The sequence below is a fragment of the Maylandia zebra genome, linkage group LG2 (genome assembly GCF_041146795.1).
Source record: "Maylandia zebra isolate NMK-2024a linkage group LG2, Mzebra_GT3a, whole genome shotgun sequence".
Classification (NCBI taxonomy): Eukaryota; Metazoa; Chordata; class Actinopteri; order Cichliformes; family Cichlidae; genus Maylandia; species Maylandia zebra.
Genome location: NC_135168.1, coordinates 37737719 through 37809117, shown reverse-complemented (window position 1 = coordinate 37809117; position 71399 = coordinate 37737719). Strand labels below are relative to the sequence as shown.

At 40.1% G+C, this 71399-nt stretch overlaps 3 protein-coding genes and 2 long non-coding RNA genes across 7 annotated transcripts; 2 read left to right on the top strand and 3 right to left on the bottom strand.

The window, feature by feature from the left end:
• Positions 1-16356: 16356 nt before the first annotated feature.
• On the bottom strand, positions 16357-23472 carry LOC112434172 (uncharacterized). The gene is made up of 5 exons (XR_013094493.1): positions 23264-23472; positions 20193-20285; positions 20025-20056; positions 17192-17300; positions 16357-16901 (listed from the first exon to the last, which is right to left on the bottom strand). It is a non-coding gene; the product is annotated as an uncharacterized LOC112434172 (long non-coding RNA).
• A 16415-nt stretch (positions 23473-39887) lies between these two features.
• LOC143422031 (uncharacterized) lies at positions 39888-43402 on the bottom strand. Its single transcript, XR_013101629.1, has 2 exons — positions 40925-43402; positions 39888-40828 (listed from the first exon to the last, which is right to left on the bottom strand). It is a non-coding gene; the product is annotated as an uncharacterized LOC143422031 (long non-coding RNA).
• A 7305-nt stretch (positions 43403-50707) lies between these two features.
• On the top strand, positions 50708-52782 carry gnpda1 (glucosamine-6-phosphate deaminase 1). 2 transcript variants are annotated; one of them, XM_004540944.6, is made up of 7 exons: positions 50708-50866; positions 51119-51246; positions 51370-51471; positions 51574-51756; positions 51878-52062; positions 52200-52374; positions 52512-52782. In XM_004540944.6, exons 2-7 carry the CDS (start codon positions 51123-51125, stop codon positions 52571-52573), a joined length of 831 nt encoding a protein of 276 aa, XP_004541001.1. In that variant the 5' UTR covers positions 50708-50866; positions 51119-51122; the 3' UTR covers positions 52574-52782. The 2 variants fall into 2 exon arrangements, with proteins under 2 accessions (XP_004541001.1, XP_004541002.1); XM_004540945.4 differs by having other exon boundaries at positions 50769-50941.
• A 596-nt stretch (positions 52783-53378) lies between these two features.
• Positions 53379-64960, top strand: ndfip1 (Nedd4 family interacting protein 1). Its single transcript, XM_004540946.4, has 8 exons — positions 53379-53575; positions 54452-54545; positions 56973-57112; positions 57241-57328; positions 57527-57651; positions 59504-59570; positions 59702-59810; positions 63624-64960. Exons 1-7 carry the CDS (start codon positions 53540-53542, stop codon positions 59806-59808), a joined length of 657 nt encoding a protein of 218 aa, XP_004541003.2. The 5' UTR covers positions 53379-53539; the 3' UTR covers positions 59809-59810; positions 63624-64960.
• Positions 64774-68651, bottom strand: fgf1a (fibroblast growth factor 1a). 2 transcript variants are annotated; one of them, XM_004540948.4, is made up of 4 exons: positions 68281-68650; positions 67445-67548; positions 66319-66410; positions 64774-66234 (listed from the first exon to the last, which is right to left on the bottom strand). In XM_004540948.4, the coding sequence occupies exons 1-4, from the start codon at positions 68447-68449 to the stop codon at positions 66219-66221; spliced, it is 381 nt and encodes a 126-aa protein (XP_004541005.1). In that variant the 5' UTR covers positions 68450-68650; the 3' UTR covers positions 64774-66218. The 2 variants fall into 2 exon arrangements, with proteins under 2 accessions (XP_004541005.1, XP_004541004.1); XM_004540947.4 differs by having other exon boundaries at positions 64774-66410; positions 68281-68651.
• Between the last annotated feature and the right edge of the window lie 2748 nt (positions 68652-71399).

Sequence of the window (71399 nt, the reverse complement as noted above, 5' to 3'; positions counted from 1 at the left end):
TTTCAGTAACTAAAAGTGGACAAAGCAAACATCACAGAAGCCTCACACAGGACAGAGAATGGCTGAATTTGTATGAGTTTACTTCTAAGACAGTGCCTTATTATTGTCACTTTTAATTTTAAAATGAACTTTTTAAACACATTTATGCTCAAACACATTTATAGCACAGGAAGTGAAACTGAATTTTACATTGATTTTCTTATTGTAAAATGAACAGTCTCCCACAGGCAAAGACATGAATGTTAGCTAAACTGTTTCTAAACTGCCCATTTACAGGATGTATACAGAAGAAAGTGTCACAGTCCCTCAGTCCTCCCTGGCTCCCTGTCTGCTGCAGATGTGTTTTCTCTCTGTCACGCTCCCTTGTTTCTCTCTCCCCTCTCCTCTCTCTCTGTGAAGCTCCACTGACTCCTCTGGTCCTAGGTCATCCCTGGTTAGGATCTCATAATCCCTGCATTAATTGGAGGGGGAATACCGCATTTGGTGTTGCAGTCCACATTGTCACCAACACCGTTTCAGATCAGCAACCCCACCTCTCACCTCTGACCTTCCCATATCTCCAGATCCACCTGATCTTTCTTCTGTTTCTCCTGTCTATCATGATCTAGCTGAGGCTTTCCATGAGGACCTAGCTCTCTCTCCTCCCTCACAGACCATACGATTGGGCCTTTAACCTTCCCGGTGCTCCCCCCCTCCTCCAGCAGATTATGTAGTTTGTCTAAACATTCTTCTCTTATAGAGGTACCACCTATTTTTAGCAAAATGAATCTCAACAATGCTTATCACCTGCTGAGGAATAGGGAGGGGGACGAGTGGAAGAAGGCCGCCTTTCTTGTCGCCGTTTTGCTCTGCTGTGGATATGTGAATGACCTTCCTCCCTGGAGCACTATTCCCCTTGTTGCATTGTGTTTTGTAGATTGTTACGACCCGGAACAATTTCAGAAATATATTTCTCATAATAACTTTTCAAAACCTTTGAATGTGATACTATGCACCTACAGTGCATAATATCATCAAAAGATTCTGAGGTATTGGCATTGAGCTATCCTGCTGTAGGATTACAGTCTAACACAAACACCAGACATTACTGTAATTAGTCTTTTTTTTTTCCTCATTTTATCACATGGTGTAAAACCATAAATAGAATTGAATCTCTGATATTTTTCTGTCAGTATATAATTTACTGGGAAAATGAAGCGTCATTAACACTTTACCTTTTTCTTGATTTGGGGATGACCCTGGGGGCTTGGCTTCAGATTTTCCTCCTGATGTTGTGCTGCCATCCATATTCTCTGGCTGTTTAACTTCAGTGCCTGTATCATCCTGAGAAAACAAATACTTGTATTTGTTTGTGTGCTAAGAATCATTGATGTAAAATCAAGATGAAAAGGACAAAACTGTAACAAAGCAAATTCTTAAACAGAACTGTTTCCCACTTCCCTTATCCAAGCTGTTAATGTGCAATTAAGGATAAATATTTTTACAAGAAATACATCACAATCACCTTTGTTTCACTTGAAGCATCCCTCTTATCTTCTTCTGCAAAGAAAATAATTATTTTACAATGCAGGGTAAAGGAAACCATCCAATACTCATTTGTGCATTTTCAGTGTTAAAGGCTTTGATACTGTTTCAGTAACTAAAAGTGGACAAAGCAAACATCACAGAAGCCTCACACAGGACAGAGAATGGCTGAATTTGTATGAGTTTACTTCTAAGACAGTGCCTTATTATTGTCACTTTTAGTTTTAAAATGAACTTTTTAAACACATTTATGCTCAAACACATTTATAGCACAGGAAGTGAAACTGAATTTTACATTGATTTTCTTATTGTAAAATGAACAGTCTCCCACAGGCAAAGACATGAATGTTAGCTAAACTGTTTCTAAACTGCCCATTTACAGGATGTATACAGAAGAAAGTGTCACAGTCCCTCAGTCCTCCCTGGCTCCCTGTCTGCTGCAGATGTGTTTTCTCTCTGTCACGCTCCCTTGTTTCTCTCTCCTCTCATCTCTCTCTGTGAAGCTCCACTGACTCCTCTGGTCCTAGGTCATCCCTGGTTAGGATCTCATAATCCCTGCATTAATTGGAGGGGGAATACCGCATTTGGTGTTGCAGTCCACATTGTCACCAACACCGTTTCAGATCAGCAACCCCACCTCTCACCTCTGACCTTCCCATATCTCCAGATCCACCTGATCTTTCTTCTGTTTCTCCTGTCTATCATGATCTAGCTGAGGCTTTCCATGAGGACCTAGCTCTCTCTCCTCCCTCACAGACCATACGATTGGGCCTTTAACCTTCCCGGTGCTCCCCCCCTCCTCCAGCAGATTATGTAGTTTGTCTAAACATTCTTCTCTTATAGAGGTACCACCTATTTTTAGCAAAATGAATCTCAACAATGCTTATCACCTGCTGAGGAATAGGGAGGGGGACGAGTGGAAGAAGGCCGCCTTTCTTGTCGCCGTTTTGCTCTGCTGTGGATATGTGAATGACCTTCCTCCCTGGAGCACTATTCCCCTTGTTGCATTGTGTTTTGTAGATTGTTACGACCCGGAACAATTTCAGAAATATATTTCTCATAATAACTTTTCAAAACCTTTGAATGTGATACTATGCACCTACAGTGCATAATATCATCAAAAGATTCTGAGGTATTGGCATTGAGCTATCCTGCTGTAGGATTACAGTCTAACACAAACACCAGACATTACTGTAATTAGTCTTTTTTTTTTCCTCATTTTATCACATGGTGTAAAACCATAAATAGAATTGAATCTCTGATATTTTTCTGTCAGTATATAATTTACTGGGAAAATGAAGCGTCATTAACACTTTACCTTTTTCTTGATTTGGGGATGACCCTGGGGGCTTGGCTTCAGATTTTCCTCCTGATGTTGTGCTGCCATCCATATTCTCTGGCTGTTTAACTTCAGTGCCTGTATCATCCTGAGAAAACAAATACTTGTATTTGTTTGTGTGCTAAGAATCATTGATGTAAAATCAAGATGAAAAGGACAAAACTGTAACAAAGCAAATTCTTAAACAGAACTGTTTCCCACTTCCCTTATCCAAGCTGTTAATGTGCAATTAAGGATAAATATTTTTACAAGAAATACATCACAATCACCTTTGTTTCACTTGAAGCATCCCTCTTATCTTCTTCTGCAAAGAAAATAATTATTTTACAATGCAGGGTAAAGGAAACCATCCAATACTCATTTGTGCATTTTCAGTGTTAAAGGCTTTGATACTGTTTCAGTAACTAAAAGTGGACAAAGCAAACATCACAGAAGCCTCACACAGGACAGAGAATGGCTGAATTTGTATGAGTTTACTTCTAAGACAGTGCCTTATTATTGTCACTTTTAGTTTTAAAATGAACTTTTTAAACACATTTATGCTCAAACACATTTATAGCACAGGAAGTGAAACTGAATTTTACATTGATTTTCTTATTGTAAAATGAACAGTCTCCCACAGGCAAAGACATGAATGTTAGCTAAACTGTTTCTAAACTGCCCATTTACAGGATGTATACAGAAGAAAGTGTCACAGTCCCTCAGTCCTCCCTGGCTCCCTGTCTGCTGCAGATGTGTTTTCTCTCTGTCACGCTCCCTTGTTTCTCTCTCCCCTCTCCTCTCTCTCTGTGAAGCTCCACTGACTCCTCTGGTCCTAGGTCATCCCTGGTTAGGATCTCATAATCCCTGCATTAATTGGAGGGGGAATACCGCATTTGGTGTTGGAGTCCACATTGTCACCAACACCGTTTCAGATCAGCAACCCCACCTCTCACCTCTGACCTTCCCATATCTCCAGATCCACCTGATCTTTCTTCTGTTTCTCCTGTCTATCATGATCTAGCTGAGGCTTTCCATGAGGACCTAGCTCTCTCTCCTCCCTCACAGACCATACGATTGGGCCTTTAACCTTCCCGGTGCTCCCCCCCTCCTCCAGCAGATTATGTAGTTTGTCTAAACATTCTTCTCTTATAGAGGTACCACCTATTTTTAGCAAAATGAATCTCAACAATGCTTATCACCTGCTGAGGAATAGGGAGGGGGACGAGTGGAAGAAGGCCGCCTTTCTTGTCGCCGTTTTGCTCTGCTGTGGATATGTGAATGACCTTCCTCCCTGGAGCACTATTCCCCTTGTTGCATTGTGTTTTGTAGATTGTTACGACCCGGAACAATTTCAGAAATATATTTCTCATAATAACTTTTCAAAACCTTTGAATGTGATACTATGCACCTACAGTGCATAATATCATCAAAAGATTCTGAGGTATTGGCATTGAGCTATCCTGCTGTAGGATTACAGTCTAACACAAACACCAGACATTACTGTAATTAGTCTTTTTTTTTCCTCATTTTATCACATGGTGTAAAACCATAAATAGAATTGAATCTCTGATATTTTTCTGTCAGTATATAATTTACTGGGAAAATGAAGCGTCATTAACACTTTACCTTTTTCTTGATTTGGGGATGACCCTGGGGGCTTGGCTTCAGATTTTCCTCCTGATGTTGTGCTGCCATCCATATTCTCTGGCTGTTTAACTTCAGTGCCTGTATCATCCTGAGAAAACAAATACTTGTATTTGTTTGTGTGCTAAGAATCATTGATGTAAAATCAAGATGAAAAGGACAAAACTGTAACAAAGCAAATTCTTAAACAGAACTGTTTCCCACTTCCCTTATCCAAGCTGTTAATGTGCAATTAAGGATAAATATTTTTACAAGAAATACATCACAATCACCTTTGTTTCACTTGAAGCATCCCTCTTATCTTCTTCTGCAAAGAAAATAATTATTTTACAATGCAGGGTAAAGGAAACCATCCAATACTCATTTGTGCATTTTCAGTGTTAAAGGCTTTGATACTGTTTCAGTAACTAAAAGTGGACAAAGCAAACATCACAGAAGCCTCACACAGGACAGAGAATGGCTGAATTTGTATGAGTTTACTTCTAAGACAGTGCCTTATTATTGTCACTTTTAGTTTTAAAATGAACTTTTTAAACACATTTATGCTCAAACACATTTATAGCACAGGAAGTGAAACTGAATTTTACATTGATTTTCTTATTGTAAAATGAACAGTCTCCCACAGGCAAAGACATGAATGTTAGCTAAACTGTTTCTAAACTGCCCATTTACAGGATGTATACAGAAGAAAGTGTCACAGTCCCTCAGTCCTCCCTGGCTCCCTGTCTGCTGCAGATGTGTTTTCTCTCTGTCACGCTCCCTTGTTTCTCTCTCCCCTCTCCTCTCTCTCTGTGAAGCTCCACTGACTCCTCTGGTCCTAGGTCATCCCTGGTTAGGATCTCATAATCCCTGCATTAATTGGAGGGGGAATACCGCATTTGGTGTTGCAGTCCACATTGTCACCAACACCGTTTCAGATCAGCAACCCCACCTCTCACCTCTGACCTTCCCATATCTCCAGATCCACCTGATCTTTCTTCTGTTTCTCCTGTCTATCATGATCTAGCTGAGGCTTTCCATGAGGACCTAGCTCTCTCTCCTCCCTCACAGACCATACGATTGGGCCTTTAACCTTCCCGGTGCTCCCCCCCTCCTCCAGCAGATTATGTAGTTTGTCTAAACATTCTTCTCTTATAGAGGTACCACCTATTTTTAGCAAAATGAATCTCAACAATGCTTATCACCTGCTGAGGAATAGGGAGGGGGACGAGTGGAAGAAGGCCGCCTTTCTTGTCGCCGTTTTGCTCTGCTGTGGATATGTGAATGACCTTCCTCCCTGGAGCACTATTCCCCTTGTTGCATTGTGTTTTGTAGATTGTTACGACCCGGAACAATTTCAGAAATATATTTCTCATAATAACTTTTCAAAACCTTTGAATGTGATACTATGCACCTACAGTGCATAATATCATCAAAAGATTCTGAGGTATTGGCATTGAGCTATCCTGCTGTAGGATTACAGTCTAACACAAACACCAGACATTACTGTAATTAGTCTTTTTTTTCCTCATTTTATCACATGGTGTAAAACCATAAATAGAATTGAATCTCTGATATTTTTCTGTCAGTACATAATTTACTGGGAAAATGAAGCGTCATTAACACTTTACCTTTTTCTTGATTTGGGGATGACCCTGGGGGCTTTGCTTCAGATTTTCCTCCTGATGTTGTGCTGCCATCCATATTCTCTGGCTGTTTAACTTCAGTGCCTGTATCATCCTGAGAAAACAAATACTTGTATTTGTTTGTGTGCTAAGAATCATTGATGTAAAATCAAGATGAAAAGGACAAAACTGTAACAAAGCAAATTCTTAAACAGAACTGTTTCCCACTTCCCTTATCCAAGCTGTTAATGTGCAATTAAGGATAAATATTTTTACAAGAAATACATCACAATCACCTTTGTTTCACTTGAAGCATCCCTCTTATCTTCTTCTGCAAAGAAAATAATTATTTTACAATGCAGGGTAAAGGAAACCATCCAATACTCATTTGTGCATTTTCAGTGTTAAAGGCTTTGATACTGTTTCAGTAACTAAAAGTGGACAAAGCAAACATCACAGAAGCCTCACACAGGACAGAGAATGGCTGAATTTGTATGAGTTTACTTCTAAGACAGTGCCTTATTATTGTCACTTTTAGTTTTAAAATGAACTTTTTAAACACATTTATGCTCAAACACATTTATAGCACAGGAAGTGAAACTGAATTTTACATTGATTTTCTTATTGTAAAATGAACAGTCTCCCACAGGCAAAGACATGAATGTTAGCTAAACTGTTTCTAAACTGCCCATTTACAGGATGTATACAGAAGAAAGTGTCACAGTCCCTCAGTCCTCCCTGGCTCCCTGTCTGCTGCAGATGTGTTTTCTCTCTGTCACGCTCCCTTGTTTCTCTCTCCCCTCTCCTCTCTCTCTGTGAAGCTCCACTGACTCCTCTGGTCCTAGGTCATCCCTGGTTAGGATCTCATAATCCCTGCATTAATTGGAGGGGGAATACCGCATTTGGTGTTGGAGTCCACATTGTCACCAACACCGTTTCAGATCAGCAACCCCACCTCTCACCTCTGACCTTCCCATATCTCCAGATCCACCTGATCTTTCTTCTGTTTCTCCTGTCTATCATGATCTAGCTGAGGCTTTCCATGAGGACCTAGCTCTCTCTCCTCCCTCACAGACCATACGATTGGGCCTTTAACCTTCCCGGTGCTCCCCCCCTCCTCCAGCAGATTATGTAGTTTGTCTAAACATTCTTCTCTTATAGAGGTACCACCTATTTTTAGCAAAATGAATCTCAACAATGCTTATCACCTGCTGAGGAATAGGGAGGGGGACGAGTGGAAGAAGGCCGCCTTTCTTGTCGCCGTTTTGCTCTGCTGTGGATATGTGAATGACCTTCCTCCCTGGAGCACTATTCCCCTTGTTGCATTGTGTTTTGTAGATTGTTACGACCCGGAACAATTTCAGAAATATATTTCTCATAATAACTTTTCAAAACCTTTGAATGTGATACTATGCACCTACAGTGCATAATATCATCAAAAGATTCTGAGGTATTGGCATTGAGCTATCCTGCTGTAGGATTACAGTCTAACACAAACACCAGACATTACTGTAATTAGTCTTTTTTTTTTCCTCATTTTATCACATGGTGTAAAACCATAAATAGAATTGAATCTCTGATATTTTTCTGTCAGTATATAATTTACTGGGAAAATGAAGCGTCATTAACACTTTACCTTTTTCTTGATTTGGGGATGACCCTGGGGGCTTGGCTTCAGATTTTCCTCCTGATGTTGTGCTGCCATCCATATTCTCTGGCTGTTTAACTTCAGTGCCTGTATCATCCTGAGAAAACAAATACTTGTATTTGTTTGTGTGCTAAGAATCATTGATGTAAAATCAAGATGAAAAGGACAAAACTGTAACAAAGCAAATTCTTAAACAGAACTGTTTCCCACTTCCCTTATCCAAGCTGTTAATGTGCAATTAAGGATAAATATTTTTACAAGAAATACATCACAATCACCTTTGTTTCACTTGAAGCATCCCTCTTATCTTCTTCTGCAAAGAAAATAATTATTTTACAATGCAGGGTAAAGGAAACCATCCAATACTCATTTGTGCATTTTCAGTGTTAAAGGCTTTGATACTGTTTCAGTAACTAAAAGTGGACAAAGCAAACATCACAGAAGCCTCACACAGGACAGAGAATGGCTGAATTTGTATGAGTTTACTTCTAAGACAGTGCCTTATTATTGTCACTTTTAATTTTAAAATGAACTTTTTAAACACATTTATGCTCAAACACATTTATAGTACAGGAAGTGAAACTGAATTTTACATTGATTTTCTTATTGTAAAATGAACAGTCTCCCACAGGCAAAGACATGAATGTTAGCTAAACTGTTTCTAAACTGCCCATTTACAGGATGTATACAGAAGAAAGTGTCACAGTCCCTCAGTCCTCCCTGGCTCCCTGTCTGCTGCAGATGTGTTTTCTCTCTGTCACGCTCCCTTGTTTCTCTCTCCCCTCTCCTCTCTCTCTGTGAAGCTCCACTGACTCCTCTGGTCCTAGGTCATCCCTGGTTAGGATCTCATAATCCCTGCATTAATTGGAGGGGGAATACCGCATTTGGTGTTGCAGTCCACATTGTCACCAACACCGTTTCAGATCAGCAACCCCACCTCTCACCTCTGACCTTCCCATATCTCCAGATCCACCTGATCTTTCTTCTGTTTCTCCTGTCTATCATGATCTAGCTGAGGCTTTCCATGAGGACCTAGCTCTCTCTCCTCCCTCACAGACCATACGATTGGGCCTTTAACCTTCCCGGTGCTCCCCCCCTCCTCCAGCAGATTATGTAGTTTGTCTAAACATTCTTCTCTTATAGAGGTACCACCTATTTTTAGCAAAATGAATCTCAACAATGCTTATCACCTGCTGAGGAATAGGGAGGGGGACGAGTGGAAGAAGGCCGCCTTTCTTGTCGCCGTTTTGCTCTGCTGTGGATATGTGAATGACCTTCCTCCCTGGAGCACTATTCCCCTTGTTGCATTGTGTTTTGTAGATTGTTACGACCCGGAACAATTTCAGAAATATATTTCTCATAATAACTTTTCAAAACCTTTGAATGTGATACTATGCACCTACAGTGCATAATATCATCAAAAGATTCTGAGGTATTGGCATTGAGCTATCCTGCTGTAGGATTACAGTCTAACACAAACACCAGACATTACTGTAATTAGCCAGTATTAGGGGTAACCAGGACCCAAAATGCCAGTCCAACTCCCCAGTAAACCACTCCCAAGAAATTTCAGCAACAAGACAAGTAAAGGTGTTATCAGCAGTTTATTTTCTTCTTCGACGTGATTAGTGTACAAAACAACAAAAAAAAAGGTTTCTCATTTTCTGTCACGGTCCTGAGTCTGTGGACTCAGTTTTTTTTCTGTTTGTATTAGTTATCCTCGATTTCATGATGCATTTTGATTCCCTTGGTTTTGATTTCTGTCTCCAGTACTGCTGGCTCCTTAGTTCCTTGACATTTCTTGTGTTCTAGTTCTTTGATATTGTTCTGTGTTACTTCTGTTTAATGGACAGTCATTTCTACCAGTGTGTCTCTTTGTTCTCCGTCAACTGTATCCCCTAGTCAAGTCTGCGACTGTTATGTTTCCTTTTTTACTTTGAAAGTCTGCGTACTATGCGTTGAGTTTTGCCTCCCCTTTGTCTTGTCATGTCAGATGACTCCCAGGTGTGCTCTCCTCCTGTTTCACATTCCCTAATCACCTCAGTATGTATTTAAGCCCTGTGTTTTTTCCCTGCCAGTTGTTGCCTACTCAACATTTGTTGTGTGTGTATTCCTCATCTTCTATCATCAGGTTAGGTCATGCCATGCATCTCCAGTCTAGTTAGTTAGAGTTTTTATTTTAGTATTGCCAAGTTTGTCTTGCCAGCAAATAAAGCTGCCATTTAAGTTAATGTTTTGTCTCGGAGTCCTGCACATGGGTCCAGCCACACAGCTAACCGTGACATTTTTACTTATCTTCCCTACTATTTCACTGTACATAAAGGCACTAAACAGATTCTCCCAGTCCTGCACCTAAATCCAACCACTGTCCACTATGTTAGCCCTCACAGTATTAATGTACGGTTAACATGTAACTTGGAGTCGCAAAACACTTTAAGCAGTCAGTGACAGTAGAAGAGTAGAAGTACATTGCATTAAAGCACTAACCAAAGGTTGCTGAGAATTAAAACATAAATGCTTCAAAGAGATTGTCCTTGCTACTGAAAAAGCAAATGCACACAAAATTAAGAATTTCTCATGTTTCTGTTAAGTGCCAGGAGGGATACCATGATTTATACATCAGGGAAACCCTGATGTAACACACAATTGGTCCAAAAACCTCTCATATTCAGCTGTTTTTTGTAAAAAGATAACAATGTTAGTCTTTTCTGCAGCTAGAGAGCATATATGGTATCACTCTTGGCTGGAAGCAGTGCTTAAACAATGGAAAAAATACAAACTTTGTCCAAAAACCTCTCATGTTTAACTGTTTTCCACTTTTTCTTTGGTCATTTTAGCCTTTTTGGCCAGGGTGAAGGGAGCATCTGCCATGAATGGTAAATGGTAAATGGCCTGTATTTGTATAGCGCTTTTACTAGTCCCCCCTAGGGACCCCAAAGCGCTTTACACACCCAGTCATCCACCCATTCACACACACATTCACACACTGGTGGAGGCAAGCTACAGTTGTAGCTACAGCTGCCCTGGGGCAGACTGACAGAAGCGAGGCTGCCATATTACGCCATCGGCCCTTCTGGCCAACAGGTGAAGTGTCTTGCCCAAGGACACAACCACCGAGACTGTCCGAGCCGGGGCTCGAACCGGCAACCTTCAAATTACAAGGCGAACTCCCAACTCTTGAGCCACGATCACCAAGAAACAAGAAGACAGCCGCATGTAACTATGACGGTGTTTGCTAGTTCACCTTACATGCATTAATTTAATAACGTGGTTAGCCTACTTAACGTAACCTACACACGAACAACATTAAGCTACTCACACAGAGAAGAACAGCTGCTGCTGCCATCATCATCCGTCATCATTTCTGCTACCCTGGCAGGGCTAGGGGCCAGGACTCTCCTCTTCGGGTTTTGGGGGGATAGTGCTAACTCCGGGTCCGATAACATATATATATATATATATATATATATATATAAATAGGGGAGACCGGGGATAGTTGTAACGTGGGTCAGTTGTAACACTTCCAATTTCTCCAATCAGGGCTAAGTTTCAAATGATGTGACTCATCCTGTGCATGCCCAACTCAGTTCTGCTATCACATGTGAAAAATCAGCACATTTCGTCAAACACAGACAATTTAACACGAAAAAAAGTAATTTGTATGCCAAAAAGTAAGTTTTTCTACTTTATTTCAATTTCTAATAGCATTATCTGCTTTGCAGTTAAACTCATCAAACCTAAATTATGTTATTTGTATGTCTATGGGGATATATTCTGTGTAGGTCTTTAGTGCTAATGTTTTAGCCGTTGGCTGTAATGTTAGCTAGTTCATGGCTATAGGAGTCTGGGTCAGTTGTAACAGCAACAGTCTGGGTTAGTTGTAACAATAATGCAGATGTTACAACTTACCACACTATTACTTTAACTTATATTAAACAAGTTGGGGGAGCGACATCAGCAGAGAGAGGTTCACTGGTCGCATTTGTATATGCAGTTAATGCCATTGGCAACACAATTCCCCCACTGCTTGTGTTCCCACACATACATTATGCAGACCACTGTGTGAGAGATGGACCAGTAGGAAGTACTGGTAGTGGAAATAAATCAGGATGGGTGCAAGAAACAGATTTCCTCATCTTTCTGAAGCACTTTGCAAACCACACCAAGGTAAGCCATGATAAAAAGTAATGGAATTGCGATGCTGGTGAACAACTACATTTTTTCAGCTTCATTGTTATGTTCAAAATTGGTGCAAGAGTTGTAGGTTATAATGCCCACTGAGCCAATGAGGCCAAACTCAAGGAAGACCAACCAAAATTAATGAAATATTCAGTTGCAGAAAATTCCATAATTTGTCTTTTTTTGGGGGGTTGGAATATGTTCAAAAGCTAGATTTCTGCATTCTGTCACACACACACATAGCTACATAAATGGATGTAAGTGCATTCATGTGTTGAATAAACAAAGATTACATGTTAATATTTTGTTAGTACCCTTATTTCATTGTGTTACATTTCACCCCAGGATATGTTACAACTAACCCAGACTATGGGGTTAATTGTAACATTTCACTCTTTGTGTTTGAGGCCATACCATGCAATGGGTAATTGTGCTGCAGAGAAAATAGCTGCACTATTTAATAGCAGAGACATGTAAATACTTTGCATTACATTTTGAATCCACTACCTTAAAAGAGCTCCAATTTACAGACAGAAATGTCAAAAATGTTACAACTATCCCCGGTCTCCCCTATATTTTAAAATGTATTTTAGCACATATATTTTTTGGCCATTTTTTGTATATTTTGAAATATATTTCAAAATGTATTTAAAAAAATTTTTTTTACCGTATGGGGGGTAAGTTGCCCTAACTTAATCATCTTAAGTAAAACTTTACTCAATTTTTTGAGGCAACGAGTTTACATGATTTTTTTTAGTTCTGTGCACTAATTAGATTTTGTGAAATCTAAGTGAAAGCAAAACCAGTACCGGTACCAAAAAAGAAGATTTATTAATAACACAAGGGAAAAGACCCAGGAAAACCGAGTTAACGATAAAAACGATTAAAAAAAATAACGCTAAAACCGATAAATGCCCTGAAAACCATCATTTTCACACCCGAGCCTCAACTATCAGGGCACAGTACCAAACAACTGCCCTGGGGTTGTGGACCGCTGCTTTAAGGCTTTACACCCCAGGGTTGCTTCGCTTTTCGTTTGTTTTCCTTGCTATGTGTTATTTCTGCTGTAATATACTGTTCTGCTGTTCATATGACAATGTTTAATAAACTCTGTTCTAAGAATTCTACTCTTTTCCAGAGAATCATTAAGAGCAATGTTCCCTCTAATTTTTCATGTGTCTGAGCGAACACACAAACTCCCTGAGCGGTCCCTTGGACCACTGTGAGCAACAGCAGACGTGTGCACTGTGGTCACGCCAGCATCGAATCCATCCAAGTTACATGGTTTATTCAAATAATCACATTACAGCATTTGTACTTCTAATTAACTGCTTTAGCTCACTTACAATGAAAATTTAAAAAAAAATTGTTCATGACCTGTGTAGTATGTTAACACTATTGGAAGTAAAAATAAATTGAACTACAATTGTGAAAACACAACTTTCTTTCTTCTATTTTTAATAAAGCTCTAACTTGTATTATGAGTCTGTGGTCTGGGAGAGAGTCCTGTAACTCTCTGTCTGCAAAATACAGTAAATAATGACCAATGTTGGGCAATTAATTATATAGTTACTTCTTCAAAAAAGTAACTGAGTTTTGCAAACAACAAAGGTTTTGCAGCTGTTTACCTAAAAATGCAGCCAAGGCATTAAAAAAAAACCATTTTAAACTATTTACAGAACAATCAGCTGTTCTGCACCAAATTTGATGCCACACAAATTATTTGTGCCGCTCCAAAAAATAATTTCTGTCCACTATGAGATAAAGGAGAACAACAGCCTGATACCTGCAGGCCTGACAACAGGAGATGTATCGCTCCTGTAACACCTGTAACATTCAGCAGTCGCCTCATTGTTCTGACACACACAACAAAACTATTGACTACACTACACACTAACTACACAAGATTTGCGCTAAACGTCGCAAATCTCGCACTTCTCAAAACACCATCGTCACTCCTAAAACTTCCCTCTTCCTAAACAACTAAATGTTGCCATATCATTTTTTTTTTTTGATTAGTCGACATGGTACATTTTTGCTGTGGTGTGCTGGGGGAGCAGCACAGCAAAGAAGGACTCATCCAGGCTGGAGAAACTGATCAGGAGGGCTAGCTCTGTGGTCGGCATGAAGCTGGACACTCTGGTGACAGTGGCAGAGAAAAGGACATTAAAGAAACTGATGGACATTATGGACAATGCCAGGCATCCTCTGCACACGGCCATTAACAACCAGAAGAGTCTGTTCAGTGACAGGTTGCTTCTCCCAAAGACAAGAACTAACAGACTTAAAAACTCCTTTGTCCCACACGCCATCAGACTGTTTAACTCCTCTCTGGAGGGGAGAGGGAGGGGAAACAGGAGGACAAAGGAGGGGGGAACAACTAAGCTGTAGTGCCTCTTCACCTCACTGTGCAATACCTTTTGTGCAATACTTTTGTAAATAGTCAACGGTGCAATAGACTCAATACTTGAAATGTGCAATTCACTTGTATTTTTATTTTTATTCCTATTTATTATATTTATCCCCTTCGTATATTTTATTTATATTGTCTCTGTATTTATATATATGTGTGTGTGTATAACTCTGTAACTTCTGTCGGTGCTGTGCTTTTTTGGAAATCGAATTTCCCAGAGGAACCCACCCGAGGGATTAATAAAGTTCTATCTAATCTAATCTAATCTAATCTAATCTAATCTAATCCAATAGGAAAGGATGGAGTTTTTTTGGTTTTGTCTTTGCTCACAGATGGAGAGTTCTTTCGAATGTTTTCCTATAAAATGCCGTTTTTACCGTTTCTTCCCGCAGCAAATATAAACAACAATAGTATTCAGGAAGAAAACCAAACATTGCATATATTTTTATCATAACTCTGGTTTTACGTGGCCAATCAACACAATTTAAAAACTGGTATAAAGTCCACACTTCTTCCGTCAATTAATCCGTCTGTCCTGCTCACATCTCCAATGGTTGTACACGTTGTCATTAACGTGGATTCACTCCACATCAGCCACGCCGCTTTGCTAGCTGAAGCACCGGTGTCGGCACATAAGGACACTGTCATAGTCACTGTCAGCGACGTTGATTAGCTGCGTATATACGAATGTGAATCGCATCATTGGCTGGACTATGGAATAAGGTGGCAGTTTAGAGGGAACATTGATTAAGAGTGATTTGATTTTAATTGGATCCAAAAAGCTGGACCTCCACAGTGTTGATAGGATAAGGTTATCATATTGGCTTCAAAATTTGCAACCGAACAAGGGTTATAAGTTTTGAAATCCATAGAGACGTGGTGTTTAGAAAAAATGTGTCTCAACTGTTGCGATACTCCTGACACATAAGGGACTTTTGCTTAGGGAGCAGTTGTCCTTCTCTCCTGCATCGGCTGGAGCTTTCTTTAGGTGCCCTTCCAGCTTTGACAAATGTCCAGCTGGGATAATCACATTTACTCTGGGCCTTCTTGATTTGATGAAGGCCCCTTGACCATCTTACAATCTTTTACCATCTTACAACGACATGATTGCAGCCACTCACCAACTCTCTGGGAATGATACTCATGGCCATTGATCAATGGTCATTGATCAATGATCATGACAATTTGCATATTAATGATCAAGGAACTGACCCTGCAGCCCATTGTTCGCCAGTGGTCCTATTTTCAGTCATTTTGCAAATGTTTTGTTCATAAGGTTGGAGAAACCTGCAGTCAGATGAGACTGAAGAAGTCACTTGGTGGAGTGACAAAACGTTTCTTGTGTCTGGGATTTTTTTACTAAGGATAAACCAGTTTTTGTGTGAGTTTGTGGCTGGGTCTGAAGTACAATGGGATGTCGTGCTTGGAGAAGACTTTCCTAAGTTTCTCTGGTAAAACTGCTACATAAGGGATGTCATTCCATTTCATGAGATTCTGGCATTTCTGGCAAAATACATTTATATTTAAAAAATAGATTCAGGACCTAATGAATCAATATTGCATTATTGAAATTTGAATTTATACCTCTGCTTTTAATATTGTTTGGACAAGAAAAAAAAATAGCAGTGTAGCACAGATCCATCACATGAATCAGATTTTGCCGACAAGGACAGTTAAATTTTTCATGGCTTCAACAATAATAATGCCTGAGTTTATTTTCTGTTTATGCTATTTGTATATGTTCAGCACTGTAAACTCTGGATTGTTTTAAAGTGCTTTATAAATAAAGCTGGTATGGTAAAACATCACAGGAGCTGATTCTAAATTCACTGTTGAGAAATAAGTCACTAAATTCATTATACATAATAAAATTAAGATTCACAGTTTAGTTCATTTTTGTGCTGGCCATGTGAATTTGTTTTAAGAACTGCAGCAGTGTTTGAAAATTCCTAAAACACTAAAAGACAGACAGATAAATACCTCTTTCATTTGTCTTTAAGTCTTTCCTTTCTTCTTCATGGGATTTGTGCTCCAGGTGTCCTTCCTCCTCTCTATTTTCAGCACTCATCAGTCCACTGCAGCTTTGGGGATCATTTTCAGAGACCATGACGTTTATTTTTTCTAACAAATCTGCTACTTCTATTTCATCCATCATACTTCTTTTACATGTGTGGTATCTTTTTTCATTGAAATCTGTGTTAGTTTTCAGCTCTTTTAATGCACTTTCACATGTTTCACCTGTTTCATGAGTCACCACTGTGATTAAATAAGAAAGTGCTCCTCTGCCAAAAGTTCTCTCTAACCACTGCACTCCTGAGCTGTACTGGCTGCTATGCAGAGTGTTGGGTAATAGAATGACAAAGGCACGAAATCCCTGATTTAAAGGGATTTCCTTTGTTTGTAGACCGAGCATGTTAATGACACAGATGTGCCGACCACACAGATTATAGAGGTTTGGTGAAAACTGTTCCACATTTGTTTGCTCGTCATGGTCAAGTAAAATGTTCTTTGGTCCAATCTCAATGGAAGCTGGATCACCAATTAGTACAAGTGTGACATCAGGAGCCACTGTAGAAAAAGAACAATATTAGCATGTTACAATACAGACATCATTTAAACCACAGTCTGAATAATTGTTTTTCTTGACAGTAATTGGATATAAGAAGAAATTAAAGTAATTTCTATGTTTTTAGTTTATGCCTGTAGAAATTCTTAAAGATATCAGATTTCTGTCCTTCAGCTTCTCACCATCGTCTGCAAACTGGTGTTTTCTAGTAATTTAATGATTTTTCACACAGGTTAAACTTAAAACACACACATTCTAAAATGTTAAGTCAGTTTTTCCATTTTCTTATTACCTCTCTCAATGGTGTCAGATGGTTCAGATGCGTTTTCAGACTCTCCTCCTGTACTTTGATTGATATTCTCTGAAGGTTGAGTTTCGCCAGATTTATTTACTGGACCAGACTAAGAAAACAAATGATTTTTATATAAAATACAGCTCTCCAGTTCAGCAATCTTTACTGAGAATTGTTGGCCCCCAACCCTCACCCTCAAACAAAGGAACAAACATGCATCTAAAAAAATAAGTAAAAAATCAGCAACATATAGAGTTGTGCTATAGGATTTTGCATATATTTTCTCAAGCTTTGTCAAGTTTTAATTAATTCTCTATCAAACAGGAAGTCAAACAAATTAAGTGCTTTTTGTATAGGGTGTGGCAGCAATTTTTCACACCAGCCTATAAATTAACGAAAGACAGACTTTTAATTCATTTGAAAGCCTGATGCTTAGCCTTGTCCACCCCAGCTGTAAAACTCAGAAACTAGTCTTACTTGTTATCATCTATCGTCCACCTCAAATCAAATCAAATCAAATCACTTTTATTGTCACATCACATGTGCAGGTACATTGGTACAGCACATGTGAGTGAAATTCTTGTGTGCGAGCTTCACAAGCAACAGAGTTGTGCAAATACAATAATGTAAACAAGCAAAATACAAGAATGGCTATATCTGAAACTAATAAATATATTTACAATATATAATAGATAAAACTGAGATTATTGTACTCGGCCCTGAAAAGCTTAGAAATATGGTATCTAACCTGGGCCTTACACAGAGTTTCTGTCTGATTTCTCAGACTTTTTATCTGATTTAGTGCTCAGCTCACATAAAATAATTATTGTGGGTGATTTGATATGATCAACCTATCTCTAATAATCGGCTATGTACCACAGGCCTTCAAGCTGGCTGTAGTTAAACCTTTACTCAAAAAGCCATCTTTAGACCCAGCAGTCTTAGCTAATTATAGGCCAATCTCCAACCTTCCTTTCATATCAAAAATCCTTGAAAGAGTAGTTGTCAAACAGCTAACTGATCATCTGCAGAGGAATGGCTTATTTGAAGAGTTTCAGTCAGGTTCCAGAGCTCATCACAGCACAGAAACAGCTTTAGTGAAGGTTACAAATGATCTTCTTATGGCCTCTGACAGTGAACTCATCTCTGTGCTTGTCCTGCTAGACCTTAGTGCAGCGTTCGATACTGTCGACCATAATATCCTATTAGAGCGATTAGAACATGCTGTAGGTATTACAGGTACTGCGCTACAGTGGTTTGTATCATATCTATCTAATAGACTCCAATTTGTACATGTAAATGGAGAGTCCTCTTCACACACTGAGGTTAATTATGGAGTTCCTCAGGGTTCAGTGCTAGGACCAATTCTGTTTACACTATACATGCTTCCCCTAGGCAGCATCATTAGAAGACATAGCATAAATTTTCACTGCTATGCAGATGACACCCAGCTCTATCTATCTATGAAGCCAGATAACACACACCAATTAGTTAAACTGCAGGAATGTCTTAAAGACATAAAGAGCTGGATGGCCGCTAACTTTCTGCTTCTTAATTCAGATAAAACTGAGATTATTGTACTCGGCCCTGAAAAGCTTAGAAATATGGTATCTAACCAGATTCTTACTCTGGATGGCATTACCTTGGCCTCCAGTAACGCTGTGAGGAACTTTGGAGTCATTTTTGACCAGGACATGTCCTTCAACTCACATATTAAACAAATATGTAAGACTGCTTTCTTCCATTTGCGCAACATCTCTAAAGTTAGAAATATCCTGTCTCAGAGTGACGCTGAAAAACTAGTTCATGCATTTATTACTTCCAGGCTGGACTACTGTAATTCATTATTATCAGGATGTCCAAAAAACTCACTGAAAAGTCTTCAGCTAATCCAAAATGCTGCAGCAAGAGTACTGACAGGGACTAGAAAGAGAGAGCAGATTTCTCCTGTTTTGGCTTCCCTTCAATGGCTTCCTGTTAAATCCAGAATTGAATTCAAAATCCTGCTCCTCACATACAAGGTCTTAAATAATCAGGCCCCATCTTATCTTAATGACCTTGTAGTACCATATCACCCTATTAGAGCATTTCGCTCTCGCTCTGCAGGCCTACTTGTTGTTCCTAGAGTATTTAAAAGTAGAATGGGAGGGAGAGCCTTCAGTTTTCAGGCCCCTCTTCTGTGGAACCAGCTTCCAGTTTGGATTCGGGAGACAGACACTATCTCTACTTTTAAGATTAGTCTTAAAACTTTCCTTTTTGCTAAAGCATATAGTTAGGGCTGGACCAGGTGACCCTGAATCCTCCCTTAGTTATGCTGCAATAGACGTAGGCTGCTGGGGGATTCCCATGATGCACTGAGTTTTTCCTTTCCAGTTCCCTTTCTCACTCACTATGTGTTAATAGACTTCTCTGCATTGAATCATATCTGTTATTAACCTCTGTCTCTCTTCCACAGCATGTCTTTATCCTGTCTTCCTTCTCTCACCCCAACCGGTCGCAGCAGATGGCCCCGCCCCTCCCTGAGCCTGGTTCTGCCGGAGGTTTCTTCCTGTTAAAAGGGAGTTTTTCCTTCCCACTGTCACCAAAGTGCTTGCTCATAGGGGGTCATATGATTGTTGGGTTTTTCTCTGTATCTATGAAGCGCCTTGAGGCAACTTTTGTTGTGATTTGGCGCTATATAAATAAAATTGAATTGAATTATAGACACTGAACATCAAAAAATGTAAACATTTTAGTTTTAAGAAAGGCTTCTCTTACAGAGATGCTCACATTTTTTCTTTAAAAAATAAATAATAACTGGTAGAAACCAAATACATTTCACAATTGTATTTACCATTGCTGTAGTTTCATCTACCGTCAGCTCATCTAAAAAAGAAAAGAAAAAACAAACAACAGACACACACAAAAAAACAAACAAATGTACCAGATCAGTATACACACAATGCTTGGCGTGCTAACCATATTTAAATCATAAATATTTACGTTTTTGGTTTCAGCTGACCTTTTTTCAATGATTTGATTTCTTCTCTTCCTCCTGCTCCTGCTGCATTATCGTGATCCTCCATGTCATCAGCTTCTCATCTTCACTGTAGGTCTGTGTATCAGAGACGGAAAATACAAAAGTATTTATTTTTCCCTTGTGGAATGAAGGAAACTGTACCCACAGACACTTTGACTTTCTTTACAATTTCTATGCAGGATAGACCTACACTTAATTGTGATGGCCTGTCTCTCTTGCAATGTTAAATGCCTTTTTAAAAAAATGCTCATCACAGTGTGACTTTTAAAACCACTTCTGTCTGTGGAGGGAGTGGTGTTAAGTAATCAAGAAATGTTTGGACCCCTGTAGGAATTTGTAGCACCAACTTTGTAGGTTTGATCAACCTCCATTGCTGCAGAACAGCTTTAAGTTGTTCACCCAATTCTATTTCCTTTAAAATGCCTTTTTGTATCATTTTGAAATGTAAATTATTTTTCCATTGAGATGCAGATTAGTTCTGTTAAGGTTCTTTTCTTTGTTGGCATAAACTTTAACCACAATACAATCACACTGCCAATGTATTCATCAGAATGTAAATATATACAGTAAGAGAAAAGAATTGTGGGTAATTCTAAGAGTAATGGAGGATTCAAGTAAAGGGCTCGTGCTGGTTGTCCACGAGAATTAATCATTCTATTTTGTTGCCCTTTGTCATAAATGCAGATGCTGAATAAAAGGGGCTGTGCCCAACCCGAACCTGAGACGACATTACACAGACGTCACACAAATAACCAGAAAAAGTAGTTTGTGACAAGCTCCAGCCACTGATATAACAAGACATTAGTAATAAAATGGCATATTTTATTTTACACAGCAGCTGTACCAAGGTGAGAAAACTGATAGGCAGATGACTGCACAGTGAACCATTAACCAGAATAGATTTCATTTCACTGAAAATTTATTAAGTCTGGGTGTGTAACAGTACAGCAAACATACAAACAGGTGTCAAGTTAAAGGAACCACCATGAAGTGTCTCAGTAAAGTGCTGCAACAGAATGTCGAGGCAGAGCAGTTTCAGTACTAAGGATGAGACATTCTATCAATATGCAATCGATTATACATTTCTAAGCATTACTGATTATATGTTTCTAAGCATAAATGACAATCCTCTTCATGCTAAATGTTAAATGTTGTTGAGGGTAAAAAGATGATCATTCTGAAAAACTTTATACTATACTTTAAAAATGACCCCTCCCTGTAAGAGAACAAATGGACCCAAGCCAAGCACTCAGACACCTGACAACATCCATAGCACCACCAGACCCCCTCACTTTAGAAATCAAAAGTTCCGTTTTTCTTTTAATTTGTAATCCTTCTTTACAACTCAAACACACAAACACACATTGCAGAAATTTTCAATTTGTAAAATTGTAGCTAGATCAAGAAAAACTGTCATGGCGGCTTTACCCTCATATGCCCTGCGTAGATGAGTAAGTGAAATCATCAGAAATTATTTCTCTTTTAACACATAATCACAGTGTAGTGATACATATAAGGATGCTAAAAAGAAAGAAAGAAAGTTGCATCTGGTCAGAAGGAAAGAAAAAACAACCTTGCAAGAGTTGGCCAGATTTGTACCAAATCAAAATAGATGCAAAGATATCAATGGTTACACCCTCATGTATGTTGTTTCACAAGACAAGATGAAATGGCTGATTTGTTCCTCTAACTCACAACAATTTTAATCTCTACATTTTGACTTTTTCTCAAAATAGAATTTTAACTTTTCTTTTTCTTTTTTTTTTTGTTAAGAGAGATCATTTATGCCAAGTCTGCTCCTAACAAACTCCTCTGCGTTGCTGAGAGGCAAATGAAGCTTTCGATCCTTGCATGAGTTTCAAGGCAGTGATGTCAAAAGCATAAGTGAAAGCATAACGGTTGCATCTCACGATTTCCAACACATCATGTGACTTAGAAGAAAGAGATGAGTTTGAGATACTAGTAACATCACTCAGAAACTGCCTAGAATGGATTGGGCATTTGTCTCCTACAACGCTGTATTAACTGTAAGATTTTGCATTAATCGCATGTTAGAAATCTATGTAGTATTAAGAAAAAGAGTATTAAGAAAAAATATTATTGATCTTTTTGATAATAAAGTAGAAATTTTGAGATTAAAGTTTGTAACAGAACCACGGCAGACCCGACCACATTTCCATGCTTTCAGCATAATCTTTATTGACACTCATGGTTGCTATAGCTACTTGCACGGCTGCAGCTTTTCAGTTCTGCCAAACACTCCAACAACAACAACCACAACAGTAAGAGCACAGACTTTGAGCCGGTGATGCGTGATTACGGATGCCGCTCAAGTGCGTCCGCCTTCCTTGTTGCAGCACCGCAGACAATGCCCCGCCACCCATTGCCCGACTGAGGCCGGGGAGCCATTCAGCCGAACTTGCTAAATGCGGATGCCGCTCAGGTGCGTCAACTCCCGCCACAAAATTGAAATATTATTTTGCGAAAAAAGTCAAAATGACAACAATCGTTGTTTCAAGACAAACTGCCAAGCTGGCTATACTCTCTACAAAATGCCCTGCGTAGATGAGTAAGTTAAATCATCGGAAATTATTTCTCTTTTAGCACATAAACACAGTGAGGTGAAAGACGCTAAAAAGATGGTCAGAAGGAACAACAAAATAAACTTGGAAGAATTAGCCATATTTGTACAAAATGAAAATGCTATCAGTGGATAGATGTAAAGATATCAGTGGTTACACCCTTGGACATTTTGTTTCACAAGACACAATAAAACGGCTGATCAATTTGTTTCTCTAACTCACAACAACAAATTTAATCTCCACAATATGACTTTTTTGTTAAAATAGAATTTTTACTTTAATACCAAAATTTCGACTGTATTCTCAAAATGATCAACAATAATTTCTTTACTTAATGTGGCCCTCATACTCCGTATGGTGCTATATATTACCAGAACATTTTTTTCGTTAGTAATCTTTATAAGCAAAACTAATGATCGCTGCAGCACACATACACACTACAAAAATATTACAAGTTAAAAATCAACTCACCTTTGCTTTTTTTCGATCTGGTTTTTATCAACGCAGCTTCCTTTTTATGAACCCTAACAGATGCTGTTTTTATAGAGAGAAACGTTATGCTGAGTCTGCTCCTAATAAACTTATCTGCTTTGGTGAGAGGCAAAAGACGCTTTGAATCGTTGCATGACTTTCAAGCCAGTGATGTCAAAAGGAAAAGTGAAAGTATAACTGGTCTGCATGTGTGGCTGGAATTTTCCATGAGGGCCCAAAGTTCTTTTCTTCTTTTTATATTGTTATTGGCAGTTGGCAAAAAAAACCCCTCAAAAGTGCATTGCTAGTATGGAGTGAGAACTGGAACTGGAACGTCGAGAAAACCCTCAAATCCTTCCAAGCAATTTTGCTGTTGTAAGTGATGTTTTTTATATTATAATTTATGCTTAGAAATATATCATCATTTGTATGCTGATAAAAATCATATCCTTATTAGGTCTGAGTGCAGGTCGTATGTCTATGTATGGTATAGAAACACACACACACACACACACACACACACACACAGGATATAGACACTGATGTTGTTCAGATATGCCTGCTTAAGAATGTCACATGCATTTGTAATTGCATATTCATGAATGATTGCTTGCGGACAATAAAAAGGGCTGTAGCAAAGGAATCAGTCAAAGTTGGCTATGGACAGGTGAAGCCCTGGGCTGACTTCCCTCGCGAGCCACAAAGACAAAGAGCTCTGTCTTGTTTTGTTTTGTCGTGCAGTTTGGGCTTGTGTTCCAGGAGGGTTTGTGCCTAGATAAACCCAACATTTCCCTCTTTTAAAAACTGAAATAAGGCGTGGTAACGTTTACTTCCAGATTGCTTTTGCAATAAATCAATAAGATCCCGTTTCATTTTTATATCACCGAGGTTTTGGATAAATTGTCTTCTCTCCCCAGATATCCAAACTATATCATGACCAGCAGCTTTTACAGCTGCTCAAGCAAACATCAGCTTTAATGTTACAAGAAAGTAACATCAAAGAAATTATAAAACAAGCTTATCAAGCTTAAATGTGCTGCTGTTGTTTAGCGCGGCATCCGCTGGTTTCCTCTTTCTGGCGCAAAGTGGGTGATAAACAAACAAGAGACGGGACTTGCCACACAAAGCCGATCAGCTGATCATTGTTTAGTTTCATTGTTGAAGTAGCAACGAGAGAGGGAGGGGGAGAGAAGAAGAGGCAGATAACAGTGTAAAGACAGAATAACTTTGTGTCTTTTTTCATTCTAGCGCGACAAATCGTGTTCCTTCTCACCTCAATGCTATTTTCTTCAGTTTCTCTGTAATAAGATTGCTTTCAGAGCCGTTACCCAAGCAACGGGGGAGGGTGCATCCGACCTCCTCCTTGGCTGTAATTGGTCCAGCCCAGAGTCGATCATGACCAATTGGCCAATCCACCACTTTTTATTGTTTATAGCGTTACAAAAAAGAGAGAGAGAGAAAAAAAAAACATTGGCCCATAAAAACGAAAAATCACCATCGACCCACCAGGCAGTCCAGCTTTGTGGGTGGTCAGTGGCGGTCCTAGCCTGTTTGGCGCCCCGGGCGAACACTCCCTCTGGCGCCCCCCCCGCACACACAAAACATATTAAGGATTGTACATTAACATAAAACTGTTGTCGGAACCATACTGAATTTCACCAGAGACACACACACACACATATGAAGAGAGAGAGAGAGTATGCATTGTATGCAAACGGCTACCAAACACCCATCATAATTCGTCATACAATGAGAACAGGACAAATCAACAATTGACACTGACTAATTAATATTAAAATCTGTAACATAATGTATTGTTTGGAGTTTAGTCTGTTACTGTTACTATTTTTTACCATTTCTCTTTGGAGCAACTGTAATCCACATCATTTCCTTAGGGATTAATGAAGTATTCTGATTCTGATTCTTTCAGGATGACCTGCCATTATCCAATGACACATCTGCTTACCTGCATCTTTTGCTCGTTTCTCCTCCTCTTCTTTTCTCTTTTTTCTAAACTGAGCACCTGATGGCTTTTAACTTTTCTTGTCCATCTTCCATTGGTTTTAATTTTGCACTCCAGTACACAAATCCCCCAACTCGAGGATCACCACAACATAACCTAATAGACCTACACCTTAGCTCACAGATTCACTTTGTCTAGGGTGCATTTCTGGGATTTCACACAACCCAGGATTCAGATCATGAACACATAATGGGCTTGGATTTACATCATTATGAATGAAATGTGCTCTATCTGGAAGCAGCCGGCCTCCCTCCCCTGTCGACAGGTTGTGTGTGAGAAGATCATCAAACTGTAAATTATACATTTTAAATTGTTATTGATCCCTTTACTCCTGGTCCTAAAGTGTGTATTTATTTTCTTACTCTTCTTATATTTGTTGTTTGTTTACTTGCACTGCTGTAACTGGAGCCTCGTTGTCTCGTCTCTCTATATACTGGACTGTATGTAGCGGAGATGACAATAAAGTTTACTTTGACTTCAGCAGCGCGCAGGCGCACTGAGGGCTCTTGCGCTCACTTTTCGCGTATAGAATTTCGAAAAAATATCAGTGCAAATTATAAGTCTGTATCATAATGTCTCGTGTTTTCGTGTTTGTTGTTTTGTTTTTATTTTGTTTTATTTTTTGAGTTGGTTATCAGATGCTGCTCCAGCCAGCCACAGAATCCCCCGCCGCCCCGCCCTCTCCTCCCTGTACCGCAAGCAGCAGGCGCACCTCGCAAACGGAGGGCGCCCTTACTCCCAGCAAATGGGCGATAGAAAACCGATCGGTGCTTATGCCATTCCCAAAATGCGCTGGCTGATGTCGGGGCAGCATGAGTACAACCAATTTATTATTATTATTTTTTTGCCCGTGAATCCGCCCCCCACCACGATGCCGCCCCGGGCAACCGCCCATGTCGCCCGTATCAAAAACCGCTACTGTGGGTGGGTGATAATTCCTGATGTCAAAGTTCAGAGGAGAACAGGCAGACTGCTTCAAGCTGATAGGAAGGCTCAACTCAAACAATTTAACTCAACAACCATTCGTTACAATGAAGTTATGCAGAAGAATATCTCTGAATGCACAACACTTCCAACTGTGTAGCAGATGGGCTACGGCAGGAGAAGACCGCACCAGGTCCTACTCATTTCAGCTAAGAACTGGAAACTGAGACTGCAGGTGACACAGGCTCACCAAAATTCAACAACAGAAGATTGGAAAATTGTTGCCTGTTCTTCATATTCTATAAAATAACATGTTTTTAGTTGCTGTCTTGTGAGGCCCACATTTAATGAGCTGGATTTACAAAAGTATTAGCTGAGCCCATGATAATGCAGAATAACATTGGCGGGGGATTTTTCAGTTGAATGAATAGTTTTAATTTTGAAAATTTAAATTGGATTTTTAATGCATTTTTAAAATTGTGCAGTTTATTTGTAGTATATTATAGTATTGTAGGTACTTTCATAAAGCATCTACCGTAAACAATTCCTCATCACTCCTCATTGTCATAGTGGTTAAAGGATTATCAAGATAGTGAGACATTGCTAATGAAGCTGTAAAACTTGGGAAGGCCACATAAGAGTATCTGTGATTTAGATATAAATTAACATATTTTATTGTACTTGGTGTACCAAGTAACTGAAAGTGATATTGCTGCAGGGTGAACTACAGTATAATTATTACCTAGAATTAATCTCACTGGATCTCCTGAGTATGGGTGTGTAACTGTAAAATACAGACAAGGAAAAGCCAACAGGACGTGTCCTAGTAAAGTGCTGCAAAACTATGTGCTGGCATAACAACTTCAGTGTTCCTTGTTAGTGAAGCTCAAGATCACTGTCTAATACAGGGGTCTCAAACTCACGGTCTGGGGGCCACTTCCGGCCCACATCACCTCTATTTGCAGCCCGTATATTGACGTGAAGAAATATAATGCACTTTGGCCCTTGAAGTTACTTTTCTTTGTTAGGGAGGATTTTTTTTATTGTTCGGTGCAATGTTAAAATAAGTTCTTTAAACAGCAAAAAAATTATTTAATACAAAGGCAATATGAGCAGAGAGCACAAATGTGTCGAGGGCTGTTAGCTCAGTGAGAGAGTTATTTGTAAAGAAAACAATTTTCACAAGCAGTCAAAAACTAAAACTAATGTGTACACTTATGTCTGCATTTTTATTTTGTTAAGTAGAAGCAAAATTAAAAGTGCTGGCACGTGTCTGGCCATAAAGAGAGTACCAATTTGTTTATCTGGTAGTCAATGACAGGCTTCAGTTAGTTAAGAGTGAGAAAAAAAATGTGTTCACATTTGCAGTTTTTTCTTGCTATGCAATATTTGAAACCCAGCATACCTGAAGATGTTTATTACACGGAGTCTTCTTAATATTTTTATCTGTTTTATTAATCATTTAATTAAAATGTTTTGACTTTTATACATACTTTTTTGTCTTCACTGTTACAATTTTTGTTTCTCCATTTGATGGACTTGACCCACATTTCCAATTTATTAGAATGAACTTCTGTTTGCCATTTCTTTGGGTTTTCCTCCACTGTTGCGACTTTCATCCGTAAATAAAGCCGCGGCCGGCTGAGTTGGTTGTGTCCCTGTGACGCGCCTCCAATAATCCATAATGAGTCGAACTTGTACTTTGCGCATTTATTTTAAGAACAAAACAAGAACAAACATTTGCGCTTTCAATCAATTTCCAACTAGCGCATGGATTAACTGGTGTGCCAAAAAATGACGGTCAACAGAAAAGTTTGCCCACAAACCACTCACCCAACACACCTGCTGCGAACACCGACATCAGGTAAATAGACTGTGACCACACCCACATACCATCACCTGAGACGCAGGTAAAGCTATACACCTGTGCCACCAAAACAAAAAAGGAAAAACATAAACATTGACTTTGGCTCTTACAATACCGGCCCCTAATTATTATCTTTTAAATAATAATTACAAAATAATCAAGTCTTACATCATTTGCTTGTTCATAAAACATTTCAATCGCCCTTTAGTGCAACATGCATCAGTACTACTACTTGTGGTTCACCATCTGTGAGGTTAGTAACCCATAAATAAAAGGAGTAGGTCACTTAAAGTTTATCCAGTCAGTCCAATATGTTAAATATTCTCTGTTTCCTGCAACAGACAGACTTTATTTATAGGTCTGTTTAGGAATCCAGTTTTTGTCTTGATCCGAAGATGACGAACAAATCCCCTTTTGTCCTGGATTGTCTCTTCTATTTTTCCAGTTATCCAGGAATTCCGTGGTGCGGAATCAGGCCCGGCCCTAACCAATCTGGCGCCCTAGGCAAGATTTTAGGTGGCGCCCCCCTACATCGGCAGTGTAGTGTATGTACTCACAAGAAACCGAATAGCTTTGTCTTTGACCTTTTTTTTTTACTTAAAGAAAGCAAATTCACAATCAGAATAATTAACAAGATAAAAAAATATATGAATAAATAAATGAATACAAAAAATAAAAAAATGAATATATGAAATACAATAACACTGCTTGATGCTGCTGCAAAACTGGTGGGTTGTGCTGCTGAGGTGGAGGCAACAGGAAGACCGCTTGATGCTGCTGCAAAACTGGTGGGTTGTGCTGCTGAGGTGGAGGCAACAGGAAGACCGCTTGATGCTGCTGCAAAACTGGTGGGTTGTGCTGCTGAGGTGGAGGCAACAGGAAGACCGCTTGATGCTGCTGCATCATGGCTGGGTTGTGCTGCTGAAGTGGAGGCAGCAGCGGTAGATGTGGTAGATGGCCCAGGGGTGGGATTTAGAAACTTCAACAGTGCATCTGAAGAGAGGAGTATGTGACACCACTGAGTATTAAAGTCTAATAATAAAAACATATGATTCCAGGAATAAAATGAAATGATATAATATAAATGAAAAACCAAAGAGATATATGTATGATGTTAACTGATATGCAAATTAGATTAGATTCAATTTATTGTCATCATTACAGTGAAATGCTGAATAGCAGAATGCAAAGTAACAGTATAATATCATATGAGAATGTTATGTTATGATTATCTTTGACCGAATCACAGCAGTGCTCATATTAAAAAACAGCATTCCCTCTCATGTGATATTGCTTAATTAACATTAATGATGTGCACTTTAACAACTAGGCTTACAACTATAATATATACAGGGGTGGAAAAGTGACTATTACCTGCAGGGTAAACGTTAGCTAACCAGAAGGCAATAACAATGTAAACAAAAAACACCTGCTTAAAAGATGAATACAAATGAGGAATGGTGGGAAAGGTGGGAGTACTGTAATTACCTAACGTTACATTATTATTTTCCATAACAATTTAGCCCCCTCCACAATATTAACTGACGTTAAAACAGTTAACTAGCTATTTATTGATTAGCAATTAGCGAATCATGTAACATTAGCTTAATGCTAAAAATTTAGGTTACTATCACATTCAGACAAATAATTTCATGTAGGCTAACGTTACCTACCTCTGTCTTTTTCTCGTTTCTCCTCCTCTTCTTTTCTCTTTTTTCTTCCCTGGGCACCTGACAGTTTTGACCGTTTTGACATCTTGTGTTGATTTTTTGATGTGGTGAAGTCCAAAAGGAACCATGATACGGGAAGGGAGGGAGCGCACCGTGCGCGGGGGGGGGGGGGGGGGGGCGCGTAATGTTGTAACAAATAATATTTCTATTAAATAAGCTTTACTTTGCATTTTAATTAACGTGGGATTATTTTTTGTATTTAGAAATAATAGTACCAACTTTTTTTTTTTTTTTCAACATTTGTGGCACTGGCGTGGCGCCCCCTGATGGACGGCGCCCTTAGCATTTGCCTATACGGCCTATGCCACGGGCCGGCCCTGTGCGGAATCATCAACAATGATTACAATGTCTCCTGGCATGAAGTTTCGTTTTGGGTTGCACCATTTCTGTCTTTGTTGCAGTTGTGGAAGATATTCTTTAATCCACCTTTTCCAGAATAAATCTGACATATATTGGACTTGTTTCCATCTGTGACGAGCATATATGTCATCTTTTTGAAAACATCCTGGTGGTAATGATGGTGCAGTCTTAAGAAGCAACAGGTGGTTTGGAGTAAGTGCTTCAAGGTCATTTGGATCTGTAGAAGCCTTTGTAATAGGACGACCATTCAAAATAGCTTCAGCTTCACATAAAACAGTCCTGAGGCTCTCTTCATCAAGACTTTGTACACTTAAGGTGGAATTAAGAATCTTTCTCACAGATCTTATAAGTCTTTCCCATACACCTCCATGATGTGAGCCAGCTGGGGGATGGAAAGTCCATTTAATGCCCTTTTGAAGAAGGGTATTGTGTATACGACATTGATTCCAATCTGCTATCATTTCCTTCAGCTCACGATGGGATCCCACAAAGTTGGTGCCGTTGTCAGATCGCAGTTCTTTTACTTGACCACGTCTGGCAATAAAGCGACGAAGGGCATTGATAAAAGAGTCTGTGTCCAGTGATGATGCCATTTCAATATGAATGGCTCTTGACGCTAAACATGTGAATATCACACCATAGCATTTTACAGTAGTCCTTCCACGTTTCACTAGAAACGGTCCGAAATAGTCCACTCCGACATACGTGAATGGTGGTTCATCAGGAGTTACTCTGTGTAGGGGCAGGTCTGCCATTTGTTGTTGTCCTGGTGGGGCATTTACGCGCCGACACACAATGCATTTAGCCACAATTTTTCTTATAGGTACTGTGACACCTGAAATCCAGTATTTTTGACGCAGTTTAGATAACATGTGGTTACGACCTCCATGACCCACCGCTTCATGGACATGTTGAAGGATTAGGTTAGAAATGTGGAAGTCTTTGGCCAGAATAACAGGATGTTTTCTCTCTTCTGGCATTGCAGTTCTACTGAGTCGTCCACCAACTCTCAACACACCTTCTTCCAGGATGGGAGTAAGTTTATAAATGTGACTGGTTCTCTTAACATTCGATCCTTTTGTTAAACAGGAGATTTCATCAGCAAACCGCTTCCTTTGACAAAAGGAGATTATAGCCATTTCAGCGCTAATCAGCTCCTCAACTTTGAGACTGCTCGTGTCCAGACAGTGTTTCTTCATTTGAAGTTCAAGATTTTGTTCAGGATCATGTTTAATCTGTAGTTTTCTTTTACTGTAATGTAGAAGCAGTTTTTTAACTCTCAGAATCCATGCTACTGCACGCTTCAGCCGAGTCCAGGATGAAAAATACTGAATGAAGTGAGAAACCGGATCCATTTCTTGTGACGTCTGAACAGCATTCACTGTTGTTTTAATTTCTGCATCGCTTGATGAGAGTTGTTTCACTTCATCAGGATTCTGAGGCCACTCCTCTTGTGGTAGTAGAAGAAATGGAGGTCCAGAGAGCCAAGTTTGTTTATTTTTCAAAAAGGATTGTACTGTTAAACCTCGAGAAGCCAAATCTGCTGGATTGTTATCCGTGTCCACATATCTCCATTGTTGAGGATTTGAAACTTTGACAATCTCAGAAACTCTGTTGGCGACGAAAGTGCGGAACCTTGTTGTTTTATTGTTGATATAATTTAGTACAGAGGTGCTGTCAGTCCAAAATACTGAGTCCTTCAGTTCCATCTGCAGCTCCTTCTTCCACATTACATCCATTCTGCTTGCTAAGGTGGCAGCAGTTAACTCCATTCGAGGGATTGTAACTGGTTTTAAAGGAGCAACACGTGCCTTTCCCATAATGAATGCACAGCGTGCCTGGTCTCGTTCGTTCTTTAGTAACAAATAAGTCAATGTTCCATAGCTGTCCTCAGATGCATCTGCGAAATGATGCAACTGAGCAGTTTTTACAGTTCCAAAACTGTTGGTTTTAAAACAACGATCAACCTTGAACTCCTCCAGCTTGTAGAGCTCTTGCATCCAAATAGTCCATTCCTGTATAACCGCATCAGGTAATGCATCATCCCATCCAATCTTTTTTCGACACAGATTTTGCAGAATCTTTTTAGCAGTTAAGATTACTGGTGCCAACATTCCTAAAGGGTCATAAACAGAGCTGACTACAGAAAGGATGCCACGTCTTGTCAAAGGTCGATCTCTTAGAGTGATTCTGAACTTGAAAACGTCAGACTCCACACACCATTGAACGCCCAAAACTCTTTCCACCGGAAGTTCATCACTGATCAAGTCTAGATCCTTTATTTTGCTTGCTCTGTTACTTTCAGGTATTACAGCCAACACATTACGACTGTTACTTATCCATTTGTTCAGTGGAAAGCCTCCTTTCAAGCATATGGCACAGAGTTCATGATAGAGATCGATCGCATCCTCTTCTGTGGCTGCTGAGACGAGACAATAGTCGACGTAAAAGTTGTTCAACATTGCATCCACGGCTTGAAGGCTAAACTGTTGTTTATGATCTTCAGCACATTTCCTTAGTGCAAAATTTGCACAACTTGGAGATGAAGTTGCTCCAAACACATGTACTGTCATCCTGTATTCAACCATGGCTTGAGTGTAATCTCCGTTGGGCCACCAAAGGAATCTCAACATATCTCGATCCTCCTCTGGTATTTTAACCTGGTGAAACATGGCCTTAATGTCTGCAGCAATGACAACAGGTTCTTTACGAAATCTTGTCAGAACTCCAATTAACGTGCTGGTCAAGTCTGGACCTTGTAAGAGCTTGCTATTTAGCGACACTCCTTGATACTTGACTCCACAGTCAAACACCACTCTAAGGGTTTTCTTTTGCGGATGCAGAACACCATGGTGCGGCAAATACCATTTCCTGCCATCTGTCCGTTCTAAGTTGTCTTCTGGTACCTTTTCTGCATAACCTTCAGAGATCATATCTGACATAAAGCTGTTATAGTCCTGCAGAAAAGTAGCGTTCTTCATAAGTCTTTTCTTCAGATTCTGAAGGCGTTGTTCAGCGACACTTTTATTATCTGGCATGCAGACCTTTAAGTCTTTCAATGGGAGTCCAATATAATAATGACCATTATGTAGCTTAGCAGTATTGGAAACTTTATCCAAAAACTGTTGGTCTTCCTTAGAAGGTTCTTTCTCATCTCTGGCACACTCTGGAAAATCAGTTTTAAACTGCTGATTCCACAGCTCATCAAGTTTCACCACTGAAACTCTATTGACACTTATCTGTGGCTGATTGTGAACTTCAGTTTGAGTCTCACCCAAAGGTCCGTTCACTGTCCAGCCAAGGACAGTTTTAACAGCATACGGTCCGTCTCCAACACTTCTAATGACATCCAGTGGTTCCAGAGCCTTTGGCACATTCGAGCCAATTAGCAAATCAATTTCAGAGTCAATTTCTGGCAGATGTACAGACTTCAAATATGGCCACCGGAGTATATCGTTCTGGTGAGGAATGTTTCCTTTATGGACAGGGATAGTGAACTGAGTATAAAGAATGGGAAGATCACAAAACTCGTTTCCGTCTAGTCCAGCAACTTCTAAATCTGCAATAATATCCGTTTCAACAACCTTATTCTGTCCCATAGTTCTCAGCAGAATGTTGGATCTTCTTCCATGAATTTTCAGCTTATTCATCAGCTTTACTGTACAAAATGATGCAGTGCTGCCTGGGTCAAGAAATGCATAGGTGTACAATGTTACATTTCCTTTCTTGGCCTTAACTTTCACAGGCACGATTGAAAGTTTGAATTCATCTTTACCGGCCCCAGTAAGAGCACTGGTCTGAATAGAGACTATGGCACGATTTTGAGTTTGTTCCTTTGATTCTTGTTCTTTACTCATTGTCTTTTGATAGATGTGTAACATTTGAGGATGCTTTAAGCCACACGTCTTGCACCTGAGGCGCTTTTTGCAGTCTCTACTAATGTGACCTTTACAAAGACATCCAAAACAGACTCCATTCTCTTTTAGAAAAGTGATTCTGTCTTTTTGCGTTTTTCTTTCCAGCTCTTGACAATTTTCTAAGGTATGTTCACCTTTGCAAAACAAGCAACTCCTCATTTGTGTTATTCTTTCCTTTTCCTTAACTTTGTTATTTTCTTTTTCAGATGCCATCACAGAGGTAGCAAAAGAACTTTCTTTGAATCTTGTGTGAGTTTGAGACTCAAGTTTTCTTGTGTCTCTATTTGTCGTGCAGATATCCTTGATGTCCCCAAACACTGGGTCAGATGCGATCTTAACTTGTTTTTCTAAAAACTCCACAAGATCCTTAAATGTAGCTTGTCGATTACACTTCTCATGGAAATAACAGACTGCAGTTCTCCACTTATCTCTCTGCCTGTAGGGAAGTTTCTTTGTTATAGCTAACATGTTGGCAGGCATGTCAAGCTCCTGCATATAACTGAGATCTTCCATAGCATTGCAACAGCCTCTTAGGAATATTGTGTAAGCTTGAAGAGCTTTCGTGTCCTCTGCTTTTATTGAAGACCAAGCAAGTGCTTTGCTCATGTAAGCCGTGGCAAGTTTATGTTCATTCCCAAAATGCTGCCGTAATAAACACTTCGCCTTTCTGAATCCTGCTTCTGAAGTCATGTGTAGGCAACTTCTTACAAGTTCTCTTGGTTGACCCTTTGTGTGTTGTTCCAAATAATAAAGACAATCTCCAGGGTTTTTATTTCTGCTTTCAATGTTGTGTTCAAACGATTTAATAAAAGTCTGGTACTGAAGTGGATCTCCATCAAAAACTGGGATCTCCTTTTTAGGTAATGAAGAAAGACTATGTTGTTGGATTAATAAAGCAGTGAGTTCGTTTTGCTTACTCATGACAGATACGATGTTACAGTCTTCTTCATGACTAGAAAGTTGAGAAGATGCATGTTTATTTTCACGTGAATTTCTAATGTCTGAGTGATATGTCAAGGGATCTTCAGAAAGAGTCTGAGGTTGTATTGGAACTCTGCCTATGGTTAAGAGAGATTGTGAGTCTGCAACATTATGCTCCCTAAAGATATGCACATGTTGCCTTTCATGTACAGGAGTATCCGGACTAGTATTCAACACTTGAGTTACCTTCTGTCCCTTTTCAAAATATGACTCCATACCATCTGATATTTTTGATAGTTTACTTTTAATACTGGATCCTTTTGAGCCTTTCAGTACTTTCATTTTTGCAACCGTGGCAGCTATATTTGTTTCCAGCTCCAGTTGCTCCCGCTGTCTCCTTAACTGTGCTTCACGTTCCTCCAAGGCATGTTTATCCTTAAGCAGTTTTTGCCTTACCATCAGAGCAGCTGCTTCAGCTTCAGCCATTATTCGTGCTGATGTTGTACTTGATGCTCTGGAGTTTGAGCTTGAAGAACTGATTTTACTCTTTTTGCTTCCTACGTTTGAAACACTGTCACCTGGCTGTATTTCATCTTGTATGTCAGAATTTGTTTTAACCTGCTTTGGGGATGTTAAGATGTTATTTTTATCATTTGTGGAAGAAACCGTCTCCTTTGATAAAACAGGCTCAGCAGAAACAGGCACATCCAAAGTAACAGCAGTAGGCACTTTCTCAGCTTCATTGTCTTTTTCCATAAAAGGTCTTCCAGCTTCAAGAAGCCACCGTTTCACATCTTCAACAAAATCATCATTACATTTTGTTATGCGTCCAAACCAGTCAATATGAGCATCTTGTTCATCTTTAGGAATCAATAAAATGAATGCATCATGAACAGTTTTGGCATTTTTATACAAATCATTCAGTTTTTCCAAGTTAAGCAGCACAGCTTTTGCATTGTCATCCTTGTTCATCAATTCTTTAATATCACGAGTTAACCCTTTAATCTTGTTAACATGAGCTTTTCGCTCTTTCTGCAAAGTTTCCATTTTAAAAGCAAGCGCTTTAGCCGTCAGTTTCGCAGATCTTTTTTTCTTCCAGTTCATGTTCGGCTTCTTTTATTTCACTCATCGTCACTTTTTCACATGCATCAAAACAACATTATATTCCACAGCTTCAAAGATAGACCACAGCCAATACTTTTCTTCCGTGTAAACCATTGCGCAGCAGCGTCACAGGCTGTCAAAACCAGAGCAGAGTCCTCCAGCTTGCCAAATCAAGCACACGCACGCACACAACGCAGATCAAACCAATGTCCCCAATGGACAAGCGATGACACTTACAAACTGTGTTCAAAACATCCAATAATACACAGAGTGAATCCGCGTGTCCTACCGCTTCTGAAGTGTCTGTTGCGCTGCGTTCCACCATGCCAGTGTGACGGTGCCGTTTCCAATTACTCATTTGAGAACTGCGTCCACTCATCTGACATCTCCGTGACTCCAAAACGTATGTCCAAAAATCCTCTTCATTGTTTCGATGCGTGCAATAAAAGACAAGGGTTTTCTGTTGACTAAATGTTGCGACTTTCATCCGTAAATAAAGCCGCGGCCGGCTGAGTTGGTTGTGTCCCTGTGACGCGCCTCCAATAATCCACAATGAGTCGAACTTGTACTTTGCGCATTTATTTTAAGAACAAAACAAGAACAAACATTTGCGCTTTCAATCAATTTCCAACTAGCGCATGGATTAACTGGTGTGCCAAAAAATGACGGTCAACAGAAAAGTTTGCCCACAAACCACTCACCCAACACATCTGCTGCGAACACCGACATCAGGTAAATAGACTGTGACCACACCCACATACCATCACCTGAGACGCAGGTAAAGCTATACACCTGTGCCACCAAAACAAAAAAGGAAAAACATAAACATTGACTTTGGCTCTTACATCCACAGTGTTACATCTGAGTACTTAGGAAACCTTACAGCTGAGTAATGTGTGAGCAGATGCAATTAATTTTTGGTCTGTCTTCATTCAGTCTTACTGAGATTGACTATTTTTCCTTGCTGAGCAGTCTCGCTGTAATATGGAAGTTTGATTTGTGGTGGAGCTGTAATCTGCAAATACAGTCTACATCTCCACCTGTTCATTTATTTTTGAGGCTGTTCATTGGTTTCCTTGGGTGCCTTGCAAAAGGTGCTTACACCTCTGTTGCGGTGGTTATGTTATTCATACTACACACAGGTACTCTCTAGTATAATATGTATATGCAGTGTTTCATTTTGCAGTATACTGCAATGATTGTCCTTCAAGGTAATTTGAACCATCAGACACTTAATACCCTTTGAATTTTTTTTCTGCGCCAGTTTGAAGTTTGAACATTTCCAGTTTAGAAATATCTTTATTTATAGAAGGAAAACTAAACTAAAATCAGTCTTTATTTGACAAGCATATGCTGGCATCCATGAAAGAGTGAAATTTAGACGCAGACACTCTCCCATGATGCCAGTGGTTTTACTTGGAACCCCTGTTGGTAATGACACATGCGGTTTTTCAAACCTTAGCTCATGATTAATAGTAGGTAGGTCAGCTACCACCTCCATAGAGAACAACCTCCATTAGGGTGTAAATAGCTGGGACTCTTCACCTTTTTGTTTTTCAAGCTGAACAAACCTCTTGGATGAGAAGTGAAATGTTTTAAAGGAGTCCAGCTGCCTCTCTTAAGACAAACATGACCTGATTGACTAGGAACCTACACAGACATGGTGTCAGCATGTCTTGTAGATTTCAAACGACATGCAGATAATATAAAGACTGTATCCAGTCTTTGTTTATCTTGGGTCTGTGTTTGTGTCCTTCCTGGCAGATAGAACAGTTCATTTTACCTGAGATTTACTGCTTAAAGCACATATGATAAAACACTAAATGGATCCAGGCAATCAAGATTTGAGACTTGCAACATAGGAAAAGACCAGACCTATATGTTAGTGTTTTTAGAAAGGACGCAAAAGTAAAGATGAAAGCCAAACTAAAAAAACAAAACTTTTCCCACCGCTTTGTGAGTAGTTGGCATCCAACATGCAAACTGCAGATGACTATGGCAATCTGATTGCAACCAAAGCAATCACAATTATGTTTTTGGTGCAGCAGACCCTGATTTCACCTGGCAACCACCACAAACCAGTGGCTTTACCCCCAAAGTTGCCAGGGGTGTGCAGCGCTGTGGTCCATTGATCACCTCTCCGGTTTGAGCCTGTCCAAACACATGCTTGTCAATTGGTGATTCTAAAGTGCCTGTTGGTGTGATGGAAGTATTTAAAAAAGTGACGACAGGGTGTGGGGACGGGAGCTGAGCCGAGGAAGCATTCATGCATCAAATAGCAAGAGAGTGAGGGGAACACCAGGGAGGATGACAACAAAACTAAAACAGGGAGCTAAGAACTTCACTACTGTATGTTTTCAATGTTTTTGTCACTTTTTACGGAATCAAACTCAAAGTAAGCTTTAAACCCTGCATGGTCGTACTCTCTCCTGCACTCCATATTATCCTTTGTTGATCTACACACGTCTGTTGCTGCCACGGACGTCGCAAGCTTGTACGTCATTGTCATGAGACACTCTCACAAAGAAAATGACGAGGATTAGTAACACAGTAATGTAGCCTGCTTACAGGAAAGTAACAGTAATCTAATTACCTTTTTTGCAATAGTAATCCCTTACTTTACTCGCTACTTGAAAAAAGAAATCAGACTATGCGGTGTTGCCCATCTCTGGTCCACATACAGAAAGTATCACAGAAAGATTTAAGGTATCGTGCCACATTTGACCTCTGACCTCTTGTTCATGGTTAGTAAATTAAGAGTCAAAGTGAAAGACAAATTTGAAACTTTGTTACTTACTACCGTTGTTTGGAATAGATAGGAATATAGGGAATTATATATTTTTATTTAAAGACAGGACTCACATGTTTTCATTTCTAGTCTTTAAAACCTGTCTCTATCCATCTAGTATTAATTCTTTCTGGGAAACAAGTATGTATATTATGCACACACACAAACACACATGCAGCTATTACCTATTTCTTGTTTTTATACCTAAGATGAATTATTGTTGAATGAAGACATTTTTCAAACACATGTAAAATGTGGGCAATTGTGTTTATTGGGTAAAGGAAAAGGCAGAAGGGGGAAAAGGGAGGATAGAAAGAATGAAAGAGAGAGAGAGAGGAGAGAAAACCCCAACAATCCCCTCTGAGCAAGCACCAGGCGACAGTGGATAGGAAAAACTCCTTTTAAAGTGAAAGAAACCTAAAGGAGAAACCTATGGCAGAACCAGGCTCAGGAGGGGGCAGTCAACTGCCGGGACTGGTCGGGGGGTGAGGGTGAAAAAAGAATAAGGAGGGAGGGGAAGGGGGGAAATGAAGATGGAATAGAGGTGGAGGAAGACGAGGTTACATCAGGTGAGAAGCAGCAGTGCCCCTCCTCTAGAACCAGTGGAAGCGTTTTTTCTTCTTTTTCAGATACTCTTCCACGAGCACTTTTTTCTCAATGATGAGGGTTTTCAGCTCATCGATTGTTTCTGCATTTTCTTTCTCAAGTTTGTTGCATCTTTTCACCATGTCTTCTAATTGTTCTTGTTTTTCTTTAAGCTTGTCTTTCAGTTCTTTAACTGTTGCCTCCTCTATTCGCTTTGCCTTGTGCACATCTGTGTGCATGTCTTCCAGCTGCTGGTTTCTCTTCTGGATATCTTGAAGTCTACACTGCAGGTCTTTATGTGTTTTCTGTTGTTCTTGCTTTTGCACCTGGATTTCAGTGTTTTTGTGCTTCAAGGTTGTCATGATTCGAGTTTTGAGGAGAAGACAAACGACTGCATAGTCTCAGTAGATGTCAGAATAGTGATTTTTATTATACATATGTACATATGGGGAAGATGAGCATCACAAGCCTTTTAGAGCCGATCTCCCCCGAACAAGCATCTCACAAGGCTTTTATTACAATGATGACGTCAAGTCACATGATAAGTATCAGTCAGTTCTCAGAACTCAGGAAGTTCCCCTCACTCCACAAGTTCTCCTTATAAGGCCTCCAGATGTTTCCACTCAGCCCAGCACTCAGAGAAAACCAGTGTGTGTGGTGTGTATATCTATTCGTGTCTATTGTGAAAGTATATCTATCAGAAAACTGTCCTCAGACGACCCTCCTATTCTTACTAAGTGTGTGTGTACACATTCATGTGTTATATAAGAGCGTGCATGTACTTTAAAGGCCTGTGTACGTGCAGAACTGAACATAGAACTAAGGCAGGGTCCACCAGGACCCACAGGCTTCTGAGTGGTTACAGAACTGTGAAACAGCTTTAAGCAAATAACATGAATAGTACAGAACAACAATAGACTGATTAAAGTACTGATAATCTGTGTAGATTAATGTTAACATAGATGTGGTTCAAAGATTATTCTGTCAACTGGTTCAACAATGGTAAATGATTAATGATTGATACTTCTGATTATAACTGTGATCATAAAAATACAAAATAAAATATCTCCTGGTCACATTCCTCCTCTTTGGGCTGGCTTGCCAGCCCAACTCACACCAGGATTTATTCCCAAACCAAACAAACACGTTATGACACTTATCAACCCCAACACCTCCGTTGTTTTCCAATTTTCCCACAACCCAGCTGTTCTTTTAGCTTCAGACTCGAGTTTTAGCCTGTCACGCTTCAGGCCCCTTTACCACCTCCTCTTGGAGTGAAGAAACGCCCTCGGATTCTTCTTTCTTCGACTTCCGGGGTTAGACCACCCTTCAGTCGTTACACAGATCTGGGGATTATTCTGCCCCACTTTCAAACAAAGATCTGTGTGTTTGTTGTCCGTTGTCACCGCCGTGTCCCCCTTTTTGCCAAAAGCCTCTCGAACCTCGTTGGTCTCTGGTGTTCCTAGTTTTCGCCAACCCCTTCCTGGTTATCGTTGTGGTTATGGGATCCATCTTCTCAAGGAGCCCCAAGGCCATGACACTTGACCCCAGTTGCTGTGAAGGGTCCCCATATCTCCATGTCCCCGTCTGGTGTCTGTTCCCTTCTCTGCAAGAGACAGAAAGCCAACACCTCTCCTGCGCTGGCTCTCCTAACCTAATGTTGTTGACTTTGTTTATTCCAATCCTATGCCATGCTTATGTGTGTAAGCGTGCATGCACTTAACCCTCTGCACGTGAAGTCAATAGCTCCAATATATCAATCCGATCCGTTGTCGGATGAAGCTTTTGACCTTCACAGACTAAGTGCCAGCTCCTTATAAGCTCATTTGCAATGTGTGTATAAAAATGAACAACAGACCTCAAACAAATTGGGCGTTCTCAATTCCAACTTAAGTGTAGTACTCAGTTTCTGATCATCTAATTATGCTTCTCACTCGTTCCCTAAATTGTCTAGAAACCTTTAATTTGCCATACCTAAATTATTAAAACACAGACCAAATCATAGACCCCCTATATAGCTTTTGCCTTTATGAGCACACTTCAATAATGAGCAACAACCTGCAATCTGTACCAAAAATCTTCATGGTCACACCTGCAATTAAAGATCAAATGCACTTTATACCTGTTTTAGTTCTTCCTTATATAGACCCTCCTCAGTTTCAGGTTAGTTGCGATTAGTCTCAATTAATCGTTCTAGTTGTATTTTGCAATTCAGCTAAAAAGCAAACCTGTTAAAGCAAACAGCTTATTTACAACCACCTGCAAATCATAAGAGTATTAAAAGATTCAGCACAACAGACAAGTATCATGTTCAGGTTTCTCCAATCATTAAATCACTTTTATTGCCACAATTTGTTTTATTCACACTTGGGCAATATTACTCCAAGAGAGAGAGAGAGAGAGAGAGAGAGAGAGAGCCCCTAATGGCCAGTTAGTGGGCTCTAGGTTAAACTGTCCCCAAATTAGTTATTTGTTATTATTACTTGTTTTCATGTCACTTGTCTGTTTTCTACTGCACCCTTCTCACGCATTCTTAACAAAGCAAAGCAAACATTAGCAGCACATTGACCGCAGTCAGGCATCCACATCCCATAGGTGCTATAAAAACATTTCCTGTAAAAGAATCACAGTTTTCAAGACAGGGTGTGTCTCACCCAACACTCTCACCAAAATACAGTGTAATAGCATCACCAACTCCTAACCCATAAACACCGTTTCTTCACACATCCGCCCAGAAATCCTGTAATAGAAAAACATTAAAAACTGTAACCCTGTAGGGAAGAAAATGTAAATGGTAACGCTGCGCAGTTACCTCTGTAAACAACACAAGACACAAAAATGGCATTTACAGGTTCACTCATCCTCGAATATTTTGTCATCCTTCTACTCCTGTAAAAAGAAACACACATAAATTCATCCACCCTTTTATCCTATCTAGGTGGAGGTGGTTAACCTTGAGTCATGGTCAAGTCTTGTCATCTTTTACCAGTCAGTCCGTTTGTTTTTATTTCCAGTCTTTCATCCATTCATCCATTCATTCATTTCTTTCTTTCTTTGCTGATAGTGAAACCTGTCGTCGCATTTAGATTTCCGCCCTCAGCAAAATGACGTCATCTCAAAAAGAAAACAAGAACTTGAATTTGGATTACCTCGCTGAATCCTTTTTTAGACAGGGACTCTCGTTTCTAATTGTCCCCACAAGTGTTTCCTCCAGAACCCATTTCAATGCGGAGAAACTCACTTACAACAATTTTCTCGCCGACGTGTAATGCTTGTAATTTCCGATGTGCAGATCTGCTTAAAGAAAAGATTCACAAACAAAAATCAGTGCACTGTTCAAAATATAAAACAAAATAAAATGAAAGATAACAAAAACAAAAATACCAACGCCCGGGTCTTAGGACTTGTCACTGAATATTCCTCCCATCAATAAAGATACCCACCTAAACCTACACAGAGTCAAATCAACACCACCTCAACCTTTTCATATTCATAAACCTATATGTTTTGCATTCGTGAAACAAAATAGAACCGTTTCCATATTAAGTAATTTGAGCTCTTGAAATGTTTTAATTCTCTTAATTCTGCCAGTTTATTTCAACACTTATTCAATGACTTTTATTCAACTGCTACTTGGTCACTCAAATTTTACCTGTTCAACTTGCCTAGGGTTCAACAAAGTCTAGATCCCCGTTATCATGAAACTTAAACGGGTGTACGATGATTTACTTACAGTAATTTAGAATCATCACTCAACCTAGCTCTACTACTGGCACTGCGTGACTTTTCTCACACTGGAAACCAGAATTTAGTACAGAACTTTAATACCTCAGGCAATCGTGTTCAAGGGCTGCCCCCCCTTTCTCTTCTTCTTTGTCCGTGTGTTCCTCCTTTTATTAAGTCTCCATCACAATGATGTGGCGCTCCGCTCTGAAATAAGACTCACACTGTTAATTCATCGTTTTCACTCTGCACCACTGCTCAGGCTGTTTTCTTTTCTTTTTAGTGTACAGTAAACAATTAAGTCGAGGCCTTAAGCCCCAGATATCTCGTACAGGCATCGTTTTCATAACCAAACCGCTCCGGACTCTGCTCCCCAGACCACACAAATGCCCTCTGGGCTTATTATTGTAACAGATTCCATATTTGAATTTGTTGTGTGCAGCATTGAGCCTTTGTCAGTAAAGCATTCTTCATTGCAGCAGCTTGGAGCATTGTGTGTCACTTCTTAGTGAATTAAATCAACATTTTGATTTTGGTGCATGGGTATGTATCAGTTTTCACTCCCTCAACGAGTGCATAAGTGTTCATGTGTGTGTTTGTCTTCATTCTAAGTCGGCGCATGCAGAAGTGTGTGTTCGTGTGTTGGTGTATGTTTGTGTTCATCACCTTCCTGTTCTGTAGTTTAGGTAAACCAGCGGCCTGAAGCATGCCCTGGGGTCCTCCCCTCCTCTTTGGGTCTGTTTGCATCCGTTGTTGCAGCTGCCTGCATCTTCTCCTTGTAACTTGACCCTTTTGCTTCTGTAACTCTTTCAGGGTTTACTCCTGCTGTTGGAGCTTTGCGTCAAGTCTGACGACCTCCTGCTCCAGCAAGCTTCCGCCTGATTTCAAGTCCTGTACGTGAAACTCCAAGTCTGACTGATGAGTTCAATTAGCAGCCAGCTCCTCCGGAGCCATGCTCAATTTCTGCTCTGATGCCTTGAGCTCTTACTGAGGGCAAAAACCTCAGAGTCTTTTCCTTCCACGTCAGATTGGAGTCTATTTATGTTGTCTTTACTTTGCTCCACGGCCTTCTGCAGCTCTGCTGTTCGGCTCTTCTCAGAGGTCAGCATTCTTTTGCTCACCCTCCCTTTTCCTCCGGGCTTAATGTGCGTCTCGTCACAGCTCTATCAGCTGACGCAGTCTGGGAATTTCCCCTGTGTAGTGAAACGGGCTTTAGGTTTAGTGCTCCCCGTCTCTGCTGCATGAGATCGCTTTTTTGCAGCACTGTTGACATCCTCAAGTTGTTGTTGTGAGTCCAGCTGCTGTGGCCTTCAGGGGTCAAAGGGTCAAAGATGGTCGCGGAGAGGGCAACGATGGTAGAGGGGAGGGTAGGAGTCCAGGTCAGCTTCGGCTTTCAGAAAAAACAAAAACAAAACAAAACAGGCGAACAGGAAAATGATGTTGTGTTGGCTGTGCTGTGTTGGCTGTGTTATCCCGAGAGGGGAGAAACAACGAGGTCTCCTTTCCCCCCTCTTTTGTTTTTTCTCACCATATAATCAACTCATAACCCCCCAAGTTGACAGGACAACACAGGTACGTGTTAAAATTCTTAAGATCCTGTTTAGAAACCTAAAAAGGAATTTTCTATCATTCAGTAGTCATTTGTCTTAAACAATCAACAAAAACCTGTCCCAATTCGACCCTTTTAACCACTAAATTTGTCGTGTCCTCACTTAATCATCAGACCAGTATCTTTTCTTTTGAAATTAAGTTGTTGTCTTGCAACCCAGAGAGTTTATTTGTCAGTAATGTATAAACTATACCATTTAAAAACAGGTGTATGTTAAGTGTCGCTACTTCAATCTTGCATGTACGTGCACATGTATGTAAGCTGTTTCTTCATTGCATGTATGGGTGCGTCTGTATATGGGTTAATTTAACTTTTTCTCAAATGAGGCATTTCTCTAACACGCACATGTGTCTGTTCCTCACACTTCTCATACCTTTCTCTGGTTGTGTGTGGTTTTATTTGTTTCAGTCATTTACCAGGAACATCTTTTCCTTTTCTCCATGTCTTCCGCCAGAGGTTAACACTGGTGAGATTCAGGGACACAGCACCCAGAGCAGTTCAGCGAGAAAAACCTGCCTAAAACTACATTCTCTCTTTTTTTTTTTTTCCCCGGGAGGGGTGGGGACAACTCTGGTGTCCAGCCGTGAATTTTTAGCCAAAGCTTGGCCTGTCTTCTGCTGCCGTACTCAGGTTTCCAGGTTAAGAAAAAAAAACACCTGTATGAAGACACTAAACATACATTTAGTATTTGTATAAACATAACTGCCTAAATTATTGAACTCTTGAGGAGGGTTGATTTCAGAATCAGCATCAGAATCAGAAACTTTATTGTCATTGTCATGAGACCAACGAAATTAAGAATGGTCCCCGATCATTGCATCATCCCTAGCAATATCAAAATCTAAATAAAACAATAAAAGTCAATAAATAAAATAGATAGAATACTTAAAATACTAAGTATTCCCACACACATGCTTCAGACCGTGCATAGATTAACCCAAGAGTGGCATGGTGGACATTTTTGTAGTATTCAGATGTGTTATTGCAGTTGGATAACAGCTGTGTTTGAGTCTATTAGTCCTTGCTCTGATGTAAAATGTGGGCAATTGTGTTTATTGGGTAAAGGAAAAGGCAGAAGGGGGAAAAGGGAGGATAGAAAGAATGAAAGAGAGAGAGAGAGGAGAGAAAGCCCCAACAATCCCCTCTGAGCAAGCACCAGGCGACAGTGGATAGGAAAAACTCCTTTTAAAGTGAAAGAAACCTAAAGGAGAAACCTATGGCAGAACCAGGCTCAGGAGGGGGCAGTCAACTGCCGGGACTGGTCGGGGGGTGAGGGTGAAAAAAGAATAAGGAGGGAGGGGAAGGGGGGAAATGAAGATGGAATAGAGGTGGAGGAAGACGAGGTTACATCAGGTGAGAAGCAGCAGTGCCCCTCCTCTAGAACCAGTGGAAGCGTTTTTTCTTCTTTTTCAGATACTCTTCCACCAGCACTTTTTTCTCAATGATGAGGGTTTTCAGCTCATCGATTGTTTCTGCGTTTTCTTTCTCAAGTTTGTTGCATCTTTTCACCATGTCTTCTAATTGTTCTTGTTTTTCTTTAAGGTTGTCTTTCAGTTCTTTAACTGTTGCCTCCTCTATTCGCTTTGCCTTGTGCACATCTGTGTGCATGTCTTCCAGCTGCTGGTTTCTCTTCTGGATATCTTGAAGTCTACACTGCAGGTCTTTATGTGTTTTCTGTTGTTCTTGCTTTTGCGCCTGGATTTCAGTGTTTTTGTGCTTCAAGGTCTTAGAAAGTTCCTCAAGTTCGGTATTTTTCCTCAGCATCTCATTGATGCTACTCTGCATCGCTGAGCATTGATTTTCCAGCTTTTTCTTTTCTTCTTCCAGTACAGTTGTTTTGTACTTCGTTTCGTTATACAATTCTTGGAGTGCTTGATTTTTCCTCTGGAGATTAAGTTTTTCTTCTTCCTGTTGTGTTTTCTGTTGGTCTTTTTCTTGAAGCAGCTCTTTATTTCCGTGTGCTTTTTTCTCAAGCTTGATTTGGAGCGATCTGTGTTTTTCCTCCATCTCATCACGCTTGGAGTCCATTACCTTCTGTTTCATTTCCATTTTCTTCTTGTCTTGAAGCAACTGTTGATTTTTGTGCAGAGTTTTATCATGCTTCACCTGCAGAGCTTTGTATTTTTCCTCCATGGCTTGGAGTTTGCTCTGCAGGTCTCTCTGCTCTACGGGCTCTTGTTTTTTGTCTTGGTGGATCTCTTTATTTTTCTCCAGAGCTTCATCGAGTATTACTTGCAAGCCTTCATTTTGTTTCTCGATGTTCCTCAGCTTTTATTTATATAGCACCTTTCAAGACAAATTCATTGTGTCTGAGTTGTATTGGTAACTCGTTGAAGTGTTACTGGGTATCATAACTAGACAGTTTGCCCATACAGTGAGTGAAAGCATTGGGTGGACTGAATCAGGTTAAATTAAATCGATAGAACTGAGTGGAGTTCTATCGATTGTATTGATCAGAGAGTTAGAACAACAACTAAAGGAAACTTTGATTAATCTGAAAGGAATTAATAGGTTAACAGGTAGCTGATACAAATCAGGATTTAAAACCCTTTTTGGTTTGTTTGTTTTTTCTGTTTGACTCCTTGTTTTATTCAATATTGCAGTTTTTATGATAGTATTATGGGTTTGTTAAACTGTTCCATGTGAAAATGTTGGGAAATGAAATATCACAGGTGGAAATCAATGAAAGTGGAAATTCAGAAGAAATTCTGTCCTTTTCCTCATTAATGCACATCATAGATAACTATGTAATGTGTCTGTTGCACACTTTGTATGTAAGGAATAACCATAAATGTGTTGTCTTACAAACGGCTGTATCAGGTCTTTGCATCCACAATAAGCGAGGATAACAGAACTCCTGGAAAGCAAAAAAAAATCTGTTTTTAAGACAGTCACCTTTAGTTTCACGCTGAGTGATGCTGGATTGTTGCAGACAAACCTGATTATGTTTCCCACTGGGTTTTATACTTCAGAGGCAACACAGAGTAAAGAGAAGCATTGTTATTTCAGTGTAACTTTAGTCAGTCAGTGTTTAGTCTTATCCCCTTGTAAATTTGATAAGAGCCAAATAGAGGAAACAAACTCAGTGTGTGGCCAGAAAATGCCATGGTGGCTTACAAACACGTCAGAACAAAATATGAAGGATAAGACATCACACGTATAACGGAAAGAGACGCAGAAGAATTCATCTCTGAAATTTCTCACTTTATTGAACTGACATTTTCCCGAGACCACCGGAATTGGTGGGATGGACACAAAGAAAATCAGAGGTAGACAAAAATCCGTCAGGCGGGATCAGGAGAGAACAACGGTCTGCCAAGCCATTCCCTGCTTCAGAGTTTTGTCATTTTGCACCTGCTGTCGCTTTAATATTAAACTAACGAGGTTGAAATAGACTCACAATGGTTTCTGCTTCTTAATTAGACAGATTTATATCCCTTCATGTGCTTCTGTCTTCTGTGCTTCACTGTCAGTGATCATGCTCGAGCTCATCTTCAGTCAGTTATCTTCTGTTTGTTTCCTGCTTCCTTTTAAAGGTCAAGGATCCCACCTTGACCTTTCCACCTGCCTGCGTGCCATGGACGCCCAGGTTTGCAAATACAATGTTGTATTTTCAAACTGATACCATAGATACATCTAGTACAAGCCTCGAAAAAGTTTGCATCTTCGTGACCTTGACCTTGAGGTCTGATGCCAAGTCTTGTCACTTGAGACTGAGGTGATGCAGGATTTTGAAATTTATTCTATATGTGCAGCTACTAAGAGGCTGAAGGATAACACTGATATTTTTACATTTTCATGGAGCTGCTCTCAAAGCTTTGTCATCTAGTCTCAGTCCCTATAATTCAGTCCTGGTCCAGCATCACAGTGTGTGGTGTGGAATAAAACTGTGACAGTGTCAGAAATTTAGCTTGATCATCTGAGCGTAGCTGCTGCTGCTACTAGCCAGCAAACCGAAATGCAGCATGTAGTGATGCACTGACGCTGGCCCCTCTGTGAAAAACCGGCACACAACCAAACAAATTTGGACAGCAGAAGCCGCTGATGTGTGCTCTAACTTCTGACTGAAGCAAGGAGAACACTGGATGGACAGACACAGCCAAAGATTTAGATTTCAGGTAGTAGGCATTTGGTACACTACATGCATAAAACCTGGTGTCCTTCCCATATTTATTAAATCCAGGTCTCACAGTGTGGTGATAACAAATTCTGTAGAAAGTGAGTAGGCATTTAAGAAACAAATATAGTTAAACATGGCACATCTCATCTCTTCTTCCTTGGCACTGCTGCCCTCTTCTGGTTACAGTGGGTCAGTGGTCGCTGAGAGGAGGTGTGAGCTGTTAGTCTGCTGACTAAAGATTCGTCTGTGTTAAACCATTAATCACATTCTAAAGTAATCAACCATACTTTAAATGCTGTTTAATGTGGCACCTCGTATTGTGCATTATCAACTTTGCACATTATACTCTGTAGAAGAAGTACAGTGTGATGCAATGTGAAGTGGGCAATGCAGAGTGTTCTACAGTTCATATCAACCATGTCAATGAAAGTTAAATTCTAAAATAAAAACAAAACAATAAACCATGAATGTATTTTCTACCACTTCTTCTAGCCTAAGCACAGAAGCCCAGCTCCTCACAAATATATAGACCAAATTCAATTCAATTCAATTCAAATTCTTTATTGTCCCACAAGGGGAAATTTGTTTAGTTTAGCAGCAGGCAACAATAAGAGTAAACAAAACAATAATATTAAAATAATAAGGACAATAATAGTAATAAAGAACAGATGTCTGTACAGAAAACAGGTGTCTGTACTGGTCACCCTACAGAGAAACAAGAAGATAAGGACAAACATGCAGACAGGAGGGCAAAAAAGACAGAGAGGTTTATAAAAGCTCATCAAGATTGATAGGAATGCTACATGAAGCAAACAATGTTATTGAGCTTCTCTATTGTCATCCTGCCTGGTGATGGACGAGTTCATGCCTATCTCCTATCTTATTCTGAGCCCATGGATGCAGCCATACCACAGGACACGTGACCAGCACACACTCTGAGTGTGTTTCTGTACCCAGTTTACTGAAAAAATGGAAATACCCAACAGTGTGTCTGTATAAAAGTCAGTCCATATCCAACATCTACACCCACTTATACTTGTAAAGCTGCAGAGAGCACAGCACATGCTGAATCTAAATGTAGCTCGTTTCAACGGTCTTTAATGATATTTAAGGACAAATAAAAGGCCTGGAATGGATTCAAAAGTTCAATTAAAGAGACCAACATTTTGATCTTACTCCTCTGTTTTTCACACCAACACTCCTTACTAAGTAGGTAGATTTGGTCTATGATCATGCTGAATAAATCGATTATTACAATTCAAAAAACGTGGGAAAATTGGTAAAACAACAATAGATAAGTAAATGGGACTTAGTATTCTAAAATCATTTTATTTTAATCAACTTTTTTCATCAATGACGCCTTTTAGCAGCACTTTTTTATACACGAGAATCTATAATATTAATTTAATGAGTGTCTGAGCCTTAAAATGAGCCCTCATGATAAAGATGCAGAGCTTATCATTTTAACATTAATATCAGAAATGTAATTGGTTATTTTAAAAACTGCAAACAATCTTAGTTTTTCGAAAATTTCAAAAGCTTCTTTCACCCATCGGCAGCTGTTGTTTGGTCGGGAATGCATTTTGGGCAATGATGAAAGGTTGGAGTGGACATAATGTGCAGATGCTACTGTTTAGACTTTTAAATCCTGGGAAGCTGAGAGGGCGTTTGCGCAACAGCAGACTCATTCTTTTTGTTAAAAGCTCACAATAATCGTTCAAAACTCTCGCGTAAAAGTAAAAAAGGACTGGCCTTTGGGACACAGGCTTTTTTGTCATTAAAGGGCGCTGTGGAGCAGCCCAGTGCCTTTTGTTTTCTCAGCTCTTGGGCTTGAAGTTCAGTTTTCGTTTCTTCCGCGGTGCGCGCTGTTCGCCTCCGGCAGAAAGTCACATGATCCACCCAGAGCCGTGTGCTCAGACTGAAATCTGAAAGGTAAAGCTGGCTGCATTAACTAAATTACTTTTTTTTTTAAATCAGTAAATGTGAGGTTCTGTCGACACTGCGCGGGTGAGTAAAGCTGTGAGCGATTTGCGAGTATGTTCGGAAACCTCGGAGCTCCAACTGCTCTGCTTGTGGCTGATTTTTATTGATGAGTCTAAAGTCTGACAAGGAGTGTTTTGAGACGATCTTCTTAGAGTCTAAACAACTTCGTTGCTTCATTTCTCACTGTTTTGACTTCTGCAGGACCATGAAGCTCATCATCCTGAACGACTACGACCAGGCGAGCGAATGGGCAGCAAAGTACATTAGAAACAAGATTTTACAGTTCAGCCCTGGCCCCAACAAATACTTCACTCTGGGGCTCCCTACAGGTAAGAGCAACGTGCAGTCCTGTGATGTAGCATTTAGCACATGTATTTAGATTTGCATGATTTTAATGTGCAGCCTACGTTTCCTCCTCTCACTCCTTTGTTGCTTTTTCTGCCCGTCTTCAGGAAGCACTCCTTTAGGTTGTTATAAGAAGCTGATTGAATACTACAAAAATGGAGATCTCTCATTCCAGTACGTGAAGACTTTCAACATGGATGAATATGTAGGTAGGTCCTGATTGTTCTCTATTGTGCCATTAAGCATACAGAGTGAGGGACGCTTCCAAGCTCTGGTCTTGCATAAGAAACTGCCATAAACTCCTTTTATAGGACTTCCCAGAGATCATCCTGAGAGCTACCACTCCTTCATGTGGAATAACTTCTTCAAGCACATAGATATAAAAGCAGAGAACACGCACATCCTCGATGGCAACGCCGCCGACCTGCAGGCAGAGTGTGACTCCTTTGAGAAGAAAATAACAGCTGCTGGGGGGATTCAGCTGTTTGTTGGAGGTCAGAAGACACACAGATAAAAGTGAAAATACTGCAGCTAGTCAGCCACACATTTCTTTTCTTCTGCCCTGTAATAAATGATTGCAAAACAATTAAGTCCCCTCTTCTTTTTCTGTGTCAGGTATTGGACCTGATGGCCACATTGCATTTAATGAGCCTGGTTCAAGTCTGGTATCCAGGACCAGGGTGAAAACGCTGGCGAAGGACACCATCATGGCCAATGCCCGATTCTTTGATGGAGATCTCTCAAAAGTCCCCACCATGGCGCTGACGGTGGGAGTGGGCACTGTCATGGATGCCAAAGAGGTTGGGAGTCTGGCTCAGTGTCAGCCACGTGCCTTGGTGTTTGTGTTTTTGCTGCTGTGCCTAAATATCAAGAAGAGTGGTCATCAGTTAACTTCTGAACTTGCTGAGTTATTTCTCGGTTTTCAATCTGTCCTCAGGTCATGATTCTCATCACCGGAGCACACAAGGCGTTTGCTTTGTACAAAGCCATAGAGGAAGGTGTGAATCACATGTGGACAGTGTCTGCCTTTCAGCAGCACCCACAGACCATTTTTGTGTGCGATGAAGATGCCACCCTGGAACTGCGAGTCAAAACTGTGAAGTACTTTAAAGGTGAGACACTGAATCACAGATCATGCAGTTGCTGAGTGGGAGAAAAACATTTTATATTTCCAGCTGATTAAGAAAAAATATTTCCAAAGCAGACACGAGTCATAGAAAAACTACTGAGTCTTGTTTTTTGTCCGCAGGGATGATGCATGTCCACAACAAGCTGGTAGAGTCACCTCCATCAGAGCCGAAGAAAAACTGAGGGAGACCTCTCTCAAACATCCTGGATTCAAGAGGCATTTGACCAAATGAGCACTCCAATAATTCCATTGATTATGTTTTTCCTTCTTCAAGATCAAGCAAGATTTTCTCACAACTACTTTTCAACTACTAGATAATTTAGTGCTGGTATAGATGATTCTTCATACAACTGCTCATTTGTTCTTTGTAATAAAGCAAATTTAATTTGTACATCTTATGTGTGTTTTTTGGGACATGCTGTGGTTTTCAGTCCGTCCTTCCAGTCATGTGACGAACAGGAATGAACTCCTGTTGCCTTCAAGTGCTCCTTGTTATTTTTACTGGTTTTCTTAGGGTGGAAGTGCTATGAAAGTTTATTTTCACTACAGGGGAAAATGCCCGCAGACTTATTATAATTATTATATGTAAACTTGATATGTAGTTATTAGCCCAAATTTTTTGACTTGCAAATGGCAAAAAAACCCCCAAAAAACCAAAATCCATCCGCACAACCGTTTTTGTTAACTAGAATACTGCCTCACACTTCATATTTGCTTAATTTCAGATGCTCAATAAGAAATCTCGGAAGATGGCACATCATATTAGCTCAGCACCAGTCATATTATGTATTATAACACTTTAAATGAGCAATTTCTTCCAAATAAGTGCATTTAATTTTGCTATATTATACACTGTAGCAATTCCCCTTTACAGCGTAAAATATATATAATTGACAGTTATGGGCTTATAATTTGTCATTTTTTCCCCCCTCGATCTTTCACGCGCTAACAACTGAAAGAATGTCGTTTCCGACTGCACTTGAACGCAGCACCAGCTCTGCCACTACCAGGAGCGGAGAAGGAAGGAGATGGCCGACTAGAAGGCAGCGTTATCTTTGCTACTTCGCCTGCGAGATTCCTTTTACATTACACAGTTTCACAGCAGAAGCAGAGGGAGTACTGTACAGTTATTTCGTTCCTCTTCAGCTATGGCAGAACAAAACAGCAGCGTCAGATATCAGGAGGTAGGTAACAGGTTGCCGTCACACTTAAATGTGGCTAACAGCTAGCTGCTGCTCAGTCAACATTAGCCTGTCACTGAGAGCAAAACAGCGAACTCAGCTGTCATTTGTTTACGGGCGGGCCCGATGTTGAGTGACATGTTTTATGCTTTTATTAAACAGAATTTCTTCCACTGCAACTGCTGTACTCATATATTCATCATATATAATTTTAACGCTGAATAGGCCATATTTATTTAGCAGCTAATTAGCCACTCCTAGCGTTAGCTGGCCTGCACAGGAGTGCTGTGTAGTGTCTAGACTTGATCCAAAGCTGTCCTGGCTCACTGACCAATCCTCCCTGTCAGTGACTGAAACCTTAGAGACGGATCAGGGTCAAAATGCTAAAGTGAAGCTGCTGCATGCTCGCTTAAATCGCCACACAGCACTGATGTGCAAATTATGTCTGAAATCAGCAGCCCACGGTTTATAATACAACCTGCCTTGTGTGTCGTTGGTAAAGATAAGGTTACTGTCCGATAATGTTATTTAAATGAGAATATCCGTAAGTATCAAATCCAGATGGTCTAATCTGTGTTTGGGAGAAGAAAGTGGCTGACAGAGCCTGTATGTCCGTACAGCAGGCCCTGTTTAATGACTGATGTAATTGTCTATAATGGCCCAGTACAAGCAGAAATCTTCCCTGGGGATAGTTGCCATGATATAAACAACATGGCAGACAAATATCTGCTATCACACAGTGTAAATGCTATCATTTTGACCTCCCCTATGCAGACAGCATTGTTCCCTTTTCTAAATTGCAGCTGCTTACTTATCTGAAAGGACCGTGTACTGTAAGCGAGACCCAGTTTGTGTTGTTGTCTATTAATGTTTCTCCAGCTGGTGAATGAGGAAGAGCCCGCCCAGCCTTCCCAGGAGGGTCCTGCCCAGGACGCCCCACCACCATACAGCAGCATTGCTGCAGCAAATGCAGGTTAGCTTGGTCACACGCTGTCAAATCACTTCATTTTCTTAAAAACACAATTTAATTCCAGATGTGTCTGTGCGACCTAATTGTCAATTATAAGTGAATTTAAAAGCAGGAAGAGATAAACATTATGAACACTGGCTGTTTTTAACAGCTGTAATTTGACAAGTTGCCACCTATGTGATCACTGCTTCGACTTGTACAAAGCACTTTGATGTTGAAGCTTTTCTGGTGACAGGTTTCCCTGCATGCAGATTTTGTGAGCTTATTTTGCATTTTGTTAAAGATCAGATAAATATTTAGTTTCGCTCACAGAAATCTTAAATACAGTCCAGATGCACCATATATCATTTGTACTGAAATGAGTATGTTTATTTACACGTATAATTGTGTGAAGTTTGTTTAATTTTTTTTTCCTAAAATAGGATTGCAGAATAGGTCATGTGCAGGGAAGGTCTCAGGCTCGTTATCATGTTTCCAATGTCACTTCTTAAGAGGGCAAGGGTCAGCATGTTCCATAAGAGGGTGCAGCTATAGCTCTTCCTGGATGAGTCCATTGATCTGTTTTAGTGCTGTTAGTGTTTGAGCGAGGCAGAGGCGCATTCCAGGATCGCAGCCAAACAACCCAGATAAGTCTTGGCTTGTATGTAGAGAGCACAAACAGTAATGGGTGCATGCAATATATCACAGTTGTCTTTCTTGTACTAATGTTTTACGTAAGTCATTGCTTCCTGCTTTGGGTTTCTAAAGCTCAGCTGTAGCTTTCATTTTTGAAGGAAGTGAAAGAAGATTTTTGTCTGTCAGCAGTCAGACGTGTTAAAACTCGCTGACCCTTGGTTTCTTTGTTTCTCGCTTTCAAAATTGATGCTTTAATTATCATCTCTGCCTTCTTTCAGAGGATGGCTTCGAGCCATCTGTCTCTGTCTGTTGCACAGTGAAGGTTGCTAAAGAAGCGGCAGTTGTCGCACTCACTGTTTGTAGATGTGTGCCAAAATTATAAACTGTGCTTCAGTTTACAGCAGCCCAAAACAGTGTTCAGTTACATTTACAGCAAACTGTTTCATAAATTGTTGGTCCACAGAAGGCATTTAGCACTCCTCAAAATGAAACACTAACAAATACACTCTATACACACTACATTAGGTAGACCAGGTAGTACCATGTTGTCTGTTTGGTTTTTGGAACTGGATTAATGCTTTGTGGCATGGATTTAACAACATGCTTGAAATATTCCTTAAAGATTTTGGTCCACATTGACACAATGGTGTCACAGTTGCTGCAGATTTGTCAGCTGCACATCATGAAACAGTTTGTCTGTTCCACCACACCCCAAAGGTGCTTTATTGGATTGTGGAGGCCATTTGAGTTCAGTGAACTTGTGTTCAAGAAACCAGTTTGAGATGATTCAAGCTGTGTGGCATGGTGTCAGGTGAAGCATCCATCAGAATATGGCTATACTGTGGTCATAAAAGGATGGACATGATCAGCAACCATACTCAAACAGGCTTAAACAAAACAAGTTGGTGCTAAAGAACCAAAACACGAGAAAATATCCCCCACACCATCATGACAGACCTGAACATTTGATACATGGCAGGAAGGATCCATGCTTTCATTGACACTACAACTCCAGTGTTTCAGTAGAAATTGAAACTCAACAGACCAGGCAGTGGTTTTGCTCATCTGCTTCAAGAAATGCTCTTCTGCATGCATTGGTTGTAACAAGCAATGATTCAAGTTGCAGTTGCTTTCCCATGACCATGAAGCAGTCTGGCCATTCTCCTCTGACATCAACAAGGCATTTTCACCCAGATGTCTGTCTTTCACTGGATAGTTTCTCCTCTTTGGACCATTCTCTGAACAGGTGTACTTAATAAAGCCAGTCAGGATCTGCCATTGTCAGAGTCTTGGATGATACAATACAGCCTTAGCTTTGCTTTCAAGGGACACCTGTGTTAATAATTTATCTTGCCTTAAAGCATCAACTGAGATTTAGCACAGAACTGGTCTGTGAAGACAATGGGAAAGATCAGCAGAGTGAGCACATAGAAATGTTTTTGTTTGCACTCCGTTGTTCAGATTAGCAAAAAGTAAAGCAGGGAGGTGGAAATCAGGAACAATCAGTCTTTGGTTTTCTTGTTTTCAAAATAACATTTGTATTTTTGAAGACATCACAGGCTCTAGAAAAGTGATTTTGTAGTTTAAAGACCACACGTTTACTGGAGAAATAAACCAGCTCATTAATTGATAATGCTACTGTTTGGTGTAGTATTAAAGTGTAGGAAGTGTAAAATTTCAGCTCTTATACACTGTGATAACAGGATTTCATTTATTATTTTCTGTAGGTCTTCTGCTGTGTGGAGGAATGTATTATTACAGATATATATTTGTTGTTAATTAGTTGTAATTATTTGTTGCTTGTAACACCCACAGCTTTCTTTGAATACAAGGAAGATGGAGGAAGATTTCCCAACCCTCCATCCTACAGCGTTGCCACCACTTTGCCCTCCTATGATGAAGCTGAGAGAAGCAAAGCAGAGGCGGCCATCCCGCTGGTCGCTGGAAGAGTCACGGTACTCGTCTCGTTCTCAGACTTCTTTCTAATGACTTAGTGTTGTCACATATAAAACACTAAACAAGACAGAGGTAAACTGAGGTTATTTTAATTAATAGTTTAAACGTATCCTTTTTGATGATGCAGGAGGAAGACTTTGTGGCCAGAGATGACTTTGATGATGCCGACCAGCTGCGAATAGGAAACGACGGCATCTTCATGCTCACTTTCTTCAGTAAGAAACAGACTTTTGTAACGGTAACAATAAACAGACTTGATGCAAATGTACAACTCTGTTGACTCATCAAGGACAAAATTTACTCTCCTTTAATTTAACTTTTGTTTAGCTTCTTTTTGTTAAATCTGTGCCAACATGATGACTTTACAAATCAATGATCCTTCTGTTAACGAACTGCTGTCTTTCTGCTACCAGTGGCATTCCTCTTCAACTGGATTGGCTTCTTCTTGTCGTTCTGTTTGACCACATCAGCCGCCGGCAGATACGGGGCCATCTCAGGCTTTGGCCTGTCGCTCATCAAATGGGTTCTTATTGTCAGGGTAAGAGCCACACACAGCATAGACCAGCTCAGCTCAGCTCTCCACAAGGTGGTTAAAATTCAACCATAATATCACAGTTATTCTCCCCCCGAAAGGAGCGCGTATGTAATCGGTTCAATTAGTTTGTCTGTCTGTTTGTAAGCGTCCGTAGTTTTCAAGATGGGTTCAAATCTTGTGTGATTGTCGATGATAGTGACAGCTCGAGCTGATTTCATTTTGGTGAAATCAAGTCAAGGTCACAACAAATGTGAAAATCAGCAAAAGCTTTATGTTACCCAAATCTTTTTTTAATGCATTGTCTTCAAATGTAACAACACTACACTAGGCTGTGGGGGGACGTCAGTAACCATGTTGGCTAATCATTTGATCTCGACCTTTATTGTTGGTGCCAAAGCTCAAAGGGACCTTGGAAAAAAAATTTAAGAAAGCGTATAAAGTAATATAACGTATGAAAGGGTATGGGGAGAGCCGTAAAACACAGGGTTATATCTTTTCAATAAAACACCCTATGACATCATAATGACGCCATAAAGTTTTGCAAAATCTTACACTGCATGAATATCTTAAAGTCTTAAGTTTTTACAGCTTATAAAAACCAAAGATTTCAGCCAAATCTGCTCCAGTCGAATGAGTGAAGATGATAAAAACACCATTTATTTTAGTATGTAATGCTTCAAGGTCAGAGGTCAGATAGCAGCGTGTTGTAATAAAAACAGCATGTTGCAATAAAAATGTCATAAAACATTAAAGTTTTAGTACAACCTTGCCCTTCGAGGGAGTTGTGCTGTCTTAGCGACCGTGGCTCAGGGGGTTGGGAATCGCATCTGTAACCGGAAGGTTGCCGGTTCGATCCCTGGGCTCTCTGTCCTGGTCGTTGTGTCCTTGGGCAAGACACTTTACCCTACTTGCCTACTGGTGTTGGCCAGAGGGGCCGATGGCGCGATATGGCAGCCTCGCTTCTGTCAGTCTGCCCCAGGGCAGCTGTGGCTACAACTGTAGCTGCCTCCACCAGTGTGTGAATGTGAGAGTGAATGAATAGTGGCATTGTAAAGCGCTTTGGGTGCCTTGAAAAGCGCTATATAAATCCAATCCATTATTATTATTATTATTATTATTATTATTATTATTATTATTATTATTATTATTAGCGTTCTTGTTTTAGTTTAAATTTTAATAATTTAATGTTGGTCTTAACCCTGTGAAGCCTGAACAACGAAAGGATTGACAGAAAATTCTGTTTATTTATATTTGAACACTGCATGTGTCTGATTGTATAAATTACAGTTCTCAAAATGTATCATATGTATGATACTCGTGTATCATATCTGATAGCCACAGCCACCCCAGCTGTGGCTCAGGTGATAGAGCAGATCAGCTACTGATCGGAAGGTTGGTGGTTCGATCCTTGGCTTCCCCAGTCTGCATGCCAAATATCCTTGGGCAAGATACTAACCCCAAGTTGCCCTCCGATGCATCCATCGGAGTATGAATGTGTGTAGTTTAGTTTGCACTTGTGTTTAGAAGTGTTTGTATGAGTGGGTGTGAATAGGTGAATGAGGCATGTTGTATACAGCGCTTTGAGTAATCCGGGAGAGTAGAAAAGCGCTATATAAGAATCAGTCCATTTACCATTGACCATATGATGCATTTGGCGTTACAGGGTTAATGATCTATTTAACGGCACTTAATTTCCAAAAACACTTGAAATTACTCGTGCCACTTAAGTTATGGATGGGTGTGTGGTCAAAGATGTGCCGCATGATTCTACAAAGTGGTGTTTGGTGCTGTGTTCTTAAAGACAGACCACCAGAGTCACACTGTTGATTGAAACTTGCGTCTTGTGTCTCTGCAGTTTTCGACCTACTTCCCCGGTTACTTTGATGGGCAGTATTGGTTGTGGTGGGTGTTTTTGGCACTTGGTGAGTGAGAGATGATGTTTTATAAGTATACTTGTATTTTTATATTATTAACACACTACACACAGCTAAGATTTTTCTAATTATGTTGTGTGGTCATTTCTTTGGTAATCTGTCTTCTGTTTGGACTGCAGGCTTTATGCTGTTTATCAGAGGCTTCGTGAACTACTCCAGAGTGCGTAAACTGGCTGATCCCACTTACGCCACCCTTCCTCGAACAAGGGTACTCTTCATCTATTAAAGGTAAGGTGCATGGGTCATGAAGAAAATATCAATTTTTACTTACTGTCTGTCAGGTTTGTCATTAGTGGGCAGCACCTTTAAATCCGTGTTGGACTGATTTATGAATGGCAGCTAAACAAACAGCACAAAAATCAGCCATTAAACAAAAAGCCCCAGATGGTACCCACAGTTTGTAGTGGCTCCATCCAAGTGAAAATAAAATGTAGAGACTTGGTGAAAAGATTAAAATAAGCTGTTCACGACCTCTTTGATTTTTCAGCTTAAGCAGATTAAACATAAACCTGCTACTTCCCCATGTAACCTCTGTCCTCTGACTTTGCTGCTACATGGCGCACAGCACAACCACTGTCAACACCTGTCTCTGTGATTAAACTAACCTGATGCTCCAGATGGTGTGTGACACAGAACCAGCAGGGATGTCCTTTGGAAAAACGCAGGTGCAAGCCAAAAATAACTGTCTGTTCATTACAGGTGAAATTTAACCAATCAGATCCACAGGCTACTTTCAGTGCAGCCAGTTGGAAAAACAGGTTCTTGCCAAAGTCAGTCGGGAGAAGAGTGAAAACAGAGAGCAGGAAGTGCCTATAAGGGTTTTCTTTGCACTTCTTGCAGTTTAGAAATGCTCTAAACTAGAGCTGGGCGATATAAGATTTTTTCATATCACAATATGTTTTGTTTTTTTTCCATTTCAGGCGATAACGATATCTATCACGATATAAGCCAAATAACTATATTTGTACGATTTAAATGTGCCGTTGCTCACAAGTAAAATGTGAAATAATCAGCAGCTTGTTTTTATTTAAATATTTATTTCCCATAATAAGTTCAACAGGGTAGATGTACTTAAGGAACATGAGACTTTTTCAGATAAATAAAGGCAAATATTGCAAACTACACAAAAGGCAGCCGCTAAAGCGTTTAAGTTTCAAAATAGAACAAACGAAACAGACTACTAAATTGTCAATTCCACTTAGATACAAAATATTAATTCTAAAAAAAAATCTTAGTTTGTTTTACAGAAGAACAGACAAAATTGACTAACCTTTGTCAATATCAAATAAACTGAGAACTAAAAGGAAATTCTCAATCTCTCCTTGTTGTATAGCTTAGCTTTTCAAACAGTTTTAGCAGTTACTTTAGTCTGACAAAAGTCGAATGACGAATTAGCGCTTCCAGTCAGAGACTGAGGCTACGTCCACACGTACACGGGTATTTTTGAAAACGGAGATTTTCCGTTTTCGTTTTAAAAAATAATCCCGTCCACACATAAAGGCAGAAATGAAGGAAAACGCTGCTATGAACATGCCAAAGCAGCAGGTGGCGCTAGATTCCTAACCGTGCAGAAATATTGGCCAATCAGAAGTCTAGAAGCCTCGGTGGGAAAAAGTAAACAAAGCTGGGGCATAGAAGCAGAACCGAGTCGTATGTGTGGACGGACAGTAACTGTGTGTATATGTAAGCATTTAAACACTGCAGAGAGTAGAATTAACAGTAACAGTATTGTAGAAATTCATTTCACCGAAACAATAACGTGGCGCACAGTGTGACGCATGCACCAGTTTATTGTATTTCCAGACTTGCTTTCGGCACAATTTACAGTGCGCGCTACTCTGTTTTTGTCAGACTTGAAATAGCCGAAATACCTTCACACTACGGAACTTCTATGGCTCTTCCGTTCGACAATCTCTCCGGCATTGGAGCCATCATCTGTTTTCTCTTCGGTAACCTTCGGTCATGCTCGGTTGATTTTTCTAGTCGGCACACTCATTTCCTCCATTACCCGGGCAGTACGGTGGCTGGCTGCTTCCCAAACAAATACACATGTGCGGCTTGGCACTTGTGCTGTACGTAACAAGTCACGCGACGTGACGCTGCGGCTGTGATTGGTTCGGCTCTGCGCTACTTAATTTGGATTGGCTGACCTTTTTTTTTTTTTTTTTTTTAAGAGGACAAGAGCGGCGAGGTCTATCGCGATAGTTTAATTTCTCTATCGAGTAAAAGTTATATCGTGATACATATCGTTATCGTTCTATCGCCCAGCTGTGGTGGTGACAGTGGTGACAGTGGGAAGGAAGACCTCCCTTTTAGCAGGAAGCTGTTAAACATGGGAGAGAAGATGCATGTTAATGAAATGCAGTAGTGTCATGTCCATTCCCATGGTTTCAGTAGTCCCCCTCCAGGAATTTGCTGACATCTAAGTGGTTAGACTGAGGTTATGATTATTAATTAAATCAAAAATGGTGGAAAAAAATACCTAGCAATGCACAGAAGGAATCTACACTACTGAAGAGACCAGTCAGAACAGGTGCTACCTGCATTGATGTGATCTGTATTTACAGTTTCAGGGAGGTACCTGTCCGGTTACGGTGTAGGGTTTCACTTTGTGTGGTTACAACATATCTGCGGTGTAGCTTTCATGCAGCAGCAGCTTTGACCTAAACAAGTTTCCCTGCCATCAGTCGGAGTCCAATAATCTTTGGTGCTACACTTGAATTAGACCGGGAATGTGAAAAATGCAGTCCAAGGGCCAGAAAGACTCCAATCTGGTCCACTGGATGGCTTGTTTCTATGAATGAATGGGAATTATGTTAAAGAGCTACCAGAACTTTATCAGCAAATTTACATACTTGTTTAAGTATGCTGACAGATTTTTAATTTACCTCAACATTTCTTTATCATGTAGAAAAACTGAGACGTGCAGTTGAAGTTGCACTTTTTGATTTATATATCAAATGTAATTAAGTGTGTCGTTAAACATCTGTACGCTGACAGAAATAGGAGTTTCGCTGGTCTGGCCAACTTACAGTCAAAGTAGGCTGTATGTGCACATGAAGTACAAAGAGTTTGACGTCACTTCTTTAGACTTAAGTGGGATTTATAGTCCCACAAACATGTCCATCCACATTCGCTTTCATGAAAAGCGCAGACAGCTCTGTGTGTGTTCTGTTGGTCCATGGCTGGCTCACGGACCAACAACACCACGAGCAACAGCAGAGACTTTGTACACTGCCTCCACCTGACCACAGAGCTCACTGCAGGCAGACGGGCAGAGCATAGATTGGAGCCGAAAGCCTACACGCTCGCTCTGCTTGACCATAAAACCAGCTTAACACTTTGCCATCAGCTCATGTAACACTGCCCCTCCTTTCTTTCACACAGAGCAGAGAACCTGTATCTGTTTTCACACACATCTGTTTTACTCTAAGTGTCTGCTCAAACCTCTAAAGTGCACTGCAGTGAAAATACAGCGTTTAGTTTAGGTTAGGGTGTCGTCTGAGCAGCAGCATACAGGCCGAGGACCACTCCAGCCTGTGTACTCAGCAGCTGCTTTATGTTCAGATTGACTGCAGACGTCTGGTTTGTCACAAGCATTTCCTGCAGGGCATGTGTGAAAAAATTTCCCCTCGACTTCCAACTCAGTAGAAGGGGAAACGCTTATCTGCTGATTGGGCAACCAGCTGTGGTTCAGAGACTGGTTTATGATGGATTCTCTCGTGATCTTGTGAGACTCTGCCTTGTAGGTTAAAGTTAAAATAGCATATCATTAACATGTCACTGAAGACCAACTCCATCTATTATGAACTGAACTTTTAAGAACAAAGTTGTAGCAACAAATGATCTCAAAAGCATTAAACCATGTTTCTGTAAAACATGTATTTATATTTAACCGAGTGGTAATAATTCGGTGAGCAGGCCTGTTATTAACTGGCTCTACTTACAGTGTGTCAGGTTGATAAGTAAGATTTGTGGTTGAGATTAGGATTGATTTCCACTGTTATGTCAGTTTTCTCCATTTTCCTATGTCAAAATCAGGACGTGGAAGAACTGGATGTGAAGAAGAAGAACGAGTTTAAAATAAAAGAAGACACTTAACCAGAAATCAGCCAGATGAGATCCAGATGAAGACGACTCGAGTCAATAAAAAATAATAATCAGGAATTATATCACTCGTTTTCTTTTGTTTCAAACCTTTATTAAAGACAAATGGTTAACAGTAATAGTCCCTCAATGTACTCATTAGTGGCGAATGTTAAGTGCTATTTACATCTGTCTGTAATGTATAAGTAATGCCTTATATCATTTGATGGTAGCATACGAGCATGCATCTGCCCTTAAGGTCAATTAAATAGGGAGCGTCTCGTGTTGGCGACACTTGAAGCCAACAGGTATTAATTAGCGCAACACTCTGTAAGCTTGCCATAGCATGCAACACACTTTATAATAATCTGCTCTTCGAGGTTTAAGCTCTTTATAGATTTCTTTAGGCTGTAAATACGGAAGTACTCATGAACACATCCTCCACTCACCTGTTGGCTTTAAGCAGTGTTGCCAGGAGGGGACAGTGTTGTCTGCAGCTTTTAGAAACTGTCATCGTAGATGTGATTCACACACAGCAAAGCGGCATCCATGATTTTTGCCTGTTACAATGTTTTTGTTGTACATTAAATCAGGTAAAACTCTCCAACCAGGGAAGAGAATTCAAGTTGCATGTGCAGGTTGATCCTAGAAGATGGAAAAGGAACTCGATGGCCTCAAATGACAAAACCTGGAGCTGCTCTGCTGACAGCTGTGGAGACGCCAAATTTCTTTTGGCACTGACAGTGACCGAGATGATTTTTAAGGGCATATGAGCACATTTTCTGGTCCGTGTCCTCACAAATACCAATTAGATGTAACAGCGTGACCTCTCGATGACTCCTCAGTCTTTCTAGTCCATGTCCCACTCGCTGTCAGAGGAAAAGCTGTCAGGATTTCAGTACATAAGAAATGAACTTGTATTTTACTTCCAGGTGGGTTTTTACCTCAAGGTTTAATTGATGATTATTTCTTAATTTTTCATACTATGTAAGAAGTTTCTCTGTTGTGAGTATTATTATCAAAGAATGTTTAATGCAGGTGCACTTTTAGAAACACGGCCAATAAGGACATTTCCATCATTAGATTAAGTCACAGACACATAAAGCAAGTGGTGCAGGATGTTGTTTTATAATGACGCTTGAATCAACAGTTCATATTTCATATGCCATGGCTTTCATTTACAGACCAGTTATGCTTCTTTCTATATGATGTAGAGCTGCAGCCTGGGGTTTTTGTTGTTATCAAACTGTACAGAAACTGTTTAGTGTTAAATAAATGTCACTTTAAATGCACCTGCTGAGCTTCCTGGGTTGTTACTGATGCATCACCTACTCAGAATACATAAATGCAGTGGATAGAAAAAGTGTAAGCTTCCCATTTATAGGAGCATGTGCAACCACAATGTTTTATGTTTTTAATTTGATCCGCTAAAAGTTTTGTTTAAGGTCACATTAAAGGTGGAAAAAGTTTTATCTTGGTCTCGTTATTGTAACGTCATTACCGCAGGCACTTTAACAGGCACGTGTACGCTTTTTATATCCACTGCATGCTTCATTAATGTGTAACAGGAAAACCGCTAACAAAATGAAGTGGTTTACAATGGGGTACAACTGAAGAACTATAAATATGGTAGTCAAAGGAGCTTGCAAAGAAACATTAAAATAGTTCAATAAAATACAACAAATATTTAAAAAAGTGTAACAAAATAGAACCAAGAGCTCAGTAGAACAGAAATGAAGGCTCATTAAGTGCATAGTAAAATAAACAGTGCAGGATATTCAAAGTGTAGAGACGAGCATACTGATGATTGTTCTAGGTTATGAAGCCTTATTGGACAAACCATGAAAAACTGTGAGTGCACAAACAGTTGTTAATAAGTGTGATTAAAGGGGCTAACTCATAGGTCAGTGTGTATGTGTATAAGGGGCCGGTAAATTTAAGTGTTGCAAATAAAGATTCTTTGGAGAGGATGTAATCGTGCACAGTGGCGGCTTCTAGTGGCAGCAATGTGTAACTGTTGGAAGTATAACAGAGCAGCAACACTTCTGGAAAAGCTTTACTGGTTAATTTGTTAGGCTTTAAGCTCTGTAGCACTTTCTATCCAGTCATGGTTTCAAGAACAAAACACAGATTACAGAAAAGCTAAAGTACAGCGGGACTAACATGCAATGAGCCAGCTAATGGTAGAATTAGTGGCAATGTATTTATTTACTCTTCCCAGAAAACCTTAGTCCAAGAAGCACAAATTCCTGTTAAACTGCAGGTTAATGTGTTCATGTTTGCTCTACATGTCTGTTCTGTGAGCTAAGAGGACCTGCTACCAAATAAAATCAAAGATTTGTTGTGTCTATAGATTTGACGTATTATTAAAATAAAGAGACATTTGATCTCTCCATGCACTACACAGACTGCCTTTGCACTTCCCTTTTATTTGGATTTATTATCTCTTGATTTCACGCCACCATCTCCTGTAAGTAGTCCTATTGATGATTTAGAGGTTATGTGTTTCTGGTCCTTTGCGGTTGAGGTATCGCTGTGTGTTTTGCTCCTTCAGTCATCCAGCTGCCTGGGGAGAAAGAAGACGGCTTTCTGTCCGATGTGGGTTCTCGGGCCGAGTTTAGGCTTTCCGTTCTTTTTCAGAGCTACGTACCAGTTGTTGTCGTGATATTTCTGTGGCTGGTATGTGTTGTAGTGGTTCTCCTCCAGCCTCTCCAGGAAGTAACATTCATCTGTAATTGTGGGCTGAGAGACAAATGCAAGAACATTTCAAATAACATCTCATGAGGTTTGAGTTGGAGGTAAAAATGTAAACATTTAAAGGGTTAGGAATAACAGTTAATAGTTTCACTTTGATTCAGTAAATCCTGCACTATCAATAATCAGAGTTTATGTCTTGTCCTCCTACATTAAGCTGTGCTGGCAAAGCAGCAGAGAAGTATGACCAGTGATCAATACACTGTGGGAATGCCCTGATGTTGAAATCTTATTCTGTTACTCAGATTTTTCAACCTTCTTGGTATTGAACAAAAAACTAATATATTAAAAGTACAGTGTGTGCAAAGGTTTTAAGCAGCTCCTTTCTTTGGTAGGTTTAATAAGTTCAACAAATTTATTAAAATATACAAACAGACTTACAGAATGAATATGATGCAAAAAAAAAAATTCTAAAGGACACAAGAAACAGATGCTATTTATCTGTTGCAGATAGTTTTCCAATGTTCTCTTGTTTTTTCAGAACACACGGCACACCATGCCAAGATATGTCAGGTTTTCAACTGAAAAGTGAAAAAAAAGGTTTATCCATTGAGTTAGGTGTCTTTTTAGGAGTGAATTCACAGGTCTGTTAAGTGACTTACCAAAAAACATTAACAACAAATAATTCTTGGATTATTTTCACTGGACTGAAAATGAGTGAAAAATCAGCCAGTGTCCACAGAGAAACTTTAAAAGACCTTCAGAAAGCCTGAAGACCTACTGCTTAAAACATTTACATGAAATTCTTATAAAGAACTATATAAAGAAATGAGGGGTAAATCAAGGATTTTACATGGGACTGTAACTCTGCAACAAAGTGGGATCAGGTTTAAAAACATGATGTCAGTGCAGATAACACAGACCGAACTTATACAATTCAAGCAGATAAAAAATAATTTAATGAATAATAAAATGTGTCTTATGTTAAGTGTTAATATTCTTGATTGTTTCCCGATTTGTTTTTCTTGTAATAGTTCCCATAAACCTTTATTTAAAAAATAAAATTTGCCTTAAATACTCACTGAACTGTACAAACGGCCTTCATCGCTCATGGCTAAATATCTGCTGGCTTCAGTTCCTTGGATGACCACGACACCTCTGTCCACAGCTTTGAGCTTTAAAACAGCTGAAAGGATAACAAAAAATTACATGAAAGTCAAGAAATTACACAGAAACGGTCAAAATCTGAATATATAAATAATGAATATTTCATGGGTTGGCTCAGAGGTTTCAGTGCAAAGGTAAATCTGCAGCATCTGAATATAAAACATCAAAAACAGCTGTCGATGCATTTATTTATTTTATTATTCACAATCTGAAAATTCTTCAGCAAAAATCTTTAAATATTCCTGCAGAAAGAGAGCCACCAATCTTTTTTTTAATCTGTTTCTCTCTGTTTTGTCCAGCCTTGATTAGAACAGGTTCACCTGCGGTGTAGCACAGAGTAAAAAGAGAGCTTGCAGATGGCTGATCAATACAGAAAAGTATCTGATGACTGAAATGTCTCGTGCTGTGGTTTCCTGTTTCCACCTTTTCAAGGCCAGAAATGTTTCTTTCACAGAAGCCTCTGCGGCATCATTCCCAGCACGCCATTCCACTGCTCCTGTCGGTAAACTTTCCTTCTACTTCTGCGTGTTTTCTCGTGCTCAGACAACCACCGACTCCATCCACATTCATAAACACGTTCAAACTGAACTCACAGACATTTTGCAACAAACTAACGCAGTGGGATGTCCCGCATTTCACTTAAAAAGTGAAATGGACGCATGGCGCTTTAACCTGGAACACCTGCAGCAGAGGAAGTGAACGCGTCATGCTGCAGGCCTGACCTGGATGTTAAAGCGCGCAGTGATCTTACTGTGAGCGTCACTCTCTTCCCTCTGGCCCTGCACCGTCCCGTCGGGGAGGATCTGGAGGTGATGTCCGCCATTCATGCAGTACAGCCGAGCCAGTCTCCGGTAGTCCCTCAGCTGCAGCGGGCTGCTGTCCCCCACGCTCAGATCCACCACCGTGTCTCCATCCGCCATCCTGCTCGGCAGGAAACCTCGCTCTCTACAGCAGGGGGGTCTGCGACGAGAGGGGATCGGTTTCCTGCGGAAATTCTCACTGGATTTGTCCCCTTGCAGAGATCAGGTGTTTATGTGGCCGTGAACGAGCGCGAGACCACACAGGCAGCCACATGCGCAGTCCCGATTCCTGGCAGCATCCAACTGGGGTGAAAATAACAATGCCCACTTTGAATTCAAAGTAGCTTTTTAAACAGCCAGTGTGAGGACCCTGAGTTACTTTCTGCTTTCGTTACTTGTTGATCAGGTAATCAGTAACGAGCCCACGTGCCATAAGCACGCAACCTTTATTCACATGTTTTTGAAAGATATTTCTAATTTTCTGGGAGGCAGCTGTAATTAACGTGGGAGGAGCTGCTGCACATCACAGCTTTATCCCAGAGATGGGACTGCAGTTTGGACACAACACAACAAAAGTTGTTTGCGTCCCCGGCTGGCGCACTTTTAATCTAACTGATAGGAAATAAGGGGAAAAGGGACATTTTCAACATGCTATTCATAACACAACATGACAGTTTTAGTTAAAGAGTTAAAAATAACTATACATTTTCTTGAGTAAATGAACATTTCCAATGACACAAAGTTTTGTTTTTTTTAAGTTCAGAAATGTCCTACATACTGGTTTCCACGAGTCTCCATGAACTAAAAACTGAGAACAGTTGAAAAAACTGAAAATTCCACTGAAAACAGGCAAAGAAGCTGAAAATTCTGCTGAAAAGAGGTAAAGAAGCAGAATGTTGTGCTGAAAAGAGGTGAATCAGCAAAATTTCTGCTGAAAACAGATTTCTGCTTAAAAGAGCTAAAAAAGCTGACATTTGTGCTGAAAAGTGGTGAAAAAACTGAAAATTCTGCTAAAAAGGAGTGAAGAACATAAAATGTGTGTTGAAAAGAGTAAAACAAAGTTTTACTGTTAACTGAAAAAAATGTTACCATAAGCAGGATTTGAACCCTGGCCTCCCAGTCTGAGAACGGCTGCTCATCTCACTGACCTAAAACACAGCTCAGCCCAGCGAGCAGAAATAAGTGACCACATTGATAATGTGTTCCATTCATTTCAATGGGCAAAATATTGCAAAAAATGCAATGTGAGGCATTCACACAATAACAACTTACTACAACCAGGGAATGCAGAAGAGCATCTCTGAATGCACAACTCGTTTAACCTTTAAGCAGATGGCCTGGAGGAGCAAAGACCACACCACCAAAAGTGGACGAAAGATTTGAAAAGTATTGGTCTGGTGAGTCTCCTTTTCTGCTGCGACATTTGAATGGCAGGGTGAGAATTTCCAGCACCTTGTTGAAACTACACTGTGAAGCATTAAAGCAGTTCTGAATGCAAAATAGGGTTCAAAGTGTACCTCATAAAATCTGTGGTGATTGGATAAGCATCTAATTTTCACAGCTAGATGTGCTCCTTTATTGGCTCTCGGAGTTTAGTCCCTACTCCAAGGTGTTAAGTTTTGCTTCTCAGCAGCCATTTAAAAACAACCACTTATTGGGGCAGTTATTTTGAACCATTATCTTAATTTAAATACTCGCCTGCACTGTAAAGTCACCGGGGAAATTTGACAGAAACTTCACCTTAAAAGTTGCTGACTTTGCCTTAAATTTAGGTTTTAAAAGGCTTTCTTTCCCCTTCTAATTATACTGATCCCACCATTACTGCCATTGTAGAAGGTTGGTTTAAATAAATTTTACATGCTTTTAAATAGGAACAAAAACACAGGTTTACTTCCAGTGAATCTAAGCAGTCAATAAACCAGGGCCCTGTTTCAGGAAGCCGGTTTAGAAAACTCAGAGTGAAAAACGATACGCAGGGTTGAGTAACCCCGAACTGTCCAACTCGGAATATTCGGTTTCAGAAAGGCTGATAACAAGTAGTTCAGTCAACGCGGAGTTGCTTTAACCCCAAGTGAAGCGCGCGGACGAGGATACATAAAGCCCTGATCAGTGGAGCACAGATTAAGCGAGTCACCATGGAGACGGAGGGAAAGAAGGCGCGGTCAATGTATTTTACAGCGCTTGAGGCCGAAATTCTGATGGCAGTATATGCCGATAACATGCAAATTTCGCGGAAAAAAGTAACACAGCGACAGCTGCAAAAGAAAGTGAGCATGCATGGCAAAACATAGCCGACAGAGTCAATGCGTGAGTGTTAATTTAAACATTGATCGAGGGATTTCCACCCATTTAACACGTTATTTTATCATATGTTATTTTATTTGTTATTTTATACATTTTATTTTGTGACGTGATGTGAGCGCAGGTGCAACCCAACAGGCCCCAAACGTTCCTGGCAGCAAGTAAAAATGAAATATAAAAATATAGTCCAAACAGGTAAGGTGTAATTGTATTATGAGCCATAGTGCTTGGTCTGTTTGTCCCATGTAAATCAATTGCAGTTAGAGGCTACATTAATTTTCTGTCTGTAAGCACTTATTGAAATTATCTGAGCACATTACAAGTACATATTTTCTTACTCTGTATGCTCAAATGTGACCCGTTATAGCCAACAGAAAAAAAGCGGAGGCCCGAAAAACAGGTGGGGGTCCTCCACCACCACCACTCACAGAGGCTGAGCAGTTGGCCCTCAGCCAAAACAGTGGGCGCCCTGTGGCCGAAGGCATCTCTGCGGGGACATCCTCTGAGTCAATAACCCCGCAAGACACAAGTGCCTACATAGGGGGTAAATTCAAAATAATACATGATGTGCATACATCCTTTCTTCACAGTCACCTTTGCAGTGCTACTCATTCATTTGATAAACTCTTTACCATAATGGATTATTTTGTAGTGAAGTTATTTTCCTACTGATTTTGCCTTCCCTCAGTCTTGGTTGTCTTTGAGAGCATAATGACAATGAAGTGTAAGGTGATTGGTATGTTTGTTAATTGCCATTTGGTCCCTTGTA

What these genes read in the sequence shown, in the direction of transcription:
- gnpda1 (XM_004540944.6), top strand. Translation starts at nt 51,123, where the DNA reads ATGAAGCTCATCATCCTGAACGACTACGACCAGGCGAGCGAATGGGCA. An exon ending in CTGTCATGGATGCCAAAGAG is followed by an intron (nt 52,063 to 52,199) that starts GTTGGGAGTCTG and finishes ATCTGTCCTCAG; the next exon opens with GTCATGATTCTCATCACCGG. An exon ending in AACTGTGAAGTACTTTAAAG is followed by an intron (nt 52,375 to 52,511) that starts GTGAGACACTGA and finishes TTTTGTCCGCAG; the next exon opens with GGATGATGCATGTCCACAAC.
- ndfip1 (XM_004540946.4), top strand. Translation starts at nt 53,540, where the DNA reads ATGGCAGAACAAAACAGCAGCGTCAGATATCAGGAG. An exon ending in GCAGCGTCAGATATCAGGAG is followed by an intron (nt 53,576 to 54,451) that starts GTAGGTAACAGG and finishes ATGTTTCTCCAG; the next exon opens with CTGGTGAATGAGGAAGAGCC. An exon ending in CATTGCTGCAGCAAATGCAG is followed by an intron (nt 54,546 to 56,972) that starts GTTAGCTTGGTC and finishes TAACACCCACAG; the next exon opens with CTTTCTTTGAATACAAGGAA.
- fgf1a (XM_004540947.4), bottom strand. Translation starts at nt 68,449, where the DNA reads ATGGCGGATGGAGACACGGTGGTGGATCTGAGCGTGGGGGACAGCAGC. An exon ending in GGAAGAGAGTGACGCTCACA is followed by an intron (nt 67,549 to 68,280) that starts GTAAGATCACTG and finishes TTATCCTTTCAG; the next exon opens with CTGTTTTAAAGCTCAAAGCT. An exon ending in AAGGCCGTTTGTACAGTTCA is followed by an intron (nt 66,411 to 67,444) that starts GTGAGTATTTAA and finishes TTTGTCTCTCAG; the next exon opens with CCCACAATTACAGATGAATG.